Below are 71,152 nucleotides of genomic sequence, written 5' to 3' on the forward strand. Positions count from 1 at the left end.
AAAGTTTTGATTTCTTCGATAATTCTCTTAATAACAATCGGTGAATCTATAGCACTATCAAACCATCTCCTTCTATCACTATATTAACATTATTTTTTTTTAAGGCTATCCACTGTGATGATTTATTAATGAGTATCACTGCTGATATTTTTTATATTGTAATTGATTTTTTATCGTATTTTTTTAATATTTTATAGCGATATTTATCATATTTTGAAAAATAAATTTATGACCTTTAAAAATTAAAATATTTCTGAATCTTTATATTTATTAAAAATAAACATACAAGTAATGGAGTGAATTCTCCCTTCTTATATAAATCTCTTAAAGTAGGATGAGTATAGACCAACAATCCATCCTAGAAAAATCAGAAATCAAAGAGCATCTAATTCTGAATGGATAATGAATCCACACCTTAATAACCCATAGGCAGTTGAGGAAGATATTTCTATATTCCCCAATAACGATAAAATACTTTTAATGTTTAGTAATTTTCACTCTAATATTTAATATCAAGATAGTAAATTATGTAAAATTATTTTTATAATATTTAATTAATTATTATTAAAATAATTATTTGCTAAGAAAATTATTAACAGCGAAACTTTTAATGAAGTAATGCTCTATGTTAAGTGAAAATATAATTATTTTTTAAATTTAATATAATATTATATTTTTTCTATAATTTTTATTCATCTTTTCATTTTTATTTATTTTAAAATTATTATTTAATTTTTATTTTTATATTATAATAACATATAAATAGATTATTATAATTTTATTTAATTTTATTATATTTTTAAAATAATTTTTATTAAATATTATTTTTATAAGTAAATATTTAAAATATTTTATTTATATTTAATAAAGTTAATATTTTTAAGATTAATATAATTAAAAATTTTTTAAAAAAAATATTTTTTTAAATATATATAAAAAATAAAATAAATAAAATTACGAGTGAAAGTAAATAATAAGTTTTAGTCCAAAGCAGTTTAATGGGTAAAAAGTGTGTCAAAGATTATTGTTATTATTATTTTTTTAAAAGACAAAGTAAAATAAGGACAAGGGCATTTCAGTCCACGCACAAGAAAGCAGTCAGTATATGTTGTCGGATAAAAAATTACCGTTATTTATTTATTTAATTAAATAATTTACGGTACGAACAACGAAATTCAGAAAAGAAGTAAAAAAAAAAAAATTACACGGATTCACGAGGAAGGAGATGGAGAAGAAAGAGGAGGGAGAAGATGGGGACCGGTTAGAGAGATAAAAAACAATTAGAAAGCATTAAAAAAAAAACAGAAGAAAAACAAGAGAGAGAAATAGATTCGCATTCACACAAAAACACATTAACACAACAGCACATAATGCGTTGATATTCAAAAAAAAAGGAGAGAAGAAACCGAAGCGAAGCGAAGCGAAGAAAGATCAAAAGCTTTCTCTCTCTTTCTCTTTTGAAACCCTAACGGTAAGGCGTTTTCAAGCAATCTCCTTATGCGGCTGTTGAGTCTCAAATTACTTTCAGTCCTTCCTTCCTCGCCGGATAATTGAATTGATCCAACTCAAATGGCTAGTAGACCGCCGCCTGATCACAATCTTATTATATACATGCAATCCTCCGGTCAGCTAGGGTTTCAAGTCCAGTGTAACGTTGAGAACGGACAGCAAATTCGTTTTCTGCAATTTAGAGTTGGAATTTAATCTTTGTTTTTTTGTAATCATTGTTTTGTTTGAATCGGACGGGCTGTGTGAATAGAACTACGCCCATGGCGCCGGCTAAAGGATGTCTTTTGGTGTTGGACAAGGTGAAAAGATGTGTACGCACGGTTATTTTTATGGTGGCGATGGTAGCGTCGTTGCTGGTGTCTTCTATGCCGGTGCTGGTGGCTATTGGAGATGTTTTGGTGCAGTGCGTTTTGGTTTCGAGTTTTACGTGTTTGAGTTGCTATGGAGTTAAGGAGCATTTGCATAGATACGCCTTCAAGAGCTCCTTGACGGATATTCCTCTTGTTTCCGTTGTCAGATCTCTTATCATCATCTGTACGTTTTTTTTTTTGAAATTCATTCTTTCTTTTTTTATAGAAAATACAGATTCGATTTGCTGCTTGGTTTTGAATGTATTTGAGTAGAATTATGTTTTTTTCTTCCTTAATTCTTTTAGCATGCTCATTATGATTTTTCCCCTTCTAAATGCTCTATTTGAATTTTTTATGCTGATAATTGAGAGAAGAAGGTTTTTATATATCATAAGTTGCTCTTCTTTTAATCGGGAACTGGAAAAAGAAGCTTACATTACGGTAACCTAGAGCAATGCTTAATCACCACCTTTTCCCCTTTTATGTGCATCAAATGTAATGATTGTCTGTGTACATATTTATTTATCTTCAAATTTATATGTTATTGATTTTTATGTTTGGTTGCAGACAAATTAAGTGGAAGTTTTTTTGAAACTATTACTTTTAAATTTTTTAATGCGACAGAAGGGATTCTGGAGTTTTAAGTTCTAATTTCTTAATATTTTCTGTGGTTTCAAAAGTGACGACTTCTGCTTTTCTGTAGTTGTTTAGAAAATGTAAGCTCAAAACTGGGTTTATTTCTTTTGATTGGAGAATCGTAGTATGGCAGGAAGTATGAAAACAAGCACTTAAAACTGTCAAATGGAATGATAGTGATTTTTTCATCTTTTTTTTTTTGGCTAGAAACTTTACAGTAGATTTTTTACATGCTTTTATGCAAATAAAGAACATGGTTGGACAGATGATTCTGTGCATGCCAATCTCTTAAGTTTGTTGATATGTTTGCAGCGGCAGTATTGACTATTTATCAATTATCTCATTTATGTGCTGAACTGCTCATTTCTTGTTGATGACGGCAGGTGTTTATTTGATGTGTGATGCCCCTGCTCTCTCACATGGTCCCTATTTTGGAACTGTGACACTCTGTTCTATGGTCTCAATTCTTCTTCTTTCACTTAAGGCTTGTGTTTTCACTGTAAATTCTCAAATTGAGGCTGAAGCTTCATCCTCCCTTTCAAGACAAAAGCTTCATTTGAAGAAATCTTGGGGAATGCCTGTCTTGTTTCTTTCATCAGTGGTTTTTGCTCTTGGTCATGCTGTAGTTGCTTATAGAACAAGCTGCAGAGCACGGAGAAAGCTTTTGTTTCATCGAGTTGATCCAGAGGCTGTAAGTTATGCCATAGTTTTAGTTTACCTTTCTCAACTCTTTAATGTCTCTTGCACTACCTAATTTTGTGTGAGGTTTTTTCTTATTTGTAATTACAAATTTTGTCAAATTGTGCATGTCAAAGGAAAATTCTTCGTGTTTCCTTCCCATCAAATCTTCTGGTTGTTGACTAGGTTCTATTTTCAGTCAAATTTTTTCTATGCAGCTATGTCATCTGAATTTCTCTTGGTTAGTGATAGTTTATTGCCAAAATTTAACATGTTAATTTTTATTCTCTTACATCTATTGAACTAAAATTTCAGGTACTATCTTGCAAAAGTGTTTTCTCTGGTTACCAGAAGGTGCCACGGTCTCCCACTCCCACTTCAGGAAGAACCCCCAAAAGTGACAGTGAAATGAGGCGAAAGCCCTTTGGAACTGTGCTCGATGAAGGGGAACTTCCAATCAGACTGCTTGCTGACATAGATAGTTTATTCATTGCATGCCAAGGGCTTACTGTCCACTACAAGCTCTGTTTGCCTGGTTCACCGCCTCGTTCTTTATCTTCCACTGCTTTTCTTGAACCCCCTCCTATCTGTAGCTCACAGAAGATGACGGTAGGAAGGCTTAAACTTGAGAGGCCGCCAATCAATGGATTATTGAAAACCCAGCATAATCTCCATAGGAGTTACAGTAATCAATTTCATAGTTCTTCCCTATATGCTCCCCTATTGGATGTTTCTCCAACTTCCCCTGCACTTTCTGAGGAGATTCCAATTTTGAACCTAGATGATGTTGTTGAGAATGAAATGAGTAAAGTGAACTCTGGGTCTCCTGAGCAAGATTTGGAGGAAAATGGTCAATTTGGTGTCGTTCTAATTCATGGCTTCGGAGGAGGAGTTTTCTCATGGAGGCATGTGATGGGTGCTCTTGCTCGGCAGGTTGGTTGCTCAGTTGCTGCTTTTGATCGGCCTGGTTGGGGATTAACTTCTCGGCCTCGCCGTAAGGATTGGGAAGATAAAGAATTGCCAAATCCTTATAAGCTTGAAACTCAGGTAATTCATTATGCTATTCTTTAGTTCAATGCATTTTGCCTGTAACCAGTACTGGGTAAGGACAGAAGATGATGCCAAAGTTGTGTCAGTATTTTGGATTAAGGGATAAGTATCATGCAATATTATCGATTAAATGATAATAAAAAACATATTAAGATGGAGGAAAATGAAAGAGAAACCTACAGGCAACTGAATAAGAGTTCATTGTGTTAGAAATGTTCATTGAACTCGATTTATCATCGCCTTTTGTAAATTCAATTTTATATCTCTGGAATGTAATATAAATTATGAAATAGTTTACTCCTGATAAGCAGTTCTACAGACTTGCAGTCTATTTATTTTGCAGGACTTGAATGACTGCTTGTCAGGTAATTTGAAGTTTGTATCTGTTTTAATGTCTCTCAGGTTGATCTGCTTCTTGCTTTCTGTTCTGAGATGGGGTTTTCTTCGGTGGTTCTTGTTGGTCATGATGATGGAGGCTTGCTCGCTCTGATGGCTGCACAAAGGCTTCAAACGTCCATGAATTCTTTCAATGTTAGTAAGATCTTTTTGGTTTTCTTTATAGTGTAGACTTCTTTCAGCAGTTGAAAATATGTTGTTGTGTAGCTTAAATTTGATAACCAAATTAAAAGAGGGGAAGAAAATAAGTTAAATAACAAAAGAGTAAGGTGACCTTGTCTATTGGTCTCTGCTGGGGTTATACCAGAAACGGTGAATTAATGATGATGAGTTCAATGGCTGCTGTGGCTGCCACTATTATTGCTTGAAGGATGGAGACATTGAGACCTTCAATGGTGTTAATTTATTCTGTTTTATTTTTTGTTGTTATGCAAATTTTCAAGCCGTCTCTTCTATGCTTGTTATTGGATGCTTTGGTTTCCTCATTCTATAAGCATTACCTTCGGTAGTTTATTATGAATGTGAAGAATAACATTACTGTTCTTTGTCCTGTCTCTAGCAGTGCATAATATACATCTTATGCATGTATGCATGGATGGCTATCTGTTAAAATAATTTGACACTTGAACTTTCAATAATTTCACAAATATAGACTATTAAATAGAACAGAAAACACTATGCAGTTTTGGGTGTCTTATCAAAGTGTCTAAACTTTTTTCTCATTTCCCATATGTTTGTGCATCATTCAGGTGACCATAAAGGCACTGGTATTGCTAAATGTCAGTTTGTCAAGAGAAGTGGTTCCTGCCTTTGCTAGGATATTGTTGCGCACTTCACTTGGGAAGAAGCACCTGGTTCGCCCCCTACTTCGAACAGAAATTGTTCAAGTGGTGAACCGGCACGCATGGTATGATTCTGCCAAGCTAACAGCGGAGACTTTAAGCCTCTATAAGGTATTATTGCTTCTTTAATGTTATATAGTTTTTGCACTTTTTTTTTCAGCATTAAAACCTATTATAACTGATCTTAGGGAGTTTTTTTTTCTTTTGTATGTGAACTAGTCATGCATGTTGCACAATATTTGAATGATTTATTTTATATTTTGCTTGTGGAATTCAAATGTGTTAATCTTTGCATTGACGTGGCTGTTCTCCTGTGCAACCAGGCCCCTTTATACGTTGAAGGTTGGGATGAAGCTCTCCATGAGATAGGTAAACTTTCATGTGAGACTGTCCTTTCGCCACAAAATTATTCATTGTTGCTGAAGGCAGTGGAAGAGATGCCGTTGTTAGTCATCACAGGTGCTGAAGATGCCCTTGTTCCTCTTAAGTCCTGCCAAGCTATGGCTTCCAAACTTGTAAATTCTGTAAGTTCCTCTCTTCCCTATTTCATAGCTTCATGCGAGGTTGGGAGTCCTCAAGTTGGACATAAAACAACTAAGTTTGCCAAGATGAAAATTTATATTATTTTTCTCGGTGGTCATTCCATTGATTAGAGCTATCAAATTAGACCACATAATTTCAAAATCTCATGGCTTATCAGTTCTACTCACATGACATGAAAAAACATCTTCTTATGGAAAAGTCTTGCTAGGATGATGATTGGTTTTACTTGGTCTTGGAGAAGTTGTAAATGGAAGAATATTATTTGATTATTTATTGCTGCATTTTCTTTTAATTGCAGAGACTGGTTGCCATATCTGGATGTGGCCATCTTCCACATGAGGAGTGCCCCAAGGCATTACTTGCCGCTATCTCACCATTCATAAGCAGACTATTGTTGAGACCAGATTTGGAAAGCCAATAGGACATCCTTTCTTCTAACTTATCAATAGGCTTGTATTTGTTGTAGCAGTTTTTCTTGCTTCTTTCACTTTTCTTACCCTCCCTTTCTTCCCCTTCTTGATCTCTTTTTCCCCAAAGCAATTTACCCTGGAGGGAGGCCGACAGCGTCTCTTATTTGGGGTGTTTTTGGTGTTCTATTTTCCGGCTTGCGTCCGAACCCTGATTCCACAGGGTTTTTATATAGCTTCTAACTTTGTATTTTTAATATGCTCTCCTTTAAATTTTCATCCAGAAAATCCAAGTAATTGAAAGCTTATTTTGGAAAGTCCTTGCTGTTTCCAACTTAAGGAGTGGGAAATGGCACACATTTTGTACATTCAATTCGACTGGAATGCATGCATACCAGAATGGTGTTTCAGAAGTCCTTTGAACTTTTCTTGCCTCATGTAAATAGATAATAGATGCTTTATCTTTTCTCTCCTATTTTTTCCTTCACTGTTATGTTATATATGATTAGTGACAATAAGAAATTCATTCTATCAAATGTTATAATACAAAGGGTAGTGGTCCCAATGGACAAGGTTGGGGAGAATGATCTTTCGGAATAAAAATTGTAGGGTGTGGTAGATTGCCCTTGCATCCAAAGGTTCTTTGCAAGGATAGGATGGAGGCATTATAGATTAAGTTGACAGCAAGAAAGAATTCTAATGTAAAACTGTTCCCCAAAGCCCATATGTTAAGGGGTTAATCAATATAAGATACATTAGTGGGAAAAGGGCAGAACCATGTTAGGAGAGACGAATATCCCATTATTTATAGATTAGGACAAAAATTACATGAAATGGATTTAGCTCAGCATTCGTGAGAGTAGGGTGAGCTCTTATTGGGGAACCCAAGTCTAAAAGAATCTTATAATAATATGGGATGCAAGCCTCGTACCCTGCTACTTTGCTACCACATTTATTTTGATCGTCACACTTTGTCTCCTATTCTATGTTGTTGTAAATCATATCACTATCTTAAATAAATGTGATCCAATAATGCTTTTCCAAAACAGAGATCAACACATAAAAACTAAAATGCTTTTCAAACAACATTCAAGTCTCACTTCAATAATGAAAAAAAAAAAAAAAAAAAAAGAAAGATTGCTAAAGCACAATTGGGCTCCTCGCTTATCACTGTTTCTCATACATTCTTATCAGCTTTTACTAGGATACAAACATAAAATAAAGCTAAGGTTACTCTTTGGAGGATTTGTTGATTAGAGATTTGTGAATGTGCGGGATAACTCCACCTCCAGCGATTGTTCCTTTGATGAGGGTGTCAAGTTCTTCATCCCCTCGTATAGCAAGTTGTAAATGCCTTGGTGTTATACGTTTCACCTTCAGATCCTTGCTTGCATTCCCTGCCAGCTCTAACACCTCAGCAGTAAGATACTCCAGGATAGCTGCTGTATAAACAGCAGCTGTTGCCCCAACCCTTCCATTAGCAGACACCCTGGTTTTCAATAGTCGATGAACCCGCCCCACAGGAAACTGCAGGAAAGATTTAGTGGAATGGTTAATGAAAATAATAATAATAATAACAATAGATGCAATTTAAATAAAACTGTAAACTTCATGAAAAGATATTACATCAGACAAGAAAGAGTTGAGCTGAGCTGTTTGAAACAGAATTATCAAACAGATATAAAGTCATATCCCATGCATTCAGATCCAACAAGTTCTTCAGTAATAAATATCCATAAAGCAACTTCTGACGTGAATAGAAAATGTCAAATTCATCTCTCTTGTACTTCAGGCATTAGATTCTTTGTGAGAATTATCTCATTGCCCTCCAACAGTATTCCTAATTATTGCAAACGTGCACACCAAAAACCAAATCTTGTATTTGTTCTTGCACAAGTGTTGTTTACTTGACATGTGCAGTAATGAATAAGGAAAGACCAGTGTCTTCCCAACATAGAGCGTTTATTTTAGTTTATAAAATGGATCTGTCCTATTCGTTCATAATGTTTTTTGGGCTAATAAGTCCAAGAAAAGAAAGTTAGGAGACTTGTTTTTCATTTTGGTACTTGCAAGCTTATTCAACCAAGCACTCCCCAATACCATTCATTTTATTTTAAAAGTTCACCACATATTTCATTTAACATCTTTGTTAGTAATTACAACAATAAATCCGCTCATAACCATTTTTTAACAGGCATGTCAATAACCAAAGTATCAAACATTATTATCTCACTTCTTACTCCCATTAAGTTGTCTATAAACACCATGCTGCATCCACACTCATAGATGACATGAAATGGCGGTCACACATGACAATAAGGAAGAGAGATACAAACACATAGCCTCATTCTTGGAAAGTGTGTGTATAGGGAACTATTTATCTATTATACATGTATAAACATATAATCCTCCAGTAACCACCTTCTGCAGTAACTGCAAGACACATCCTGATGGAAACACACAACTCTCTTGATGTTGAACAAGGGAATCTTGCCTATAATAGCTATAGCAAGAATGTTTTTATCTTGTAACTCATCCTCTCTTGCAATGCTGATGTGCCAAAGTTCCTCCCACTTGTATAGCTCTCTTTATTAACTAGACATTCCTCATTCCAAGTTCTCTTACAAAAGCTTTCAGGCCTACAGCTGTAAATTGCAGATGATATTCCTGGTGTAAGCATGGGCTTCTCATTTAGAGTCTGGGAGCTTTTTTCTTGAACATAGAAAAGATCATGGAAAGGGCACTTGGTACTTGGTAGAGAAAGTAAAACGCAAATACACAAAAGTAACTATTTTTTCTCCACAATCTACATAGTGCCAATTACATTAATTGACAAAATTGCACTTTGCTTTTTCATTATCCTACTTCTGGAATTGAGAAACCAAAAATACGTCCTGGAGAGTGGAGATAGATACTTCAGTGAGCAATGATGATGATTGTTAAAAGCCTCTCCTTTCTTGGATAAGGAAAAAAGTACCATGTCAAAACTTTTTCACACCTTTCATTTTTCTAGTTCATGTGACTAAATTGTGATCAAAACCTTTCAAGAAAGATTATTCAGACATGTGATGCAAACATCAAAATGTAAGGCTAACAACAAGTTCAAAAAAAATCCATGCACTTCTTCTAGAACGACAAGTACAATTTTAACCTTTGAGGAGAATGGAAATTAATTGTGGAAGGTGCGTATATCCGATATCAGCAACCAGGGTATTTCTGAAAACATTAATCCTTGAGAATTAAGTGATTGAAAGCATGTCCTTCTGATTGTTGAATAGATTCTAACAAGAACCTAATAAAAAATGGGACAAAGACAGACTTTGATCTCAACTTAAATTTATGTGTGTTTGTAATCCTAATCATCCAAGACCCAGGAATGTGGTCTATATGTGTAGGACGACTCTCTAAAGTAACTCTGATGTCAAGAAAACTTATAATGCTTCCCATCCTATGAACTAAAATAGTGTTTGGCAACATTGGAGTTTCTGGTTAAGAAGAAAATTGGTGAGAAAAAGAAATAAGAGAGAATATACCCAACTATTTTCCCACCCTTCAAGATAATGTTACAGTTTTCCACTACAAAGATATTCACCAACAGAAGATCTTGCCCACCACATACAGCGTACCAACTGAAAATAAGTAAACTTTTTAGGGAATTTCTAGCTTTATTTTTTTAAAAAGCTTTCTGTTCAGTCTTCAGTTCCTTCTCTCCCCCATTGCTTATCATCTCAGTAAACTCAATGTTCAGAGTTCAACTAGCTAATGATAGAAGAGCGCAGAAACTTTAACAAAAAAAAAAAACGCTTATCCTAAAAAAAAATACAAATAAAAATCACATTGCTTTGGAATTAAAAAAAAAAAATCCCGAATTCAACACATTGGCTAGACAGGAGCAAACAAACACGACGGGTGGAAGAGAAAATCAATATCGTTCATTTGTAGGTGCATAAACAGAGAGAGAGAGTGAAGAGAAATGGACCTGGAGACCAGCGCGAGAGGAGCGAGAGACAGGCTTCTTCTTGTCCTTGTCTTTGTTATTAAGAGTGGATTTGCCCGTAATCAAGCCTTTGGCTCCCTTGCCCGACATTATCGCTCCCAAAATCTAGGGTTTCTTATGCGAAATCCAGAAGAAAATGCCAGAAACGGGGATAAAACAAAGAGCTGCTAAGGCCCCGGAAGCAACACTAGGTGACTTTGAGAACCAAACGCGATCTGGGATTCTGGAATCGAAATGGTGGCTCTATATTAATGATTTGACGAAATTACCCTTGTACTTTGCTAGAATTCACGGATCGTCGTCATACACGTGGATATATAAGCGGATAATGTACTTGAATTTAAGCTGTGGGCCTACCCTCGCTAATTATAATTTTAAATATATATATATATGTAAATAAATCTAAATCCATCTCTGATTAAAAATTTTTTAAAAATATGTGATTTAATTACTATTTTTATTTTATTTTTATTTTTATTAAAATAATCTTTTAATTATTTTAAAAAATATCAAAATAATTTATAAATTTGATTACGAGCTTTCATTTGATTTGTCTTATGATTTTTTAAATTATTACTTATTTATTTTTTTTAAACTGAAAATTAAAGATCGTTATATTAAAATATAAATTTTTTTAAATTTATTTAAATAAATTTGTTACCAGATTAAATTTATAAATGTTATTATTTGATTTTTATAATTTAAAGAAATAAACTAATTAATTTTTTAAAATTTTTATCCCTAATTAGTTAGTTTGTAGTTTTTAAAAAAATCATTAGTTATTTTTCTTAGTGTATATTGAATTAAATTAATTGTACCAATCGTTAACTCCTTTATGTTAAACTTAAGCCACAACTGGATCAAAACTCTAAGTCTAACCAATCATTATTTTTCATTCTCAAGTTAAATATTAACTAGTTGTATTTTTATTAATTTATTCCATTGAAACTTTTTAAAATTCTAGGAGCAATTAACTTTTTTTCGTACTATTTTACCCTTATTAATATTAGATGTCATCAACAATTTACACTATAGGTATAAAAAATGTCAATTAATGTTAAAGTATTGAGTTAGACTTACAATTAAATATTTATAAAGATAAGATAAAATATTAAATTTTATTTTTCAATCTAAATTTACTTATAAATTATTATTAAAAATCAAATGAAACCATTGCTTTAAAGTGGGAGTTATATTTTTTTCGGTGTATTTAATTTTATTTAAATTTATCTGCATTTTAATAATAATTTATATGTAAATTTAAACTCAAACGTAAAATTAATTATTTTGACTCTCGTTATATAATTTAAGAGTAAATTTGATCTTTTCTCCTATAAAATTATCAATTAAATTTTTATTAAAATTTATTAATTATTTTATAAATATAAAACATTATATAATTATAATAATATTATATTATATTGTCATGACTTAAAAATAATATAATAATGTAATAATGATATGATATTTCCCTTTGAAAGGTATCTGAATAATTTTTTAATGGTTGAAAAATTTTGAAAAAAATTGAATTAAATCAGTTATTTTTAAAATATAAAGTAGAATTATAGAAAATTATAAAATAAATAATTTTTTAATAATTATTTTATATTATATTGTGATGATGTATAATAAAGTGATAATGATGCTATATTTCTATTAATAGATGAATGTAAGTTTTAAAGATTGGACACAATAGGTGAAAATTAAAAAATATTTAAAATTAACTATATAAAAAGGAAATAGGAAGATATTATCACCTTGAAACTTTTTCAAGTTATCTTGTCTGATAAAACCATTTTAAATACTAGTTTATATATATATACTTTCCAAAAAAAATTATTAACATTTCAGTCCATTTAATTATAGACATAAAACAATATATTATTTGTTCTTCTATTAATCTTTAATTGAAACTGAAATTAAAATTTAGTTATGTGTAAAAATAAAAGAGTAAATTATATTTTAATTTTTAAGTTTTAACATAATTAACGGATTAATTTTTTTATTTTTAATACCAAACATTTAAATCCTTATATTTTTATTTCGTATAAATTGTAAGTTATTTCATTTTAAAATCTGTTAAAATGAGAAAGAAATATTTTAAATTTCATAAACACTCTTACTTTTCCCAGATGGTAGTTGACCTGGAATTATATTCCACTTGTTCATTACCCACGAAACCCCCTCTCTCTTCTTCCCAACACCAAGACTCAGTTTTCTTCGCACTTAGTTGCAGAGACTTCATAAAGGTATCATCCTGTAACTATTGAAGAAGAGAATACTCACTTTTATTCCAATTGAGAAATCTCTATAATTAATCATACCCACATAGAAAACTCTTTCCTTTTTCTCCTTTTTCTTTCTTTCTTGAATGTTGGATACAACACCAACAACTATAAGTTTCTCTTTCTGTTGTCTCTTTACATTTCCACAAGTTGTTTTTTGATAGGGATTTGCTAGAGTTCTCTAGCTACTAATCCTACACCTACTACCACTGGTCATCTCAGTTCAGGACTCTTTTAATATTACTGACCCATAATTATATTTGATGTGCTAGTTTGTATATCTATCTTGATTGCTTGTTATATTGTGTTTCTCATCTAATTTGTGCAAATTTCTTATCTGGATTTTGTTTTACTGATCCTAATAATTAAAGAAATGTTTATCATTTTGTTTTGGCTTGAAATTGGTTGTTGTAATTCAAATGATACTAATCTATGTATTTTGGTCTATGATTTGGCTATTTTGTTGAATACTAGGTTGAGTGTAATTTTCACTTTTGATAAATCAATATTGATAATAGCCTATTTTTACTTGTATGACTTATTATTCACAATCTAAAACTATAATTTCATTTGGGTTTTTTAATTTCTCCATTTGAATTCATCTATTACAATTATTTCATTTGAAACTTTTACAATTACGCCGACAAGTAACCGAAGCTTCTCGGCAAGCATATCAGTGTAATTGCAGATGCTGTTTGATGTCGTTGAGATTAAATTGATGATGTAACTGGACTAGAATTGGTTTACAATTGGCTAGAACCTATAAGAGAGAAAGTGTGAGGCGGTGGTAGGTGTCTACGACAACAACTCCGACGCTCAAGCTAATATCGAAAAGAATAGAGAGAATGTAATGGATTACTTAGAACTTGAGTAGTCTTAGAGATAGTGTACATTTGACTCTGTGATCGTTTTCCTTTTATATTGTAAGAAAATGAAGATAAATATAGTATTTTCTGAAAATTCAGCAATGATGTGGCCTACTACTCGGTAATGGACATCGCTAGCTAATAAGTGGGTAATCCCGCGATCTCAAGCGAAATGGGAATGTGCCTAATAACGGTAACTTTATTGCCAAGACTCGGCTTATCAGGGGAGGACAAACCATGACAACAATCCGGGTGTTAAAGTGTCTGGGTCTCCTTTTACTCTAGCAAAACTGTATTTTTCACTTGTCAAATCCTTGATATGTGACTTCTATCTTGTGGTGACAACTCATAGCTTACTTTGGGCGGATATTATGTAATATCAGATGTCCCCACTAGTATTCCTTTCTTCAAATTCGAAGTGGACATCTTTTATCGAGGTCCGAAACACATGGTCTCTCGAGATTAGCTCCTTGCTACTCATGTCTCTTCGCCTATTGATCCTTTTAATGGCTACTGCAATGTTTATCGTGCTGCATTTAACGCTGCCGTTAAAACTACCTTTATGAAGGTTCATCATCTTCTCCAAGCATCACCTTGTGACCTGGCCTGGCGAGAACTGCCTTGTAGCCTTGATTCGTGGGACTAACACCCAAGTGATCTGGCGAAATCCGCCTTGTGACCTAGTTTAGCAAAGACTGCCTTGTGGCCTTGATTTGTGGGACTAACACCCAAGTGGTCTGACGAAAGCCGCCTTGTGACTTGGTCTGGCAAAGACTACCTTGTGGCCTTGATTCGTGGGACCAACACTCAAGTGATATGGCGAAAGCCGCTTTATGACCTAGCCTGGTGAAGACGACCTTGTGGCTTTGATTCATAGGACCAACGCCCAAGTGGTCTGGCGGAAGCCACCTTGAAACCCGGCCTGGCAAGAATTGCCTTGTAGTCTTGATTCGTGGGACCAACATCTAAGTGGTATGGCGAAAGCTGCCTTGTGACCTGACTTGACGAGAACTGCCTTGTGGCCTTGATTTGTGGGACTAACACCCAAGTAGTATAGCGGAAGCCACCTTGTGACCTGGTCTGGCAAAGACTGCCTTATGGCTTTGATTCGTGGGACCAACACCTAAGTGGTCTGTTGTCCCTTTTCATCGAAGAGCATACCATATAAAAAAACTTTGTTGGCTTTATTATTAAAAAAATATCCACGGCTAGGACTAAATTGCTGTCAAAATGTGAATGATACTAGAATCTCATGAGATTTCCGGAGGACGACCCTCATGGGTAAATTTTTTTTTCAGGACTTCAAAATTTTCCTAACTTTTCGGTGAATATGTTTGTAATTTGCCTATGCCTCGCTAGGTCCTTTTGTTATCACATGTATGACTCCTATGAGTTCTCTATTAGGAGTTGTCTCAGCGGTTGTTTCCCCGGGCTTAGACCTCTGCCATTCTTTTCCTTTTCTCGTGAATTTTTGGAGGGTGTCATACCTTATAAGTCTCTCAATTTCGTCCTTTAATTGTCGATATTCTTCCATTGTGTGGCCATGTTTTCGTAGAAGCGACAATACTTGGTCCTGTCTCATTTTTCCGTCTTCTCAAGATTGAGTTTGGGTAACAACCTGATTTCTTTATCATTTTTCCTGATCCACATCAAGATATGAGTTCGTGAGTCACTTAGCAGGATATAATTCTTATACTTACTCTGTTCGTCCTTCTTTTGCGAGATGTGGTAGTTCTTGTGATCCCCTTATGGGCTCATCTCTTGGGTTTTTGATGTAGCTTTTGATTTTCCTTCTTATTTTCTTTTCATGCCTGAACCTCATTATCCAACCTGATATACTTCTGGACCTTGCTTATCAACTGTTGGTACGTCGTGGCTAGATTTTTTTATTAAGGAATCCATGAGCTTGACATTACGGGTTTCTTTCTTTAGTGCCTCACATGTTATCTCATGATTCAACTCTTCCACTTGTATGGTTTCAGCATTGAAATGGAAAATATAATTCCTTAAAGACTCGCTCTTTCCCTAGCAGATTTTCTGCAGGTTTGAGGAAAGCTTTTTAGAAGGTATGCAAGTGATAAATCTAGATTTGAATATCGTAGCAAACTATGTAAAGTTTTGGATTAAACTTAGACTTAAGTGTTGATACCATTTTTGAGTCAAACCTGTGAGTGTTGATAGGAATACTTGACATAATACAAAATCATTTACATCCTGCAACTGTATAATCCTAAAAATAGCTAGATGACTTTGGAGGTCTGCCGTTCCATCATACTTGTCTAAGCTGGGCAACTTGAACTTAGTGGAAAAGATTTTCGCTAGTATCTCTTCTAAAAAAGGCAAGACACCATCTAAACTGAAATCCTCTTCCTGTTCTTTTTGGTATCTTTGCACGACTTGTACTAGCTTCCAATCCACTCCTTTCGGAGCTTCATCAAATTCATCTTCAGATTCAGACTTACCTCTATGCTGTAATTTGGCCACTTCCGTCTGGGCCTTTGGGATGTCTACGGAGGCATTCTCCCTTCTTCTAGGGTCCATTTTAGATGTCTCTTTCCGAACCTTATACTGCTTAAGAGTAGCCACAACCTTTGGATATACTGGAGTATTTGCTTTGTGTTTAAATTATTAAAGTTTGCTTTGTTGATCACTGGGGGCGTGTTCTCCCAGTTATCTAGGGTAGAGGAAAAATGACTCCTTCGTTGGTAGCGATATTGATAGCAGCTGTAGGACTTCCAGCCATTTTGAGTGAGGTAAGACGATAGGAGACCAGTCGTGATCCAAAAGAGGATTTAATAGATCTCCTGGCAATGGAATCAAATGATGTCGTTAAGATTAGATTGATGATGTGATTGGATTAGAATAGGGCTATGAATGTCTAGAACCTGTAAGAAAGGAAATGTGAGGCGGTGGGCACCTACTCCGACACTCAAGTCAGTATCGGGAAGAACAGAGAGAATGTAATGGATTACTTAGAACTTGAGTAGTCTTAGAGATAGCGTCTTTACCTATGTAATCGTTCCCCTTTTATGTTGTAAAAAAATGAATATAAATATAATATTTCTTGAAAATTTAGCAATAATATGGCCGACTATTTAGTAAGAGACATCACCAACTAATAAGTGGGTAATTCTGTGATCTCAGGCAAAATAAGAATGTGCCTGATAATGATAATTTTGTTGCCAAGAGTTCGCTTATCAGGGAAGGGCTTGATAATGGTAACTCTATTGCCAAGACTTCGCTTATCAAGGGAGGGCAAATCATGATAACAATTCGGGAATTAAAGTGTTCGAGTCTCATTTTACTCGGACGAGACCGTATTTCTCACTTGTTAGATCTTTATCATGTGGTTTTTGTCTTGTGGTGACAATTCATCATTTATTTTGGACAAATATTATGTAACATTACTATTACACTCTACCTTGAAGAAATCAACCTCCTCGTTGAATTGTGTTTAAAATTTGTTGAATGTTGAAAAGAAGGATTATGGGATTTGAGAGAGATGAAATAGAGAAAAATAGAAGAATTCAAGAAAGGATATTTATACAAATTAAATTATTTCTTTCTTTTTAAGAGATTTTAGGACGAACAACCTTCGGTTTAAAGGTAATAAAAATATAGGAGTTTAAGTGTTCGATTTTAAAAATAAAAAAATTTATCTATTAATTATACTAAAATTTAAAAATTAAAGTGTAATTTATGTAAAATAATATGGTAGGAGCACTTTCAATCGGTATAATTTCGAATTGATGGATATAAAAGTAAATAAGACATAATTATTAAGAGTGATAAAGTTTAACATTTTTTGCTAGTAACACATAAATAAACAACGAAGGCTTTTTTTTAAAAAAATTAAAAAGTGATATACTTTTACCTTTGCAGGAGGGAAGAAAAATAATAAAAGATTTCTAAGTCCATTTATTTCCACAGACGAACAACACCCAAAAAGTCACGCGCACATTGCCTACAACTTCACACTCCACCAAAGACCAAAATGGACAATCTAAAGCAGTAGCCTTAATCAGTCATCGGTTGCCTTCTCGTTCTCACAACTTTTCCCTTCTTTGCTCATATGGAAGCCTTCCAACTTATGGCCAACATCATCAGCTGATGTCGTCACTTTCCCAGCTGGCCCATTTCCGGCGACTGAATCATTTTCTTCCAGGTTTGCAGGGCCTGTCTGCCATATTCTGATAGTCCCATCTTCAGATCCTGAAGCATAGGATTCACCTCCAGGCGAGAATCTCACGCAGTGAACTGGACCATGGTGACCCTTATTGCATCCTGCATAATAAAAAGCCACATGCAAGATGCTGGTTAAACACTGGATTGATGCATTGACGTGCAATGCATCTGTGTGACGACTCAACATAATCCTCATTTTCAAAGGAAAACAAATGAAACGGAAAGGAAGCAGACGTACCAAATAATATTGGTCCTTTGGTATAAAAAGGGCAAAAAAAAAAAAGAAAAAAAAGATTGGTCAAGGATCACCGATCAAACCAATAAATACATCTCATCTGCCATTCGGGTTGGATAATAATTTTTTTTCTCTTTTTTGCAAGCACAAAATAACCTTAGCCTAGAATACTGCTTGGTTGAAGACTACAATAATTGACAAACTGCCGTGCCCAAAAACTTTGTGAGAACAGATGAAATTTTTGCATCAAGTCTCGGACCTTAATGGAGACTGGAGTATTTAATTAAATCGACAACTAAGTTATCTTGCATGTAGTTGGTTTTGCACAATGTGAAAATGTTGAGAACAATGTGAAAAGGATGCAGTGGTTACAAAGAAGCAAACAACCTATTCAGCACAATTTGAAAATGCTGAGCACCAAGTTCTGCACTTGGTTCTTAACAATGTAATCTGAAGGTCCAACCAGTTTAGAAATACATACCAATCTGTTCTCCTGTATTGAAATCAAATATATGGATCCACATATCTTCTCCACCAGCAACAAATTTATTACCAAGTTTTGGTTCCAATGAAGCTGATTCCACATTGCATGGCATATTGTAGCTCTTGACCAGCCCAAAGCTGGAAATGAACAAGAAGGAACATTACTGGTGAATGTCTACAAAATTACCAAATCAAAATGAGGAATCCAAATACAACTTACTGATTTGCATCCCAAAATTTAACTGCAGACCCATCAGCAGTAGTTATATAGCGACCATCCACACTAACTTCAGCACTAGTTACAGGTGACTTTGTCTCAAGTGTTTGGACAACTTTGCCGCTTCGTATGTCCCATAACCTATGAGTCACCAATTAATTACAAGGGGAGAAATTTCCACAGTAAAGCTTTCCTAAACAAGATAAGGAAATTGTTCTGCAACTGATTAATTTAATTATAGATTACGACAAAAGAGCATCAATTTTGCCTTCACATGTGATGATAGCAAAGATGAAGTCATAATGAGCAGAGTCAGACCATAAGCAACAACTTAGACTGACCACAAATTTGCTATCTTGCATACAGCTCAAAAAACCAATCAATGACATGCTACTTCAAATCTTTACAAGTAATCATAACAAGTACTGGGTAGTCAAGTGGTGATTTAAGTGAACTCAGAATGCATTATTTGGAATTAAGCATGACAACTGGAAGGTTTACTGGCCTATCAAGCAACTTACTTGAAAAGGGATTGAATTAAACTGATTTAGTTGACATAACACCACAATCAAACTCCATGCCTTCACCCATTTGTCTGTGCCTTTAAGCAGTTAACTTAGCTGGCAATTGATACAAACTTCCTCACATGGCTACTTGAAAGAATATGTGTGAAATGTTCCATTTGAGAAGCATGATAGAATGCAAACCCAAATGAGTAACATCCTTCAGCCTTCTAGGAGCAGAGGGAAAATAATATAACTATTTTAACTCAAGAAATCTTACAAAGAAGAGAATGCCAAATGATACGTCTTTTGCAAAATTTTTCACAATGCTTAAGTAAGCAGCAACATGTTTCCAAACTTTATGACATTTTCACATTGTTTAATTTTCTAGACATAATCAGGCTCACAAACCCCATGTTCAACCAACCAAAAGAACCAATTTAGCTTTGATTCAAACTAAAATCATCTTCACATCATTCAACATTCATACCTCACGCCACCAATATCAGTACATGAACTTAGTATAGTCTGGTCACTGTGAAGCCATGCAACTGTTCTAATTGAACCAGGTGAACTATCAACTTCTCTAGGGGGTGCATCTGGACGATTCAAGTCAAATATACGAAGAATTTTCTCCATCCCACCAGTAAGTAGAAGGTGTGTATCCTGCTCAAGAATAACTTAAGAACTGTATGCATAAAGTAAGGAAAAAAGCAATGAGACTATACATATTTTCACTCATGAATTCCACAATGATTAATCAACCAAGTGATTATATGCATAACTAAAAGAATGTAAAAGATTAAAAAATCTGGTGTAGGACAATAATGTTTTCTAGGAGATGCAGGTATACCCAATATATTTCATATTTGTAGAGAATTAAATTTTCTAATAATACCCAATTAAACTTGGTAATCAAAATTGTGAAACTAAATAAATTTAGCCATTCAATTTTACAAAATGATTGAAGGATTACAGTGCAGAAACAACAGATCTGCTGAAGGCATATTGAAACAATCATAAGCATAAAATTTATCATTTGATTACTCCTGTTGCTTCAATCATTATCCTAGGTTATAAAATGAAGTATTCAAGACCCTTGAGCATTTAAGGACACACAATCTGTTCAACTCAACTAAGCTTCAATTACATAGTATTCTTCGGATTGGCTTTTAAAGACACAAAAAAGAAAACTTTTCTTTTCATGCAGAAGACAAAGGTTGCCTCTCCCAAAGTCAAGAAAATAGCATCTGAACAGACAAGTGAAACAGATTTCTTAATACCTCTGAGAATGCACAAGCCCGAACAATGTGCTTGTGATCGAAAGAGTGCAATTCATCTCCAGTTAATGCATCCCACAATTTCCTAAAACAATAAAACAGCTTGTCTTATTATATAACTTCCAAAAAATAATTACTTTCTTTATCAAAATGTACAATTACTCTGAAAAGAACAAGCTTAACTACATACGCAGTAAAATCTGCAGAGGCAGATGCTGCCCGTAATGCATTAGTATCGAGGCAACAACTCCACACTGCACCTTTATGTCCTTCAAAGGTTCCAATCCAATCTCCAGTCTCCCCATTTCTCAACATTGGGCTAGAATCTGAATTTCAAAGAACAATATTGATTCAAAGCAATGAATTAAGAAGTCGCATCAATGAAGAGCAATAATTAGTAGTGCTAATCTGAGACACAGCCGGTAAGTACCAAATGAAGCTGTAAAGAAACCTTCAAATTGAGTAATGCAGTTGAACCTCAAGGCTACTCAAACAAAATTTGAATATTAAGCCATTAACATCATTATCATTAACACTTGGTTTTGCCATGATTTAGATTTTGCAAGCTCCTTATGCTTGTAGATTATTAGTTTACTCATTTGGGATTCAATTATTACTTTTAGGTGTTTATTGGTCAAAGATTTCTTTTCTTAAGGATTCTTTAACGATAGATCCCACATATGCTATAACAACACTTTTCAAAAAACGCTTTAGCATATAACAACTTTTTTAAATATGTTTTTAAGCACTAAAACGCTAAAGCTAATGAAGAAAACTCCATTTCAGAACAATATGCCAGAATCCATGTTCACAATTTCAGAACATAATAAACACTATAATACTACTTGATGTGCAAATCTAAGTCTAAATTAGAGCAAAGTAATAGGGGAAAGTGAAGAGAACACACTGAATTCAGAATTTAAATGATTAAATCCCAATTTGCAGTTAACAAACAGTATAAGTTGAAAAATTCACATTTAAATTTGAATTTTCAATAACAGAATCATCACTAAAGCCCATGTAAAACAAATTCAAAGTTAAAACAAAACCAAATGTAATACAACTGAGACCATATAAACTAAGCAATCCCTATACTAGAAGTAAGACCCAAATTCAAAACTCAAAAAGGCAACAGAGTAAGACCATACCTTAAACAAACTATTATAAGACTATTCAAATAAGACCCAATTAAAAATTCATGTCACTGAATATAATTAGTATTAACAGGTAACATGAAAGCTTGACCTTAAATGTAATACTAAAACGCTAACTAAAGAAAAGCCATTAGATAAAAATGTTATTGGGTCCAAATTTAGAAGTTAAACAAAACATTGCCAAGAAAAAAAAGGACACATACCTTTGCTGGCACTTATGAGAAAAAAGCCGTCAGGAGTAACAGGGCTGTAGAACAAATCCACAACAGGACGCGAATGCCCGTGGCAAACTAAAGGCACTGCCACCTTCTTCTTGTCCATGTCCCCTCTCAATAAACAATAATCAATTCAACAACGCCCCAAAAAACCCTAATAGATAAAATCAGATAAATCCCTTTCCCTTTCGTCTTTTTGAACAAAACACTGACACAAAATCCAATTCACAATTGAAATGCACAACGAACTCTAATATCAAAATAAAATAAAGTTGATTTCCTTTTTCTTTTTTCAATTTACATATGTATTTCTTTCTTGTAAGGAATGTTACTCGCTGAAACTATGATTCACTCTTGCTAAAGCTCTGAAAATTCTGTCTATGGAAAATAAATAATTATTATTAAATTAAAAGGGAAAAATAAAAATGAAAAATAGAAAGTTACAGAGGGCTAAACGCAGAGACGAAAATGCAGATGGTTGTGCCTTTAAAGGGATGAATTTGTATTTTATTTTATTTTAATTTTTGCAATGATGGGGCTGCTCCTTTTCAAAATCTGAAACTTAGCTCATATGTTTTTGAAAATTCTGATTTTAGCACTGGAAAGCATTTGTTCTTTCTGAGATATCCTTTAGTGAGATCTTTTTAGATCTACACACGGGGCTCACTAAGAATCTTATCCAGATCTGACACGAATTTTCTTAATATGGAAATATGACACGAATTTTTTTAATATGAAAATATAAAAAATCGGATAGATTCTCTCCATCGAAGCAGATAAATTCAGCTTATACGATATATTTCTAATTTTTTATAAGATTTTAAAGGATTCGATATACCGCGAAGCTAATTTATCTTTCTTCTAGAACTGAATCACCCCTTTTTTCTAAGAGACACTTTGAGTAATACCAAATTCTCAAACTTTACTTGACTTTTGTAATATCTGCATGACTCTTTTACCTATAATTTTATTTTTCTTACTTATTTTGATTTTTCTTTTTTTCGATCCAAATAAAAAGTTAATAAATATTTATATTTTAAAATATAAATAATTTGATTTAATAATATTGGATAATGATTATAATTTAAAGTAATATTTGTCACATCAAAAAATAAATAAAAAAATTCGTGGGTCCCTTGAGATAACGTAAGTCAGTCCACAGAATCATGTATTCCCTCCTTTTCTTTTAGCATTATTAAAAGCTCATTGATGTGGTTCAGGTTCTCAATGATTGTGTACCTAATTTTAATGAATGCATTTAATTAATATAAACTCTTTTTTATTTATCTGAAATTCCATTCCATAATTTAAATGGATAAAACGTACATTAAACAACTTAAATTTAGCCTAAAGAAAATAACCTAAAACATTTCGATTCAAAAGTATAATTTAGTCCAACAATTAAATCCAATAAACTTAAAATTAAAAATCAAAAGCGATAAAATTAATAATAAAATTATTAATAAAAAAATTATTTTAATATTTTATATTACAACACGGTAAAATTAGAAATAATAATCAAATAAAAAAGTCAATCATTAATACTATATGAGAAAAGTATCTGCTAAAATTAATTAATAGAAAATACAGTTCAATAGGACGATGGAGACACTCTCCAAAAGAGCTGTTTGTAATTTAAGGAAACCAAATATACTATGACTGTGAAAATTTCAAAACCACCACCATCACACGCATTCGATAAAATTTCTATCGAGCTGACAATGAAAACTCTCTTTAAAAAATAATTTCCTAACCATCGAGGGATTAGTCACAAAATCTACAACACAACTCTTAAGATGTTAGCCACTAGAGGAGAAAAAAAAAAACCAAGAATCTCAACAATTCACCCAAAAAAACGCAACAATACATAAAAAAAATTCAAAATTCAAATCTAAAACCACTTTAAAAAAATCTTTGAAAAATGCATAAGTGAGGAATTTAGATCATACAAGCAAAAGAAAAAGCCGAGATCGAAACCCCAATCACCGGTGTAAAACCACGATACTCTTCTCTACTTTTCTCTCTCTTTTTCTTTTAATTTTTATATTATATTTATAGAATTAATTAATATATTTATTTATATATAAAATAAATTAAATACATACAAAAATTTATATGTAATATAACTACAAAATTATATATATTTTTTATCTAGAATTAATTAAATACAAATGCAAGAATTTGTGTAATATTAATAAAAAAATTTAAATATAATTAATTGATACAAGTATAGTATACACAAATAATTAATATAGTTAAATTCTCATTAGTAACCACATGGAAGGGATTTTATATGCTCTGACCTCTAATATCACCCATATCTTTAGCAAAATGTAGAATATTTATTTAATATAATTATTACACAAGATAATCAGTATTCATTTAAATAAAAATAAATAAAATAGTAAATTAAGGTGAAATTAAATTTTGATTTGGATCCAGGGATCTGCCAAAGAGTAAAATAAATAAATGAATAAATAAAGGAGGTCCTGGCTAAAAAATAGAAAGACATAATAATTAATTGAATAAAAAAAGGATTATTGATGATGTTGAGTTATGGGGAGGAAAAAAGAGAGTCCTCATTCATTTTTATTTTCAATTTTTTTTTTATTATTATATAGACAGCTCACATCATCCATGACCTACTTTTCCTCATCAGAAATGCCAAGGTTCAAAGAATCCAGGTTTATTTTTTTCTGAGACAATTTGAAAGGTTAGGATGATGATAGATATAGGGGGGAAATATGGCTTTATTACTAATATCCAAAATTCCAGTGGAGCCCTTACAAGATCATGGCCACTTTCTCCTCTTGAGATAAGTTTAGAGATTGATAAATCTTTTTATCCTCCTTCTCTCCATAATAGATATGATCTTCTTTTCATCATATGGGTCCATCAAATCAAATGAGTCTCTTAATATTCTATTTGATGAAAGGGCCTGCAGAATAAGGAAAAATGGTGAGGGGTCTACCGGAATGTCCCCGGTGGAAACCCTCCGACGCGTAAGTCAGGTTTATGATATAATATTTTATGGAATTCCTCCAAAATATGGAGACCCTCCAGCCGAAGAAAAAGAAGCCATAAGAGAGGAGAAGAGAGGAGAGAACCCCTTTTTCCTGCCCCCACGTCTATAGTGCTACCTGTCTGTGTACTTCAGACCCGTACATACGGACGTGTCAGTCCCCTTCTTCTCCACGCAGGCGGCCATTTAATTCACCCTGACACGCATGCAGACAGGATTGGTGAGTGATTGGGCCTACTCCCCTATTGGGCTTGTGCTATTATCTGATTCGGATTGCCCTGGGTCGCTGGCCCAAGCTCGTGAAGTCGAGCCGTCTTTTTATTCTTGGGCTAGGAAAGATCTGAGCTTATATTTTTTTAAATCTATCAGAGCATGTTTATTCCACGTTGAGCTATCTATAAATGTTTCGCCCTCTAGATATTTGGTCTTGGGCATTGGGCATAATAACCATATGTTAACTCCACATCGGTTAGAGATAGGGTAAACACTACTTATAAGGCCTTGGGCATTTAAGCACTTCTCCATCTTGAATTAGCAGAACTCTTGAATTTTATGACTTTCTCATTAACACTGTTGTTTACCGAAATTTTTATATGTTGATTTGAGTTGTATAATGTTTGAACTTTACAGGGTTCTGTGATTTATGATGTCTGGATATTTCTGGGTTTCAATAGTGATGAATGATCTGAAAAGAAAAAAGAGGGATTCTAGCAGCAAAGGTGTCTGATACAAGCACCAATCCTATTGAGAACTTGTGCATATATTGAGAGTTTGAGTATTGAAGCATGCAATTTTCACAAGTTGACAACTCATTTTTGAAGCTTTATTAAAACCAAATGGAAAGGAGAGACCATTTCATTTCCATGAGTTACATTACATGGAATGATTCTGTCAAATAATACAGGAATGAATAAAAGAAAATAAATAAAAACATCAGAGAAAATTTCAATGTATATACTGAAGCTAGCTGCTTGTGAGTCATCAAGCATGATAATCAATCATATTTCTATGATCCATAAAGCAATGTATGGCAAATTCAATAATGTCTTTACGAATATCCATCCATCATGATGTATACCTGACCATATTGCATTGATGTTCTCCTGCACGTTCAAGAAGAAAGATTTGAATTCAGGACTATTCATATCTCCTTAAATAACTTAATAGAAATTTCAATGGGTCAAAACAGAGGATTTCATCAGTTTGTTATGGGAACTAACATAAATCCTTTATTTCAATGTTTAAGATGACTGAAGTACTTGATAATTTCAAAAAGAGGCTACTTCCAAAATATATAACTTGACTTTGGATGCTATCACAGAAATGCATCAAGGGCTAGAATGTTAGTACCTTTTGTATTGGATGAAACAGGCAAAACCAACACCAATAATAGCTACCAAACCAAGAGAAATTAGTCCAAGCATCCAGGTAGATGTCCTATTATGCTTTCTTTTGTGCAAGTCTTCATCAGTGAGCTGCAGGCAGCTTCTTAGATTACAAGGCTCTTCTCTGACTGGCTGCCATTCAATGAAGGAAATAAGTAAAGGCTATCCAAGTTCATATTCAGTAATAACTAGGGTTTCCATCATTAAATTGATATTGATACAACAAAATAAATCTAGTGAGTTTCTCAAAAGAACATATAAAATTTTGGAGTAAAATCTGCCCAGTAAACTGAAAGAACTTGTTGACAGCAAGCTACAGAAGATTGGTTTTGGTTTCAATGTAGAACCATCTATATGTAAGAATTACATGGATGAAGTTGAAGCTCCTCTGGAATGAGAGCATGCTGTAAATATCATTCTTGAAATATACAGGTGCATTAATGGAAAAGAGTAGTTTTTCTTTTCTTTGGGTTTTCTACATTTTGGTTGATATGTGGGATTTGATAAATGTCTCTTGACTGACATTTGCAAAGATGCTTAGTTTTCTTCAGCAAAATAAATTTCAAGAACAAATAATTCTCAAATATTTTTCCCTTTTGATTTTGAGAATTTTTCTGCCCACCTTTTCTTCCTTGGAGCACTTATAGTCGTATACTGGATAATCTGGGACCATTGTAACTTCAAACACCGCGTAGCAATCCACATCTCGGTACCTAATACCACCATCACATAGAGATGAGCAAGCCTTCCAAGGTCCAGCAACCCATTTATAAATTTCTGAAGGACAAATAAGATATATAATGAAGGTCAAAGTCTCCGTCATTAATCTATACCAACAAACAACAAAAGGTTAAAAATCCACTGAGAGATGACTGGTACCCTTTGGTTTTGGCTCTACAAGTAGCTCTGCACCACTTTTGCAATAACCCAACCTTTGATCATTAGAAAAAAAGTAAGTATCAGAGCAATCTTTGCAACAAACATATTCATCACCATCATCCACCTTATAGTCACATTTTGTACACCAATCTTTAGTCACTTTTGGAGTTTCTGCACAATAATATAGCAGCAGAAGGGGGAAAATCTTGTAAGATTGAGAGAAAATTAAACTAAATTATGATGACCAAAATAGAACCATTTCAGCAAAATATTCAAACTTCGCAAGATATCAGATATTCTATTCATGTCAAAATCACAGGAAACTGTATGTCCTCCACACTATTCAAACTCCATTCTTCTGGTGTCATTCATATTTTGTTTTAATTTAATAATTTCACGAGTCAATAAGTATGTACTCATTTACTATGATTCAGACCTGAGTATTGAGTGTCTTTTATATTTGTAATCATTTACCATGATTTGCATATGCATGGAAAAAAGTAGCTAACCTAGCATGCAGCAATAAAAACGTGTATAGTAAGGAGGGCACAAAGAATATTTTGGCTCTAGGCATAATCCCTTGCAGTCATTTGAGCGATCAATAATTGCATGGCCCATTGCACAATCTCCCCACCAAGTGTCTTGACAAGATACATTCCAATAGCAACCTAAATTTGCATACATGAAAGGAAGAGCCTGTTCAGTTAAAGCAGTGAAAAGTCCCACTCATGCAACACTGGAGCTTTTGATTTGCATACAATGTCGCAACTTCTGCTAAAATAAATTGTCTTTCTAAGAGAAAACAGCCTGAAATGAAAAAGTTCCTGTAACCCATGGGTTATTAGGACTGCATTTATTGAAGCCACAAATGTCCTATGCCAATTTGCAATGTCTATTTTGGTTATCTATCCAAGTACCTCATGAATTACTAAACAATTTCCTATCAAGGCTCCACATGAAACCTCCCCATTTCCTCAATGGCTAAGAAATTTGATCTTGTTACAGAGATTCTGTATTTTGCATTTGATAAGCATTGCAACAGATAGCTTGTATATTACGAGAAAGAACAGTGGGAGTAAAGAAAAGGAAGGGTTCAGGTACAATCCCCATATGATTTCTAGTATTATATTTGGCAACAAGAACATAAAGTCCATAACATCAGAATTTTTGTTATACATAAAGTTCATAACATTAGAATTATTGTTATTCTTTACCCTACTTCCTTAAATCTTTTAGGAATGCATTGAGCCATTAATACAGCAACACAAATTAATGAAATACTTGCTTTCAGTTATAACTATCCCATTGCCAGATTCGCTCCCAGGTTACAACCACCCAGCATTTTCTCAAATAATTGCAAACATTTACGGAAATTTCAATTCATATTCCTTAAAATTCCAACAATAAACTTCTCTTTCAGTAAAATAACAGTGTGATCTAGCAAATTAACCAATGTCGGGAAGCTAATCAGCTACACTAAGAAGAGCCTATGCAGCAGCAATTTCAGCACAAAAGAGACATCTCAGGACAATTACTCCACACAAGAATCCAACTCGTATTCAAAATATAAAAGAGGACTTCCCTTCAGTAGACGAATATATGCACATTGCAGAATAAAGAAATATTAACTGAGCATTACTTCTTCGTTTTCTTTAATGGCAATTTCTATGCGATATAAAAATGTAGAGAGGAGCCTGTTGTATAGGCTTACCGTGACCATGAGAAGGGATTCTGGGATCGACTGAGAAAGCTGGTGCAAGAACAGTACAAAATATTAGCAGATACAGCTTCCAATACCATTTCTCCTTTCTCATTGTCAGTTTCCCGGAAAGCTTTTTTTCCCGGGGAAGTCATGGCAAACCTCTCGTCATAGAATTATAGGCTCAAAGCCAGACTGGCAATAAGAGCCTTCGAAGTCTCCGTTGACATTACGATAAGAAGTGATCGATTATAATATGCCATTGATTTGAAAACTTCAACCATGGAGGGATACAGAAAAATCGAATTATGTATGACGTTGACTTCTAGAAGTGCAGTCCTTCGGAGGTAACGACGACTATGTAAACGACAAGTCGCTCCATAACATGACGAAAAGACTTAATTTGGTATTTTTGATTTTATAATAATAATTGTTTTTCTTTTTAGTTAATATAGTTTGATATGGTTTTTTTTTATTTAAAAAAAATTCAATTCGAAACTTTAACAACTATGCACAGTATTATAAAAAGCCAGTGGTCCTAATTTGTTTCATAATTTTTTTAAAAATATATTTTTTCACATTTTTAATGTTTGAGGCAATTAAAAAATTAGTTCATAAAATATTTTCTTTAATAAGTTAAAATATTTTTAAGAAAAATAGTTTTTCTTAAAGAGTAAATTATTTTAAAAATTTTTAAAATTTTATCGGCATCACTAAACTTTTTAACTATTTTATTAATATTTTTCCCTTAATGTTGTAATTAAACAATGAAAACTATCTTATATTTTTTGGAAAAAGTTATATATAAAAATTTATTTTCTAAGAAACAAATTGGAGGCTAAATTAATATTTTAATTTCACAATTTAGATTATATTTGATTATATTTGATGTGGTCGAAAGGAAGTTATACTATAATTGACTAATCTACAAGAAAGAAAATGTGAGGTGGTTGGTACTTATAATGCTCTGTAATCGTTTAATGAATGCTCTGTAATCGTTTTGAAGAAGAAAACTCCATCGTTCATCATCATTGAATGACACAACATATAAAAAATAAATCGTTAACTTTTCTTAAAATATAAATATTTCATTAGTGAGAAATGACTTGACCATCTAACTTGTCTAACTTATATGATTCTGGACGAATAATGTTAGATATTTTAAATGGTCCTTTTAGTTTTCACTCAACTTATTAGACTCGACATTATCTCTTGCTATATATGTTCTTTTAAGAACTAAATCTCTTATATTAAAGATACATGAATTCTATATTTTATGTCTGATTCAATTTCAATTCTTAAATTTTCTTGAAATTCAATTGAATTCTATATTTTATGTATTTGATTTGAATAAAAATTAAAATTCAATTCTATAAAGTTGGATATAACTAAAATTAATTCCTTTTAAATTATTTTACACAATAATATCTTTTGAACTATTATAAAAAAAATTTTTGAGACTAAATCCCATATCAACTAATTTTCACTCAATAATGTATCTTTTTATATTTAATTAAATTTTATTGGTTATAGACGAGGAAAACTATAAAATTAGTTATTTATTTATTTATTTACTTACTAGTATTATATCTAAACTATTATATAATATAAAAAAAAAACAAAAATAAAAATGCAAGACTGTGAAGAGGCAGTAAAAAACTCCACGTCAGCGGAGGTAAAATTAAATAGTTGTTTGGCATCTTTTATGCTCCTTTCGGACTCTTCGAATCTCACAATTTAACTATTAGCCGAATCTTTACTGCAGATAACAAAATGGATAAATATGGTTTTGAATGCTTGAAAGCATGCAAGCACAAGACTATAAACATAATAGAGAGCAAGAGTGAGTAAATATCCTCACATCCCCGTAGATAAGCATATGAGTAGAGGTGAACTTTCTATTGGTTCGCTTCAAAATAAAATCAAATGGAATAAATTAAAAATTAAAATTTTAGTATTTATAAAATTTGAATCAAATTAATTTTAATTAGAAATTGAATCGAATCAATCTGATTTAATTCAATTTGATCGGTTTAAATTTTTAATAAATTTTTTATTTTTTACGTTTTATTTTTAATATTTTAAAATTTAATTGAAATATTTTTATTTTAATATGATTTAATCTCTCATTATTATTAAAAATAATATATTATTATCACTAATCGGTTCGATTCAGTTTTCTTAATTTTTTTAATCAAAACCGAACTGAAATAAACAAAATTTTTGATATTAAAAATCAAACCGAACTACAATGAATAAAAACCTGAACCAAAATTTTAAATTAATTCAGTTCGATCGAGTTTTTCAGTTTGAATCAAATACTGCTCACTCTAACATGTAAGCAATATCATTTGATAGCAAATTGAAAAGAATCCTTTATTTTAAGAAAAAAATTATTATAAAATTTAAAATTGCATTTTATTTTTTTTTTTAAAATGGAAATTGGGGATCGGAAGTTGAGAGAGTAGAATCAAAATCTCTCAGATTTATTCAGATGTATTTATGGTGTAAAATGATATTTTATTTATATATAATAATCTATTAGATTTGTTACAAAATCTGGGTATTTGTTTATATATAATAACCTATCTAAAAGTGAATAGAGTAAATTCACTTTTACAATAAAAATGAAAGGCAGCCGTCGGTTGACGATGATAAAGTGAGGCCGAGTGACCCAAAACGGAGAGAGACAAGGAGCCTTGCAGTTTTTTTTTTTTTTTTTTTTACCAAAGTTAGATCATTACATTTGGTGTGGGTTAATTATTTAACCACATTAGTACAATAAAGTCTAGAAAACCTTGTAAGTGTTTTCATATTCCATTTGTTGCTATTGGCTTTTGTCCCTTTTTTCGTCCTTATATTTCTTTTTGTGTAATTATATTTTTTTAGAGTAAGATGATTGGGCGTCATTGCTGAAGTCAAAATGATCATCTTGATTCCGTCATATTGTTTTAGATTGGGTTTGGGGTTTGCTGATTAATCGGAGAATTTGTAATTCTGTTTTAACTAATGATTTAGTTATTTACTCTTGTGCATACACCTGGCACAAAATGATCCACAAAAAGGGAGCTGACGCTCAATCACAGTTATATTTTATAATTGTTAATGCATGGAGTTGCTAATGATGTTTGGTATGTAGAGCATAAATTATGGCTACATTTTAGAATTAAGTATCTAATTAGAAAATGATTGGAAACTTTTACAATTATTTCAGCTCATGATTTAAAATGAATGGCATACCTAAATATTATGATATAAAATATTAATAAATATAATTATTTTTATAAAAATAATTACGCGGTAACACACATAAAAACTATTTAATATTAAATCAAATTTATTATAAAATATGTACTCTAAACAATACGAAACCAAATAATTATTATGAGAAAGATTGAGTCCGATTCAATTTCTTTATAAATTTTGGATAGAGGTCTCAATAAATTTAAAAATTCAATTTAATTTCATTGACTTACAAGATTAATAAAAAATTAAATAATAGAGATCATATTTTCAAAAGATCAAATAAAAGCTAAATAGTTGTCTAACAAGAATCATAATCTATATTTATGAATATATCATCCGTATTTAAATGACAATCAAATTAAAATTTAAGAAAATAAGACACATATTAAAAAGGAAAAAAGAAATTAAACTAAGACTACAACTTAAACTCATACCTGAATTTCAAATATACTTTATTTATTTTAAAAAATATTTTTCAAAAAATATATTTTTATATTTTTTAGCATTTGAAGATTTAGAAAAATTAATGAAATTCTATTATAGTTAAAAGAAAAATAAATTTATTTTTTTAAAGAAAATGTGTTTTTGTTATCCAGTTATGACTTAACATTAAATAAAATTAAAATTCTATTATAGAATTTCAATTAAAATTTTTGATTAATTTTTGTGATGCTATCCAATTATGACTTAACATCTCAACAGTTTTTGCTATGCCATTCATTTCTTATTAATACGTGACATAGTTTTCGCTATAAAACTATTATTCTAATCTCTCATTTTAGAAAATTATGATAATGTATATAATATGTAAATTTATTTTAAATTGGCAAATTACATCAACTCTTAACAAACTCTATCATTTTCGAAGTTAAAGATAAACACACTTTTCTATAATTATACTTCCTTCATCTTATAAAATATATCTATTTTTATTTTAAACCTTTAAATGAATATAAATATATATTAAAAATTTATTTAAAGTTATAGAAAATTTCACTAAAATTGATGGGTGTTAAACTTTTCTAGCTCAAAATCCATCGGGATCTTTTAAAACAGATAGGTTCAACATCACATATTCTAATCTGTGTTCAAAATAAGCCGAACGGACTATATGCGCGCATATTTATTAAATAATAGTTTAGCCCGATAAGAGAGTAGAACCAATCACTTTGCAGGCCTTTCTCGGAGTGACAGAATCATCATATAACACTAATAACAAAGTGGATAAAAAAAAAGAAATAAAAAAAAGAAGGAAAAAGAGATAAAAGAAGAAGTGGATCTTCTCGCTAAGTTTATACACTATAATCTCTATTTTTTAGATTTCAGAAATAAAAAAAACTGTTTTATGTTTTTATAGATATAATAGATTTTAAAAATTAAATTAATTCATTATTGTTGAGTTGGTTTTCATCAAGCTGGCGTCGTAAGTAAGAAATTTTGTAGGTATATAAATCTTCTTTTTTTTTTTTTTTTATTGCTTCTTCTGTGTGCATATAAAGAAACGGATACCTCCCTTCCTCATCTGCTAAAAATTTCCCACTTCATTCTACGGCTTTTTTCCGGCTCTGTTCACGCCGGAATTCCCGTCAACTCATCGGTAGGAGAGGGAATCCATCTCCTTTATCAATAATCTTTTATCTGCATACATACATGTAATGCTGCAAGTTCGGCTCTTAGCGTGCAGTGGATGGTTGTGTTTCATAAACATAGAAACTGTAATTTAATGCCTTGCCAGAAGAATCACCAACACGACAGCAGATTCCCTTTTCTAACTCAAAAAAGATCTGTTTTCTCATCTGGTTTTCTTTTGATGATGTTGTTAATATCTAATTGAAGTACTTGCTTGTACGCAGAGATGGAGCACTTAAGAACTCCATTTAGAGGCGTCATAAACGATGTTAGAGGAAGAGCAGCTTGTTACAAACAAGATTGGATTGGCGGCGTCCGTTCAGGACTCGGGTATTCTCAACAGATTCAGAACATCACAATCTTGAAATTAGTATTTATTATTTTGTTTTGCTTATTTTAAACTTATGGCAGGATATTAGCTCCAACAACCTATATCTTCTTCGCTTCTGCTCTTCCTGTCATTGCCTTTGGCGAGCAACTTAGGAGAGACACAGGTTACTTCTGCCTCTCCTGCTTGCCTTTTCATTCTTGATTGCAAGAAACTGATGTCATCTTATAAGTTCTAAAGTATCTGAACATTTACTGCCTATAGATGGAAGCTTAAGCACAGTAGAAACATTAGCTTCCACTGCTCTCTGTGGTATCATACACTCAATACTTGGTGGGCAGCCTCTGTTGATATTGGGAGTTGCAGAACCCACAGTTATTATGTACACTTATCTGTACAATTTTGCCAAAGGAAGGGAAGACTTGGGACAGAAGCTTTTCTTGGCTTGGGCTGGATGGTATGGGGAATTCACCTTGTTACTGTTTCAAAATTTAAAATTTTTTTTTTTCATGATTATTCATTTTTACCCCACAAAAAAATTTTGCAGGGTATGTGTCTGGACAGCCCTTTTGCTGTTTCTCCTTGCAATATACAACGGTTGCACTATAATCAATAGATTTACCAGGATTGCAGGCGAACTTTTTGGCATGTTGATTGCTGTTCTATTCATTCAACAGGCTATTAAAGTAAGTCAAACCAATAATACAGCAAATAAATTTTAGCTCATCAAATAGTTATTTGATTAGTGGAATGATCAGATAGTTGATCTGTGGAGCTGTGCGTGGATCACAGGGAATGGTGGGTGAGTTCAAGATTCCCAAAGCTGAAGATCCAAAGCTAGAGAAGTATCAGTTTCAGTGGCTATACGCAAATGGATTGTTGGGTATAATATTCACGTTTGGCCTTCTTTACACTGCCCTGAAGAGCAGGAAGGCAAGATCATGGTGGTATGGCACAGGGTGGTTTAGAAGTTTCATTGCAGATTATGGAGTTCCTTTAATGGTTGTTGTGTGGACAGCACTTTCATTTGGCGTACCACGCAAAGTTCCTTCTGGAGTTCCTAGAAGGCTCTTCAGCCCTCTTCCTTGGGAGTCTGCATCCTTACAGCACTGGACTGTAATCGAGGTAGCAGAAAATAAAATTTAACTGTGTTTTTTTTTTCTTGTCTTGAGGTATATGCTGCTAATTAGAATAGTTTTATGCATTATAAAATTTCAGGACATGAGAAATGTGCCTCCAGCATATATCTTTGCTGCCTTAATTCCTGCACTGATGATAGCAGGGCTCTACTTCTTCGACCACAGTGTTGCCTCGCGAGCATTTTTTCAAATCATGCAAAAATAGAGAAATATTTTCAAAAACATGCAGGATCCGAAAATATTTTCGGATTCTGTGTGTCAACGCAGCGTGTTCGCCAGTCATACTGGCGAACATGCTTGTTCGACACCCATGGTGTCGAAGAAGGAATGTTCGCCACTATGAGTGGCGAACAAGCTCGTTCGGGCCACGGGAGCAGTGCAATCTGCTCCCGTGGCACGCCAGTTTGGCGAAAAGAATTGTTAAGTGGCGAACAATTGTGCTGAGTGGCAAGTGGCGAATGTGCACAGAAAGAGGAAAAGTGTTCGCCACTATAAGTGGCGAACAGTTTTCTGTTTATATCACAATGTATGTGATACCTCAGTTGCATGTGATACCACAAATTTGTTTGATAAATAAAAATTAAATATATAAAATAAATATAAATTTAAAAAATTTATAAAAATTAATAAAATATTATATTAAATTAAAATTTATTTATTGATATTAATTAAAAAAATATTAATATTAAAATTATTTTTTATATTTAAAATTATATATTTTTAATTATCAATCAATTAATAATTCATTTGTAATTTTATTATAAAATCAATTTTTAATATTATTTAATAATATTATTATTATAATATTTAAATTTAAATTATCTAATTTATTATGTAGTATTTTTTAAATTTAAATAGTTTATGAAAAAATTTTTTATTATTAAAATATTATATATAAATTTTTTTATTTTTAAAAATTTAAATTTATTATACATTAAAAATAAAATTTAATATTTTTAAAGTAAATATAAATTAAGAGATAATAAAATTTAATAATTATTTAAAAATATAATATTTTATTTTTTAAAAATATTTAATATATTTTATTTTTTTATTTTAAAGTTATTTTAATAAAGTAGTTATATTTTTTATTTTAAAATTATTGTAATAAAGAAAGTTCTTCTGCCGAGGAGGAGCTGATGCATGGAGGCCTAGCCCTGCATGCATGTGCAGGGGTGCAGGGGCATTCAGCGGGCATGCATGAGAAAAGTGTTTGCCAACACTTTTCCTCAGTTTTCTGTGCATGTTCGCCACCCAGCACAGTTATTCGCCACTTTAAGTGGCAAACAATTCTTTCCGCCAAGCTGGCATGCCACTAGAGCAGATTGCACTGCCCCCGTGGCCCGGACAAGCTTGTTCGCCAACTGGCGAACACGCTGCGTTGACACACAGAATCCGAAAATATTTTCGAATCCTGCATGTTTTTGAAAATATTTCTCTATTTTTGCATGATTTGAAAAAATGCTCGTTGCCTCGCAGCTTGCACAACAAAAGGAATTCAATCTTAAAAATCCTTCTTCCTACCATTATGACATCTTGTTGCTGGGATTCATGGTACACACCGATATACTATTATTAATGCTCACTATCTCCGAGTATATTCTTCCATGACTTATATTCTATCATTAATCCAATGGCTTTAGACTTTGCTTTGTGGATTGCTTGGACTGCCTCCTTCAAATGGGGTCCTGCCCCAGTCTCCGATGCACACAAAGAGTCTTGCTGTTCTCAAAAGACAGGTAAATCACAGAATTTCACAAGTAAAAGTCTACAAGTTATTGGAAGCTGATCTCGTTGGATGGTTATGGAATCTGACTGATATATCATGTCCAGTTTATAAGGAGGAAGATGGTAAAGAGTGCTAAGGAAAGCATCAAGCAGAAAGCTAGCAACTCTGAAATTTATGGGAAGATGCAAGCTGTGTTCCTTGAGATTGACAGCAGTCCAGCAGTAAGTTCTTCATTTAACTACCAACTCAACCTTTTACGTTAAAACTCCTTTTAGTTACTAACACCTGAAGTCATTAACTGCAGATTACAGTAGCTAAAGAGTTGGATGAGTTGAAGGAGGCAGTCATGAAAGCGGAAAACAGCAAGGGAGAAAATCTGAAGGATTCATTTGACCCTGAGAAGCACATTGATGCTTACTTGCCTGTCAGAGTTAATGAGCAGAGAGTGAGCAATTTGTTGCAGTCACTTCTAGTGGCGGCATCAGTTTGCGCCATGCCTGCAATAAAGCAGATACCTACATCAGTCCTCTGGGGATATTTCGCTTACATGGCCATGGACAGTCTCCCTGGGAACCAGTTCTGGGAAAGATTGATCCTTCTCTTTATTACACCTGGCAGGCGATACAAGTAAGTTTTGTTCCATCTTGATTGATGTTGTTTCCCTGTGATTTTACAAACTCAGTATGTGATTTGTTTTGGCAGAGTGTTGGAAGGAGTTCATGCTTCTTTTGTGGAATCAGTTCCATTCAAATACATTGCCATATTTACCATCTTCCAATTGGTGTATTTGGTAGTCTGTTTTGGTGTGACATGGATTCCAATAGCTGGAATTCTGTTCCCAATACCATTCTTCATTCTCATTACCATAAGGCAACACATTCTTCCCAAGTTGTTTAATCCACATCATCTGCTAGAACTGGACGCAGCCGAATACGAGGAAATCAGCGGTGCCCCACGGCTCTCTTTCAGCCTCTCTTTCAGGGTATACTATTATATATGTTTTTATCCATCTCTCATTAATTTTCTTTGAGGCTGAAATAATTAAGCTAATTTTGTGCATGTTTATCAGGAAAAAGAAGGAGCTGGTGTAGGAAACGAGGAAGGGTCGAAAGTGGAAGTGTGTGATGCGGAGATGCTAGATGAGCTAACTACCAGCAGAGGGGAGTTGAAAGTTAGGACTGTGAGCTTCCATGAGGACAACAATCGCGGTCAAGTAAGATATATACATACATTATGTGGAGATTTCTATAATAGAATTGTTATCACATGGGTTGATCTACATGTTCTTGAATCTAATTTGCAGGTTTACCCTGAGGGAATCGTCGAACTAGAGTGAGTTTGATTCTCCTGGCATGTACTAAAGATTACGATAGTTGATAGTTAATATAGGTCATTTTCTTTTTTTTTTTTTTTTTTTTTTTAATTTAACTTGTAAAATGTAAATGAGCAAATAAATTTTGAAATTCGAAATACCTCTCAAATTTACTCAAATATATTTATCACAAAACTAAATCTGTGAATGCATCTGGATGTAATTAAATATAGAATTTAGAATGATTTTAATTTATTTATCATTTATTTATTGATTAATTATATATACACATAGAGTGCATATAAAAATCACCTTCCAGAAGATATGAACCAGAAAATAAAATCTTTCTTTTCTGAGTTAAACATTTATTCATAATAAGTATAGCCATAAACTATATATATATATATATTGAATTAATTTTTATTTAAATTGAATCTATATAAATTCATAGCGTACATATATGAGGATTTATATAAAATTTAATTTATGTAAATTATTATATATGACCCTTATATAATTTATTACTTAAAAATAAATATAAATTACAAATATCTAGATTATATAATGCAGTTTTAAACAATAATCAATGAAAATAATTTGACATATTATTTAAATTCCTAATAAAGTAAATATATCATATAAAAATAAATATATAATTAAATTGAGCACCTTATTCTAAGACCAGCAGTATTCGGTTCAAATTAAAAAAATTAATCGAACCGAATCGATTTAAAAATTTAGTTCGGTTTTTTATATATTTCGGTTCGGTTCAGTTTTTAATTTTAGAAATTTCGGTTATTTCGGTTCGGTTTGGTTTTAATAAAAAAAACCGAAAAAACCGAACCGATTAGTGATAATAATATATTTTTTCAATAATATAGAGAAATTAAATCATATTAAAATTAAAATATTTTAATTAAATTTTAAAATACTAAAAATAAAGTGAAAAATAAAAAAATTATTAAAATTCGAAACTAATCAAACCGAACCGAATTGAACTGAATCAGATCGGTTCGATTTCATTCGATTTTTAATTAAAATCAGTTCGATTCGATTTTTATAAATACTAAAATTTTAATTTTTGATTTATTCGATTCAATTCAGTTTTGAACCGAATCGATCGAATGCTCACTCTACCTTATTCTATTAAATATGTTCTTGTTGGGCATCTTTTAACTTCGTTGATGCATCTATGGTGTATTTATATTTCTCTATTTTTAGTATTTAATTGTTATTATTTACTTATTTTAATGATTTTATTTGATTTTTTTTATGTTGTTTCCTTGTTGAATTTTTATAAATTTAAAATTTCTGTGCAAATCTGATTATGATTATACGTGAATTTGATTTGTTTTGGTTTGGCAATGGACAAAACTAAGTTTTCTAGCCTAATGAGACTTGTGAAAAAGAAAATGAAAAGGAATTTCACTGTCCATTCAATCAACATATCAAACATAAACTTGAACAAAAAATGACAAAAATGTTGACATAATAAAATTTTAACTTTAAGAAACCTAGTGGCCATAAATTAACATTCCCTTTTTTTTTTTTTCCTATTAAATTAGATGCCATTGAAGGATTGGCTGACTTTCAAAGGAGAATACCCACATCCAAACACGGCTCAACTAATCTGGTACCCAAGTCTCTGTACCTATCTACCGATGGTATTCATGCACTGGAGAGATTTTGTCCACAAGAATATATTTTGAGTAAATTATTTTTAGCTCTCTGAATTTTTATAAAATTAATTAATTTATTTTTGTTTTAAAATTTTTTATTTTTATAAAATTTAATTTTTTAACTTTTCTATTAAAAAAATTATGAATGGTTTGAATTATTTATATTATTTAATATTATAAATTTAATTATATGTATTATTTATCTGTTAAAATTTTAAATATTCATACTATTTATTATCTGAATTAAAATTAAAATAAATTGATTAATGATTTTTTAGTGAAAAAATTATGAAATTTAATTTTATAAAATATAATGATATTTTAATGGAAAATAAATTAATAAATTTTTTAAAAATAGTAATTTTTTCATATATTTTTTAAACAGGAAGTATTAAAAAATTTCAAATTAAGTTTAGTAACTATTAGTTTTTTTTGGTTAATTAGTCATAAGAATGCTAAACCGATAAAATAACAATTTAAAAACTTTTTTAATAGCATTTAATGATATTTTTTTCTAAAAAAGTGTCATTAATTAGGACAATAAAATCTAGAAAACCCGTAAATGTTTTCTTATTCGATTTGCTGCTGCTGGGTCTTGTCTTTTTTTTTTTTCTTGCATTTATTTATTTATTTTGTTAAATTTTGTTTTAGAGTAAGATGATTGGGTGTCATTGCTGATGCTAAAACGTATTGATTACCCTTTCAGTTCTTTAATTTCTTGTTTTATATTGGGTTTGGTGTTGCTGATTAATTTATAATTCTGTTTTAATTGGTGATTAATCATCTAAAATCTTAATAAAATATTTTGTTTTGTAATTTGCTTTTTTCTTTTTAATTATATGATTGTTTGTGAAGATAATTTTGTAGCAGATAATTCCAGACTGTTGAATTAAATAGAATCGATGCTTAACATAGTATTGATGTTGTTTCGGTTTTTTTTTATATAATAAATTTATAAAATAATAAATAAATCGGTAGTTTAATGGGCAAAATCTCTTTAATATTTAAATTAATAAGAAATTTAAAGAAAAAATTAAATAATAATAAAATAGTTTGTTTATTTGAAAGTTGTCCGCTTAAATAGTTTGTCGATTGTTTTATTTCGATAAATTTGAAATTCTGTGGTTAAATTATGATAAGGCAAAGATTATTATTTTTTAAGACTTTCACTTTTTCGATCAATGAAATTGGTGGAATAAAAAAGTTTTAAAAATATTTCATAAGAAAAATAATTTTTACTATTTCATTTCACCTTTTAAGATTAATTAATAATAAATAATTTAATATTTAAATAATAAAAATTTATTTTATAATTAAAAAAATTAACATAAATGTCTCACACTTAGTGAAGAAAAACACAAATTTTATAAGCCATTTTCCATCACAAAGAAGTTATCATCACAGCATGAATGTGGTTTTGCAGTTCCCATGTACGTGTAAAATTCGTATTCAAAAGTTTTCTGAGCTGAAACTCATTGGTCGTAAGTATTCTTAATTTCATTAATGATTTTGTTGTTTTTTCAGAATTCTTGTGGGTGAAACTAAGTAGCCATCATTTTCATGGGATTTTTCTGTACTCTAACTGAGCACACCACATATGACTATATACTGCCATCAATTTTGAATATGCAGAAAAAGGGAATGGAAGAACCAATTTAATCCACACTCGGCTCAGCCTGTTATATGCTTGTAAACCAGAGGATCTCACTTTCACTTTGGCAATTTGGTCCTCTTGAACTCGGTTGATGTATTTCAAATGCATGCATTCCTTTATCCGGGCATAATTCATTTTTGCAAGAAGAAAAATCAAATAAATTTTTATATAATTATGTAAAATTTTAATTTTTTTAAATTAAAAAAATGAAAATGTTTAATTATTAAAAAAAAATAAAATAAATTGAATTTAATTTAATTTTTTAAAATTTTAATACCAAATCAAAATCACGGAGTTTTACACTTTCTTTTATTTGGTATAAATTCAAACAAATCCTTATAAAAGTCACGTATAATTTTTGAAAATATTTTAAATTAAAAAAAAATGAATTTTTACAATTTAAACCAGAAAATTACAAAAAAAAAATCAATTAAATTTTTGAAAAATTTTTAATTTCAAACAAAGAATTTACCTAAAAAACTTGAATAAAAGTGATTATATTTTAATCGAAATTTAACTTGTAATATTAGTAGAGTAAATTTTATCCACGGTTATCCAACTTTAAAATATATTTCATTTCTATTACTAAATTTTAATACTTTTTTAAAAAAATTGCTCAATTTTAATTTTATTTTAGAAAAATCCCCCCTAACATGTTATAGTTTTCAACCCATGTATGCATTCTCTCTATCTCTGGGAGACACGAGAGTCTATGTTTCAGTAATATCCATATATGTTTTAAGGTTCGTTTCCTCCTTTTTCTGTGCTTCATTGTTTGTGGAACATTCGGGGACGAATGTTCTTAAGGGGGGAGAATGTAATACCCGGCTAGAGTCCGGCATTGGAATTCTACTTTTCGGTAGAATCTCGGATGTCGGAAGCCGTTAGAAAGGTAAGAGTTATGTTTTTGTAAAGAATTTTAGTATATTTTAATGTTTTAAATGGAAAATGAAATGAGTTTTTGAAAGAAAAGAGTAAGGAAGAAATGCAAGGTTCACGGGTCCTGGCCACCTTAAGTCGACCTGGATCCTAGCGCCGGTAACGATCCGATTTTCGGCTCGTTGCAATCTCCCACTTCCACATCATTTATTTTTAATTAATTGACAATTATTTATTAATAAATTAATGTATTTTTAATTAACTTTTATTATTAAATTCTACAATCAAATTGAACGGTATATTTATTTGCTATTTAATATGAGTGCTTGAATTTAGATTTAAAAAAAAAAAAGAGTGCTTGAATTTAAATTTAAAATTAAAAAAATAATCATTATATAAAATAAGAGTTAAATTTTATTTAGATAAAAATAAAAATTTGTTTATTTAAACTTTGACGAACCGTTTAAAAGATTTTTAAACTTTTTTCTAACGCTATTATATCATCTTAAATTTAATAAAATATCATATCAATTATTAGTTTGTTATTTTATTTTATATATTAAGAAACTGATTGGATTACCATAATGTTGTACATTAACCTATAATTATTTTGAGTTTTATTTCAAAATAGATTTATTTATTTTTTTTTAATTTTTTGAGACTCTGGTTATTATATTATTAAGAACTCATGAACTTAACTTAAAGAATTCTGATCTAAACCATGTTAACATGTCTTACTTGATATACCCAAAAAACCTTATTATACAAGAAATTAAGTTAGAAAAATTTTTGAACGACATCATATTCAAGAACATCATAAATAGAATCATGCGGTTCATAACAAATATTAAGATAAATATATATTTTAACGGCTTCATGCGTAGTCATATTAACTTATCCCGATATTCAAGATAAAATAAAAAAATAAAACACTACAATCATCAATGAGCCAGGCATCTGTCACATTTTTAGCATCAATCTTTACATTCAGATTGCTAATATCACAACTTTTTAACTAGGAGAGAGATTCTTTCATAGCTCAGGCTTAAGCTATATATAGAGTAAAGATATCCACTTTGTAATCTAATAAGACCGTATGAAACTTACTCTTGGCATTTTTAATTACAGCTGCAAAAGAAATTAGACCTGAACAGGATTGGGTTTGGTGTTGCCGGTACTCCTAAATCTCAATTTTTTCCATTCCGTTAAAATCTTAATCCCTAAATGCATAGTTTATTGAGGCTGGGAGGTGACTCTATTCCAAAACATATTATTTTTATTACTTTAAAGAGATGATAGAATAATAAAAAATTTTTTGTAGACTCTACGTGATCAAAGTATTGGGTACATGCAACACAATCTAAAATAGCCTCTACATTGATATCTAATTCTTATTAGCAGGCAACAAGAAAAGGGCAATAAAATAACACATGAGCATCATCTTCTGGAGCATTGCATCTAATTCATGTCTCTGCAATATCAATCCCTTTCCTCATATTCTCCTTGGTAGCTAGAATGTCTCGAAGAAATTTCCAAAGTTTTTCACCTTCAGTTGAAGGTTAAGCTTCCACGATCTTTTCCAGCAACTAGGCACATTATGTGAAAGTGAAGGATCATATGTCTCACATCAATATGATATACCCATTTGACAATGTATTTTTTAAAGTTAGTGAAATGCCAAATGCATAGTTTAATTTTTGATGACCGTCGGATTTCCTACGCTTTGAGGAGAGACCAGACCCTAAAGAAAAATACAGACCCAAAGTCTATTAGGCCATTCTCAAGCAGACCGACCCAATATCTCAAGCCTTAACTCGGATACCTGAGACAGGCCAGATCAATCATGAGTGTAGGTCTAATAAAAGACAATCCAGCCCGGTGATATGATGCAAGAAAGAGTGGCAGGTTCAGTCACTTTACAGCCTTATCAGCATGTGCGCCGAAAGGAATTAAATGGCCGTCTAGCATGGAGGAGTGCTCTGATGCATCCGTATGTGCGGATCTGAGTGATAGAGACATGTGACACAGTAGTAAAGAGACGGTTAGACGTCACTGGAAGACAAAAGCCAAAGAGATAGAGATAGGTGGCATGATAATAAAGAGGCAGATAAGAAAAAGAGATAAAAGGAAATGAGCATTCTTCCCTGACCAAGTTTACACACTGTATGGTAAAATCTGTTTTCTAGATCTTACAATATAAATTTTTAAACCTAATTAAAAATTATAAAAAAACACTAAATTAAATTAATTATATTAAATTCTCAAGTGGGTCCCAACTGGAGTAGCTCGCGGGTCTTTAGAAACGTGCGTAGACTATAGACTTTGCTTCTCTGTTTTCCTCTGTATATATATAAAGAAACAGAGACCCTCCTCTGCTACTCTCGAAGAAGATACATTTTCATTCCTCAATTTCTTTTGGCTCTGTTTTCCACCGCAATTCCCGTTAAATTCTCAGCAGTAGGTGAAACCCTTCTTCCTCAGTAATCTTTAAATTCCCTCTTATCTGACATATGTAATGCTGCAAGTTCTGCTCTCAGCTTGCAATGCATGGCTGTGTTTCTTAGTCCCGCCTCAAGTCTTGGCTCAACACTAGATTCTTCATTGATAAACATGAGTTTTTTTTTTGGGGGATTCATAAGCAAGGAACTAAGTGAATTTTTGTTTTCTTTGGCAATACATGCATTTGATTGTTAAGGACATGCAAGAAAAGAAAAGACTCCATTGTAGAATTAAATATATAGCATTTTAAAGTTTTCTCGACTTTCCTTCATTTTCTTGGTGAATGCCTCTGCAGATTGCTTTTTCAAACTCAAAACGAATTCATTCATGCTTATCATTTCTCATTTTTTCCTTTTTGTTAATCTAACTAACGTACTTGTTTGTAACAGAGATGGAGCACATAAGAACTCCGTTTGGAGGCATCATGAACGATGTTCGAGGAAGAGCAGCTTGTTATAGACAAGAATGGATTGGTGGCATCCGTTCAGGACTCGGGTATTCTCAACAAATTCAGAACAGCACAATCTTGAAATTAGTATTTATTATTTCTTTTGCTCATTTAAAATTTTTCCAACTATTTATGACAGAATATTAGCGCCAACAACCTATATCTTCTTCGCTTCTGCTCTTCCTGTCATTGCCTTCGGCGAGCAACTCAGTAGAGACACAGGTTACTTCTGCCTCTCCTGCTTGCCTTTTCTTTCTTGATTGCAATAAACTGATTTCGTCCTATAAGTTCTAAAGTATCTGAACATTTACTGCAAATAGATGGAAGTTTAAGCACAGTAGAAACATTAGCTTCTACTGCACTCTGTGGAATCATACACTCAATACTTGGTGGGCAGCCTTTGTTGATATTGGGAGTTGCAGAACCCACTGTTATTATGTACACTTATCTGTACAATTTTGCTAAAGGAAGGGAAGAACTGGGACAGAAGCTTTTCTTGGCTTGGGCTGGCTGGTATGGGGAATTTTCTTTGTTACTGTTTCAAAATATTTGCTCTTGATTTTTCAATTTTTAACTCTCAAATGTAACTTTTGCAGGGTATGTGTCTGGACAGCCCTTTTGCTGTTCCTTCTTGCAACATACAACGCTTGTACTATAATCAATAGATTTACTAGGATTGCAGGCGAACTTTTTGGGATGTTAATTGCTGTCCTATTCATTCAAGAGGCTATTAAAGTAAGTCAAACCAATAATACAGCAAATGAATTTTAGGCCATCAAATTTAGTTACCTGACTAGTGTGATGATGAGATAGTTAATATGTGGAACAATGGGTGGATCACAGGGAATGGTGAGCGAGTTCGAAATTCCCAAAGCTGAAGATCCAAAGCTAGAGAAGTATCAGTTTCAGTGGCTTTACACAAATGGATTGTTGGGTATAATATTCACGTTTGGCCTTCTTTACACTGCCTTGAAGAGCAGAAAGGCAAGATCATGGTTTTATGGCACAGGTTTGTGGATAAAATTTAAGCGACTTTGTGCTTCAGTAATTCTGTTAATTGATTTTACTAGCTTTTACTTATGGGATCTGAAATTTTTTGCACCGTTTTCACAGGGTGGTTTAGAAGTTTCATTGCAGATTATGGGGTTCCTTTAATGGTTGTGGTGTGGACAGCACTTTCATTTAGCGTACCAGGAAAGGTTCCTTCTGGAGTTCCTAGAAGGCTCTTTAGCCCTCTTCCTTGGGAGTCTGCATCCTTACATCACTGGACTGTAATCAAGGTAGCCAAATTCATATTAACTGCTTTGTCTTGTTTGAGATACATGATGCTAATAAAAATAGTTCTATGCATAATAAAATTTCAGGATATGGGAAATGTGCCTCCAGCATACATCTTTGCTGCCTTCATTCCTGCTCTGATGGTAGCAGGGCTCTACTTCTTCGATCACAGCGTTGCTTCGCAGCTCGCACAACAGAAGGAATTCAATCTTAAAAATCCTTCTTCCTACCATTATGACATCTTGTTGCTTGGATTCATGGTACATACCAATTCTATTATTAATGCTTGCTAATCTCTAATTATATTCCTCCACAACTCATATTCTATCATTAATTGAATGGTTTTTAGACTTTGCTTTGTGGATTGCTTGGATTGCCTCCTTCTAATGGGGTCCTGCCCCAGTCTCCGATGCACACAAAGAGTCTTGCTGTTCTCAAAAGACAGGTAAATCACAGAATTTCATATGTAAATTCCACAAGTTGTTGGAAGCTGAGTCTCACTGAATGCTTATTGAATAATCTGACTAATCATGTGCAGTTGATTAGAAGGAAGATGGTGGAGAGTGCTAAGGAAAGCATCAAGCAGAAAGCTAGCAACTCTGAAATATATGGGAAGATGCAAGCTGTGTTCCTTGAGATTGACAGCAGTCCAGCTGTAAGTCCTTCGGCAACTACAAACTAAACCTTTCGCATTAACCTCTCTTTTACCAACACCTGAGGTCATTATGTGCAGATTACAGTAGCTAAAGAGCTGGAAGACTTAAAGGAGGCAGTCATGAAAGCGGAAAACAAAGGAGAAAATCCGAAGGATTCATTTGATCCAGAGAAGCACATTGATGCCTACTTGCCTGTCAGAGTTAATGAGCAGAGAGTGAGCAATTTGTTGCAGTCACTGCTTGTTGCAGCATCAGTTTTTGCTGTGCCTGCAATAAAGCAGATACCTACATCAGTCCTCTGGGGATATTTCGCTTACATGGCCATAGACAGTCTCCCTGGGAACCAGTTCTGGGAAAGATTGCTCCTTCTCTTCATTATGCCGGGCAGGCGGTACAAGTAAGTTCTGTTCCATCTTGATTGATTTTATTTCCCTGTGATTTTACAAACTCAGTATGTGATTTGTTTTGGCAGAGTGTTGGAAGGGGTTCATGCTTCTTTTGTGGAGTCCGTTCCATTCAAATACATAGCAATGTTCACCATCTTACAATTGGTGTATTTGCTAGTCTGTTTTGGTGTGACATGGATTCCAATAGCTGGAATTCTATTCCCATTACCATTCTTCATTCTCATTACTATAAGGCAGCACATACTCCCTAAGCTGTTTAATCTGCATCATCTGCGAGAACTGGACGCAGCCGAATATGAGGAATTCGCCGGTGACCGGCGACTCTCTCTCAGCCTCTCTTTCAAGGTATGCTATTATGCTTCAATCTTCCACAAATATTTACAAATTTTCTTTGAAGTTGTACTAACCTTGTACATTGTGCATGTTTATCAGGAAAAAGAAGCAGCTGGTGTAAGAAATGAGGAAGGAAAAGTGGAAGTGTGTGATGCTGAGATGTTAGATGAGCTAACTACCAGCAGAGGGGAGTTCAAAGTTAGGACTGTAAGCTTCCATGAGGACAATCGCGGTCAAGTTTACCCTGAGGAAATCGTCCACTAAGAGTGAGCGATGAATCGCAAGGCACATACTCCGAGAAAGTTTACTAAATATGGTCAGTTTATAATAATATTTTAAGTAAAGTGAATAATAAAATAATTCAAAAGATTTTAATATTTATAATAATATTTTCAAAATTTAAGAAGACCAAACATATATTTCTAAGAGAACTAATATAAGGGCATATATATAAGTTTTATAAAGTTAGAGGGCTAAAGATAAATATATCAAAATTGAAAATTTATAGAAAATATAAGTATATATAATATAAAAGTTGCAAAGCTTAGGAGGCCAAACCCCTTTAAATTGTACATGTTCCCTTTAATGTTCAATAAAATTTACGAAGAATTATACATTATAAATTAGCATTCACAGGTTTAGTCTGTTTGTAACTGCATCTAAGTAAATTTGAGAAATTTTAGATTTTATTCTCTCGATCTCCAATTTTCATTTCCATTTCAAAAAAAAAAATTATACATTATAAATTAAGATAATTATTAAATATAAATGTATTTTTCCTATTTCAAAAAAGTATAAATACCTTTTTATATTTATAATTAATAAAAATAATAATTTTGATATAAAAATATGAATTTATAGTATGATGTAATTATATATATATATATATATATAAGAGAATATAGTATTACTTACCTAATTTTTTTTAAAAAAATTAAGATTTAGTTAACTTTTTGCACATTTATAGTTTGATGACATGAAAATATAATTCTTAATTAGTTTTTTTTTAATGGTTGGTGGTGTATTTTGATAATATAGCACAAAAATTTATTTAAAAGGAATGGATGTCTAATATTCTATTAGATTTGTCTGATTAAAACTTTTCATAACAAATATTGATTAACTAATTTATTTGATTAAAACTTTTCGTAATAAATACTGATTAACTAATTTATTTGAACTAATTTCATTCCGTAAATAAAATTATTTATTTAATAATTTATTTATTAAGCTAACTACATGTAATATAATAGCAAAAATAAAAAGTTAGATGTTACAACTCTCTAAGCTATATATTCCAAAGCCCTTTTGGAGTGATCATCATTGAGTAGTCCTCAATATAGTTCACATTGCAAGAAAAATCAAGCAAAAGAAAAGAAATTGAGAACTACTCAATTAAAGCTGATCAATCACCATGGCCAACATTTTAGTATTTTTATTATATAATAAGACTTTTTGTTTTAGACTTTATTTTTCTGTTAAATATCTAAAAAATTCATTGCGATATTGGTGTCGATGGCGTCCTAACTTTGAAGTTGTCGATGCATTTACCACTAAGGTTTTTGATATTACTCCTATGGTGCTAAAGGAGATGATAAGAATGATTGCATAATGGTGGTTTCCATTATATTATACGTTATCTATTGACGAGGTTTTTTCTTACCACCAATATCTAAAAATCTATTTAATTATTTAGGCGTTTATGAAAGTTTGGAAGGAGTCATGCAAAAACAATGATAATTCGGCAAAAATTCATGTACCTAGAGTAACTTTTATGACACCGTCATATTTTAAGGGTCTTGCAAAAGCACCGAGTCTATAATTGTAGGGGTGAACAGTATTCAGTTCAAATCGAAAAAATCGATCGAACCGAATTGATTTAAAAATTTAGTTCAGTTTTTTATACATTTCGGTTCAGTTCGATTTTTAATTTCAAAAATTTTGGTTATTTCGGTTCGGTTCGGTTTTGATTAGAAAAAAATTAAAAAAATCGAACCGAACCGATTAGTAATAATAATATATTTTTTCAATAATATAGAGAAATTAAATCATATTAAAATTAAAATATTTTAATTAAATTTTAAAATATTAAAAATAAAGTGTACAAAATAAAAAAAATATTAAAAATCGAAACCGATCAAACCGAACTGAATCGAATCGAATCAGACCGGTTCGATTCGATTTGGTTTCTGACCAAAATCGGTTCGGTTCGATTTTCATAAACACTAAAATTTCAGTTTATTCGGTTCAGTTCGGTTTTGAACCGAACCGACCGAATACTCACCCCTATATAATTGTTGAAGTTCAAGGAACCGTAAAAGGAACAAATGATTTAAGTCAATATACCGAGGATACTTCATTTTTATTTGAAAAGATTAATGGTATTGTTCTCGTTGATGGAGGAACTTTGATGGATAAGGATTTTCTGTTTCGAAGTATAATAATTATAAGAAAAAAGATTGCGTTAGACTTCCTATTGTAAGTATTTAAATATATATTTAATTTTTTGATATAACAAATCTTTAAAATTATAATTAATTTAAACAAAATTAAAAATTATTTAACTAATTCCTCGATGTGATGCAGTGTATCAACTTCGAACGTGTAACCAATGCAATTGTTTTAGAGATTACTTCCGTCAACAATAAATTTTTCACTTTCATATTTCAAATTATACTAATTTTACAGCTAGTAATCTAAATATAGTTGCTCCTTATGAAAGCCTTAATACTGATGGGATTAGGGGTGAGCATTCGGTCGGTTCGGTTCAAAATCGAATCGAATCGAATAAACCGAAAACTGAAATTTTAGTGTTTATGAAAATTAAACCGAATCGATTTTGGTCAGAAACCGAATCAAACCGAACCGGTCTGATTCGGTTCGATTCGGTTCAGTTTGATCGGTTTCGATTTTTAATAATTATTTTATTTTTTACACTTTATTTTTAATATTTTAAAATTTAATTAAAATATTTTAATTTTAATATGATTTAATTTCTCTATATTATTGAAAAAATATATTATTATCACTAATCGGTTCGGTTCGATTTTTTCGGTTTTTTTATCAAAACCGAACCGAACCAAAATAACTAAAATTTCTGAAATTAAAATTCGAACCGAACCGAAATATATAAAAAACCGAATCAAATTTTCAAATCGATTCGATTTGGTCGATTTTTTCGGTTTGAACCGAATACTGCTCACCCTAGATGGGATGCATATTAGCGATACTAATAGTGTTTTAGTACTTAATAGCACAGTTGAAACAAGTGATGATTATATTTCCATTAGATAAGAAGTCACCAATGCTACCATAATACAAGATAATTAATGAATTTAATGCTTATTTAATTATTTAATTTCTTATATTGCAATTGTATTAGTAGCCTTGGCAAGTATAAAAATAAAGCAGATGTTAAAGATATTATAATAAGTAATCGTACATTATTTAACACAACAAATGGTATGAGGATCAAAATTTGGTCCGACTCTTCACCAAGTGCAGCTTCAAGCATTATTTTTAAAGATATTATCATATGAAATCTGTTATGAATCCCTATTATCATAGATCATAAGTATGGTTCTTGCAGCAATACAAAAGTAATTTATGGTTTGATATTAGTCAAATTAATACTAATATATTACTTATACATTAATTTAATTAACTTAATATATTTATGGATTTCAATTTTTGAGCCATCACGTGTAAAAATTTCTAGTGTTTATTATAAGAATATTAGGGAACCTCGACCTCAAATGTTGAAGTCAATTTTTTATATAGTCCATCTTTCCCATGTGAAAAAAAATTAAATTAGCTAATGTTGATTTGACCTATATAAGCATTAAAAATCCTAAATGACATTTCAATTTCATGTGTAAATGTTAAGTTACTTCTATTGGAGCACATCCACCAGACTGTGAATAACTTTAAAATTTATTCTATAATTGATGGCAACTTGAGATTGAGTTCTTTACAAGCAATTAGCCTTGAATTTAATGGCAGACTTAGATTGGATCTAACTTTTGTTGCCGACGTCTGATGGAGATTTATGATAGCTTTTCGGAAAGAGAATTTCGAGATGTACGGCTTTCAAAAGTGTGTCGAGGGCCAAAGGCCTGATCATAAAGTTCAAGGCGAAAATTCCACCGTTTAGGGGGTCAATTTTACATTTTAATTATTTTTTGGATATTTTTATAATTTTGCGTATTAGGATTTTTTCTATTATAAATAGCCTTTCCTTGGCTATTTGAGACTCAATTTTCAATCTTTTAAGAATTTTAATAAGACTTTTCGGCTTCTAGCCTCTCGTCTCTATTATTTTGTTTTAGTCAAACTTTATTGGTTAAAATTCGTGAGAAGTCTAATCAGTCCTGTATCACTATGTCACAAAATGAAAAGCTAAAGAAAGATGATAATCAAGAAAGGGTGAATGAGGCAACCTTTTGAAGTCTGGTTGAATCGCTCATGTATCTTAAAAATACAAGACCTGACATAGTTCATGCTATGAGCATTTTATCAAGGCACATGAGCCAACCAAGCACAACACATTTGATAGCTGCCAAGAGGATACTCCGCTATATCAAAGGAACTAAGAGCTTTTGTATTCATTATAAGTCCGAAGAAGAATCAAATCTCATTGGCTACACAGACAGTGACTGGATAGGAAGCATCAATGACAGGAAGAGCACAAGTGGATATGCATTCTTCCTTAGAACAAAGATAATCTCATGGTCCTTAAGAAAGCAAAAGACAATAGCTTTATTGTAACAGCCCGGCCCGTACGCACGGCACTGTTACCACTCACGGCCCAGGGCTATCCCTCGCCTGGCCTCTTGCCACCTCGGGCTTTCCACTGGCGTCGTGAGCAGCTCTTAACATCCCTTCACCCTCACGGGTTCCAGGCAGGATTTGTCCCTCGGGGGAGCCATTACGGCCCGCCCTAGCCCGAGTGGATTTGGCCCAATTCCTTCCTCTGGGAATTAGGTCGCCTCCCCCACTGCTCGAACCCTTGACCTCCCACTTTAAGGGAATAGTCTGGCGAGAGTGAGTACCAATTGTTCCAATGCCCAGAGGCTGCTCACAGTGGCTGGGCCCAGAGGAAGGGATGTTAAGAGCTGCTCACAGTGGCTGGGCCCAGAGGAAGGTCACGGGCCGTGAGTGGTAACAGTGCCGTGCGAAAAGGGCCGGGCTGTTACATTTATTATCAACTGAAATTGAATATATAGTAGCTACAAGCGTCGTATGTGAAGCAATATGGCTAAGAAGACTTCTGCAAGATCTGCAACAAGAAATCAAGATGCCAATGACTATCTATTGCAATAACATGTCAACTATTGCAGTGAAAAAGAATCTAGTCTTAAGCAGCAGAATGAAGTACATAGAGTTATGGCATCACTTCATTTGAGAGCTCGTTGATAAAAGAGAAATTTCAATATATTTTTATAAGACCGACGAGCAAGTTGCAGATACTTGATCAGTCCAAATTTAGACCACTTTATCATGATATTATTAATGTTAATTTACACTTTTTCCACCTAATTTTGTGATTTTGATCTTATTTTGCAGAAAATGGTAGAAAGAGGTAATTTGGAGAAAATGTCCTTAAAACTACCTAAAATGGAACAAAGGAGAGCAAGTATGCTAAGATGCAACTTGAGAGAAGACAAATAAGGAAAGTAATTTGAAATTCAAAATTCAAATTTCAAATCTCCAAGAGAATTTAAAATTCAAAAATCAAGATGCAGCTAAATAAGGAAAGTGGCAAATAAGGAAAGTGCAGTCAACAGAGCAAATTGAAATTCAAATCTTCAAGAAGCCTTTTCCTTATTGAAGAAGCCAAATCTCAAGAAGATGCACATTCAAAATTTAAAATTCAAATTCAGCTTGTCAAGGAAGCCAAAGAAGACATACTTGCCCCCCAAGTCTTGCACATTCAAAATTCAAAATTCAAAAGAGAGGCTCCACCTCATTAATGTGTATTGGGCGGCAAGGGCAGCAAGGAGATCAACTTGGGCAACAAATAAGAAGCTAGGGCAACACATAAAGCCTATAAAAGCATCCCTTCAAGCGCCAGCCACACACACCCTTCACTCTCCACATTTGGCCGCCCATCACTCTTTCTTCTCCAAGGCTTCGACCTCTCTTCTCTCTTCTTCTTTTCTTCTTTTTTTTTGGTTTTGTTTCAGTCATGAGTGGTTGAAACCTTTTATTCTAGTTGAAGATTGGTTGAAACTTTAGTTGTTTTATGGATTGGGAGATCTGAACATACATTGTTTAACTTTTGTTTATTCAATATTTATGCAATTTCATGCTTGATTCCATTATTGCTTTGTTATTTTGATCAATGTGTGATAGCGGTTGTCGAAACCGTAAAAAATAAACCTATTTTCAATCAACAAAATAATTTGTAGATAGTGGTAATAGGGTTGAACCACAGGGAATTGACATTACGAATTTTCTTATTAATGACTTGGACAAATAAAATAAAAGTAGATAAAAGAGGGGGGTTTTGTTTTGAAGAGTTAAAGCTGAATAAAAGAAAGCAATAATTAAATAAATGAGTAAATCAATGGGAGAAAGATTCTAGTTGAAGTATGGATCTATTTCAGCTTGTTTAGAATTGATCATTGATCTTTTTGATACTCCTATTTATTTCAATAAGTTAGTTTAGGATGTGTAAAAAGCTTCTCACAATCCAAATTCTTCCTTAGTTTTAGTTCGATTAGGAAATGTTTACTAATCAAACTCTAGTTAACAAGTTGCCAAGGAACGTCCTTGGAATTTTTTACTTTTCAACTGCTAACTGCATTAAGACTTAGAGAAATCCAACTCTAACCTTGCCAACCGCGTGGTCAAGTTTAGATTATGCAATAGATTATAATTGAGCTCAAACAATCTAAGCAATTACGGACCTAAATCATTTAAACAATATATTACTCATGCAATTAAAAGCAACATGCCTTAATTGATTCTAAAAGCAAAGCAATAATTATAGAAAGATCAAGTTGCATAAATATTGAAAATAAATAAGAGTTTAATTATGGAGTTTTAAATCTCCCAATTTATCACAAATCTGAAATTTTCCAACTTCAACTAGAAAAGAAAAGTGTTTAGCCACTCATGGTGGACAAATACACAAAAAAGAAAGAAGAAAGGAAGATTGAGAGGGCTGCTGTGATTCTGCTGACTTTCTGCAGAATTTTCAATGGTGGAGATTGATTTTTGCTGGTTTGCGGCTGCCTCCTTTTATAGGTGAAGAGTCCTAATCCAATTAGGACTTGGAATCCTAATTTGAATTGGTCTTTTTGTGGTCTTTTACTCCTTTGCTTTTGTATTTAATTATGGATGAGTTCTTCTTGAGAAAGTCTTTCTTGGAGTGACTCTTGGAGATGTCCTAGGATTGATCTTGAAGTGTTTGAAGTAGGATAGGACTTCAATGCTTTTGAATTTTGAATTCTGCCTTTTTTCCGCTCTGTTGTCTGCCTCTGTGTCATTTTGATTTGGGCAGTGATTTGCCCAAATTGCTTGCCCCAATCGCTGTCTGTGAGTTAGTCCCAGTTTACTGCTTCAGCTTGATTTGGGCAGTGATTTGGCCAAATCACTTTAACCCAATCACTTTTTCAGCCTTTTTCTGCACTTTTTCTCCAACTTTCTATTTTCTTTCTTTTCTGTAAAAACATGACAAAAACCATAAATTAAGCTGGAAAATGTGTAATTAAGCAGTAATAAAGATAATAAAAATGTGGCTAAATTATGTTTGATCGAATACCCCCACACCTAACTTTTTGCTTGTCCTCAAGCAACAAATAACTTAGTCAATCAAGCTCCTTTTTCTTTTGAGTCTAAGTACCACTTAATCAGCCCCCTAGACTCCTAAACTGAAGTATCACAGTATAGAGAACATGCACCAAGGTTGTCCTCTCCTTTCCTTGTTTCCTTTCACCTACCGTGGCCAAGAGAAAGTTTTTTTGTTCAATCATGCTTATTCTTTTGTTTTAAGCTTGATGCAACCCCTAAGAGTAACTTGCCCTTTTTCAAACACACTTTTTTATTCAGCAGCACTTATTCTTATCCTTGCCTGAAAAAGTCATTAAGCCTTGAGACTTAGAGAAACCTAATTCTAACCTTGCCAACCGCGTGGTCAAGTTTAGATTATGCAACCGATTATACTTAAGTTTAAACAACCTAAGCAATTATGGACCTAAATCATTCAAACAATATATTACTCAAGCAATTAAAAGCAATAGGCCTTAATTGATTCTAAAAGCAAAGCAATAATAATAGAAAGATCAAGTTGCATAAATATTGAAAATAAATAAGAGTTTAATAATGGAGTTTTAAATCTCCCAATTCATCACAAATCTGAAATTTCCCAACTTCAACTAGAAGAGAAGGTGTTTAGCCACTCATGATGGACAAAATCACAAAAGAAAGAAGAAAATAAAGATGGAGAGGCTGTTGCCGAGATTCTGCAGTGATTCCGAAGGTGGAGAGATGATCCTTGCTGGTTTTGGAGCTGTCCCTTTTATAGGTGAAGATTCCTAGTTCAATTAGGGCTTGGAATCCCAATTTTGACTTGGTCTTTTGTAGTCTTTGATTCCTCTTTTGATTTTGTATTTAATTGTGAATGAAATTCCTTGAGTGAAAGACCTTCTTGTGGCTCTTGGAATTGAGTTTGTAGTGTTTGAAGTAGGATTGGACTTCTCCACTTTTGAATTTTGATTTTCTGCTCTTCTTTCCCGTGCTACTGGTCTCTCTGGCATTAGTGTGATTTGGGCGGGTGATTTGGGCAAATCACTTGCCCAAATCGTTTCTGTAAATTACTTCCAGGTTTCTGCCTTTAGCCTTCTGCTTTGGTTTCCTGCGAGTGATTTGGTCAAATCACTCTGACCCAATCAATTTCCCAGCTTTTTCTTCACTTTTTCTCTAACTTTCCATTTTCTTCCTTTTCTGCAAAAAAATCACAAAAACATAAATTAAGCTGGAAAAATGTGTAATTAAACAGTAATAAAAATGTGGCTAAATTATATTTGATCAATGAGTAAGCTTGAATCACAAGGAAAGCTACCTTCCCAAACTGAGATCAATCCAAGGCAGAATGCTAGTGCCATCACCTCTGCCCGAAAATGGAGAGAAAGCTCTCCCATTTTCGAGCTGAAGGCCTCTTATAGGTGGCTGGATAAACTACCTTCGGCGGCTGAAAAAGATGGTCCAGCGGCGGCATGGAGAAACCACCTTCGACGAGCGAACTTGAAGGTTTGGCGGCCGAACCTGGGTTTTCCTTCAAAACTCTTCTCTTTCTTTTTAACACAAAACTCTAAAAGAAAAATTTTCAAATTCATTTTATGAAAATCTTAATTTTTACCCTTCTAAAAGTTTCCAGCCTCGAGATTCTGGATTCCAACGGGAATTCCATCGGAAGATTTGAAATTTCGACGCCAGAATTTAGCCCGGTATTACAAATGTTTAAAAGGCTTTTAAAATGGACGGTTGATTCAAATTTTTTATGTAGTCCGTCTGTGCCGTGTGAAAAAATTGAATTAGATGATGGTGATTTGACCTATACAAGCATTAAGAAGCCTAAATCACCCATGTCAGCTTCATGTGTAAACGCTAAAGTTACTTTTATTGGAGCACATCCTTCGGGCTGTGAATAACTTTAAAATTTATTGTGGTAATTAATTATTCATTTGCATACAAATTTTATCGGCGCTGGAGGTCCCTCCAACTAGTTGCTCCATGGCTATATAGACAGAAAATGCCATGGCATCTTTCCTTGCTTATATTTTCAGTCGGGACTATGCTTGGCGATGGTAAGGTGTGTATTATGCTTTCGCTTTAATATCTGCCATTTCTGGTTTTCCTTCCTTGAGCCTTGTTTTTCGGGTGTTGAGTTGTGTTCTTAAGTTTTTTGTTGTTTGGATGCTTTGTGTAATACCCGGCTAGACTCCGGTATCGGAATTCCTACCGTCCGGTGGAATCTCGGATGTTGAAAACCTCTAGAAGGGTAAAAACATGTTTATATAAAATGTTTTCATGTATTTTATGGTTTTAAGTAAGAAAGAAATTGAGTTTTGAATGAAAAGACCATGGAGGCATTTTCAGGTTCGGCCGTCGAACCTCAAGTTCGGCTGCCGAACATTGGATAGTTTAGAGGGGTAAGTTAGGCTTCCGAAAGTGGCTCAGGTTCGGCCGCCGAACTTGCATGAGTTTTGGAGGCACTTTAGACTTCCGAAGGTGGTCTGATCAGCCCCTATAAAAGGGCTCCATGGCCAAAACGGGCAAGCTTTCTCTCCTATTTTTGGCCAACAGTGAGTCCATGCTCTCCTATGGTTGGTTTTGTTGATTTTCCTCAAATCTTTCAAGTTTTAACGAGTTCTAACTTGGTTTTGAAGAGTTTTGGAGCTAAGATCGAGTTTTGGAGCTTGGAGACCCAAGGAGCTAGATTTCTCCCATCTCCGAGTTTAGATCGCCTCCCTTCTCGATCTTCAAGAGGTAAGAGTAGATCCTTAGCTCATTTCATGTTTTAAACAAGTTTTATGAAAGTTTATGGAGTAGAAATGCATGTTTAGGTTAATGTTGAGTATATGGACAATGTGTGTTGTATATGTATGTTTGATGTGTTTTAGTTGGGGTTTAGGATAGTTTGAGGCCCCTATGAGCTTATGTATGTGTATATGCATGTTGTGGATGTGTTGGTTTTGAGTTGGAAAGTGTTGGGAGGCAAATGTGCATTGTGGAGGCTGAATTCTGCCCTTTGGAAGAACTCAGGTTCGGCAGCCGAAGGGACTTTCGGCCGTCGAACCTGCCTGTGGAGGCAAGCCTTTGGCTGCAGAACCCTGCCCCCGAAAGTGGACTTTCAGCTCTGGAAGGGAGTTTCGGCCGCCGAAGGTGCCGCCAAACATGCATGAGTTTCGGATCTGGAAGGAACCTTCGGCCGCCGAAAGTGCCGCCGAAGGTGCATGACTTTCGGCTCTGGAGGGACTTTCGGCCGCCGAACCTGCCGCCGAAAGTGTCCTGTTCAGCCTTCCTTTGCATGATTTCTATGATTGTTTTAAGGTGTTTTAGGGGGTTTTTGGAGAGTATTTTAGAGTCATGTTCATGTATGTTTGGTCCCTCATTTGAGTCCACCTGTGTAGGTTCGGACCCGAGGAACCGAGGACCCCAGCAGTGAGATAGCTACTTCAGAGTCTTGTCAGAGCTAGCCTGAGGTGAGTAGAATGGACCTTTATTTCCAAAGCAAATAAATAAATTTGAGCATGTTCATGCATCACGAATGCCATGTAATATATTAGGTTGTGACTCGCAGTTGTCGAAGCCGGTCAAAAATAACATTTCTGGTTATCAACAATTCTATATTTGCAGATAGTGGTGAAAAGATCGAATCCACAGGAAATTGAAAACTTACCTATTTCTCTTTTTGGGACCAAGAAAATAAACTGAAACAATAATAAACTAAAAATGAGATAAAAACTGAAAGTGGAATTAAATGAGATAAACTGAAAATTGGGATCAAAACTGTCAACAAAATAACAGGGGGGGTTTGAGATTGATTGTAGTAAACTAATAATGAGAAAAATAATGGAAAGCAAATAATTAAATAAAAAGTAATCAATAATGAGAAAGTTGTAATTGAAGTATTGGATTCACTTTAGTTGTTGGGATTGATCACAGACACTTTGTTCTTTTGGGTTGATTCAATAGATTAGTTATGGAGATGGAAGACGTTTCTCACCACCATTATCTCTTCTTATGATTAAACCAATTAGGAAACGTCCTCTAATTAATTACTAATTAACAAATTGCCAAGGAACGTCCTTGGGCCTCAGGCATCAAAACAATTGTCAATTGCATTAAAAAATAGAGAGATCCAATCCTAGCTACCCAAACGTATGGAGATAACGCTAGATCATACAATTTCCTTGGGTTTTATCCCAAGTGTTCTCATGTAAGAATAATCTAAGCAATTACGGACTTAAATTATTCAAACTAACAAATAATTATTTTGCAATCAAAAATCAACGTAGATCTCAATAACAAAATAATATGAAAATTAAATATGAAATTGCATGAATATTGAATTTCCAAAAATTAAACAATATTTGATCAAGTCTCACAACCCATTAATCAACTAAAATTTCAACCAATATTCAACTAGATTAAAGAAATCAGCCACTCATTGGCTGAATTAAAAACTGAAAAAAAAAGGAAAAAAAAAAGAGGAAGAAGGAACCGAAGGATGGGCGGAGAGTCTTGACGGAACTGTCGAATTGAGAATTGAATGTCTCCGTGGTTGTCCACGTAAGAGCCCTTAAATAGGACGAGAGGAGAGTGTGACCTAGCTCCCACGTGCGCGAAAACGGTCCATGTGCAGTGAGAGGTCCACATGAAGTGCTTGGGCTGTCCGTGCGCTGGAAAGGGTGAAGTGGAGTGTGGGCCATGTGTTGGAGTTGATGAAATGGGAGCGTGGAAGTACTTTGGCAGGGCCCATGTGCAAGTGCTGGCCATTTGCGCGTGAATGCATTTGTGGGCTGGCCATGCGTTGATTCTTTTTTGATCTGGTCCATAAGCGTGAGTGATGAAGCGGGCCCATGTGCATGTGTCCCACACTTGCCTTTTGCACACGTGAGGCGTGTGGCTCGGCCATGAGTGCAAGGTGGAGGCGGGCCATGTGCGTGAATTGATGATGCGCTTGGCCCATTGGCGTGAAGCGCTTTCCAAGCTTTGGCCATGTGCGGGAGCTTGCGGGAATGGGCTGTTCAAGCTTTGGCTGGAGCTTGGTCCATAAGCGGGCCCAAGTGCTTGAATATTTAAGCTTCAAAATATTTTCCTCATTTAGCTTGACTTGAATCTAATTTAGCAGGCTTGCTCTCTTTTGCTCCAAATAAGGCAGTTTTAGGGGGATTTTCTCCAAAATGTCCTTTTATACCACTTTCTGCAAAATAATATTAAAAGTAATAAATTAAGCAGAAATTATGTAAATATTCATCAATAATATTAATATAAAATGGATTAATTTATGTTCTATCAAATACCCCCACACTTAGCCTTTTGCTTGTCCTCAAATAAATAAACATAGTTAAATAAGTCTTCTTACTTTAGATCTTTATTTCCACTTAAGCTCTTACTCAAGACACCTATTTTGAATCATTGCAGTGAAGAATATATGCAAGAAGATTACTCACCTTCTTTCCTTGTTTCCCTTTGCTTACTATGGCTAGGATTTGTTTTACTCAAGAGAGAGATCATACATGCATATATTATTTGTTCAGATAAGACTTTTTCTAGCTTTCAGAGTGACTTGCCCCTACCTTGAAGTACTTTATTCAGCTTTTTGCACTTTTAATTTTGCTTGAACAAGTCACCAACCTTTTGACATGAAGGTACATATTTGTGATACCCACCCCCAGTTACTCAGTTGGTCACCTGTCCAAGTGGCTACTAGCTCTGTTCATAGTCTTTTGACCATTGGAACAATTTTCAATTTGTGTTTTTGAAGTCTAAGTCTTTGTGAATTTCTTTCTCTCAATGATTTGGGCAAATCAACACCAATTGCTAAATCAAGTCATGTTAAGTTCATTCACACAATTTTCAATTTATTCTTTCTAATGAGTGTCATCAATATATTTTTCACCATGGCAAACTCAAAGATTCAATTCAAAAAGTAATTCTCAAACATGAATATAACTCACTGCAATTGATTCAACATAAGTTTAAAGAGTTATCACATCAATGGGGTCATGGAAAGAAAAGCTCATCCAACATAGTCTCTATGATGAGTAAAGCATCTCAAAAAAACGGAAACAAAAATAAATAATAAAAAAAACTGTGGCTATTTGTGTATGTTATTGAAAGCAAAAAAAATGAAAAATTTCAACTAATGCAAGCAAACTAAAAATCAAAGCAAAAATAAACTTAAAAAGTAAAAATTCAAAAATATGCACCCCCACACCTAAATCATGCATTGTCCTCAATGTAATAGAAACATAAAAGAACAAAGAAAACTGAGTACTCCCCTGGGTGTGGTGTGCATGGTGCGATCCTCTTGATCAAGGCTCAAGTAATTGGAGAAGGGAAAAGAGTCCCAACTGCATTGAGCAAAAAGTGTAGCACTCCTTTTGATTTTGTCATAGCACATCCTATTTTTTCCATGTACTCATGAAACAACATGATTAGCCTCTCCCCTTTCAGATGAGGTGTGCCTCTAGCCCTTATGTTTGCATTTTTGAGATGATTGGGCAGAACTTTGAACTCCACTTCATGTTTTTCTATGGCTAGCTGCAATTTAGTACTGAATTCAGGCAAAACAAACTCTACCTTATCCGGAGGTTCGGGAAGGGATTGATCCACATGATCCTTTGGTTTAGGTGCTTGGAATACCATTTGTTCCTTGTGAGCATGGACTGAAAGGCTTTCAAGTACTCCTTCTTGCGCAAGATCTGACTGAAAGGGGAGCTGAAGAGTAGTTGGATTCGGTGGCCGAAAGATGGCTCAGTTCGGCGGTCGAAGGATGGTTTCAGTTTGCGATGGGAGCTGAGGTACAGGGTCCGGCGGCCGAAAGATGGTGGAGTTCGGCGGCCAGAAATTCATGGCTTCAGTTTGCGCAAGTCCTTCCTGAAGTGGTGCGACATAGCTCTCTTCAGTCTGTGCTTGGCTGCAGTTCACCTGTTGGATGCAACAGTCAGTTTCTGTCAATTCTGGCTCTTTCTGAGTCTCTTCCCTGCAAAGATCATCATTTAGTATATCATCTTGATTTACATAAAAAACATTTTCACTCAAACAATCAATGATATCTAAATTATCAACAGGTTCTGTTTGATCAGTTTGTTTGGACAAACAGTTTTCTGGTTGTGCCTCTTCAGCAGCTTGTTCTTGTACTTGCCAACTTTCCTCATCATCCTCCATGTTTTGAAGCTCTTGCTCTCTTCTCAACATGGATGTAATACCCGGCTAGACTCCGGTATCGGAATTCCTACCGTCCGGTGGAATCTCGGATGTCGGAAGCCTCTAGTAGGGTAAAACCATGTTTTTATGAAATGTTTTAATGTGTTTTATGTTTTAAGCATGAAAGAAAATGAGTTTTTGCATGAAAATAGCATTGGAGGAAAACTCAGGTTCGGCCGCTAAACCTCAAGTTCGGCTGCCGAACATGCATGCGTTGCGGGTGTGCTTTAGGCCCTCAAAAGCATAAGTGAGGGAAGTCCAGGTTCGGCCGCCGAACCTCATGTTTGGCCGCTGAACATGGCATGCATGCAGAGGCACATTCGGCCCCCGAACGTGGTCTGGCCAGCCACTATAAAAGGGTCCCTTAGCCGAAAACGGGCGAGCTTTTTCCCCATTTTCGGCCAAGGTGAGCTCTCCGTCGTCCCTCACCCATCTTTGATGTTCTTTCTCAAAATCTTTCAAGATTTTCATTTGTTTTAACTTGGTTTTGAAGATTTGAGCTTTTGAGCGAAGTTTTGGAGCTTGGAGGTTCAAGAACCCAATCTCTCCCAACTTCGAGTTTGGGTCGTCTCTCTCTCGGTCTTCAAGAGGTAAGAGCCGATCTTAAACTCATTGCATGTTTTAAATAAGTTTTATGCAAGATCTATGGGTTAGAATGCATGTTTAGGTTATGGTTATGTTTATGGGTATAAATGTATGTTCTTGAACAATGTGGATGCTTGATGTGTTGTAGATGGGGTTTATGATGGTTTGAGACCCATTGGAACATGTATGCTTGTGTTTGTGTGTTGTAGAATAGGTTTGATGCACGTTTGATAAGTTTGGAGGCGAAATGTGCAATGGGAGCCAAGTTTCTGCCCTTTTGCAGAAACCAGGTTCGGCAGCCGAAGGACTTTCGGCCGCCGAACATGGCTGGGGAAGCAGCCTTTCGGCTGCCGAAGCTTGCCCCCGAAAGGAGACTTTCGTCTCTGTCTGGCAGTTTCGGCCGCCGAAAGTGCCGCCGAACATGCATGAGTTTCGTCTCTGTCTGGGAGTTTCGGCCGCCGAAGGTGCCGCCGAACCTGCCTGACTTTCGGCTCTGGAGGGACTTTCGGCCGCCGAACCTGCCGCCGAAAGTGCCCTGTCTAGGCCTCCTTTGCGTGATTTTGTATGGTTGTTTCATGATGTTTTAGGGGGTTTTTGGGGAGTAGTTTATAGTTATGTTCAGGTATGTTTGGTCCCTCATTTGAGTCCACCTGTGTAGGTTCGGACCCGAGGAACCGAGGACCCCAGCAGTGAGTTCAGCTGCTTCGGTGTTGTCAGAGTCTGCCAGAGGTGAGTGGAACTAAACTTAATCTTTTAAATTAAATGTTTTATCATGTTTCATGCATCATGATTTTGCAATAGGATGATTGCATTAGTATTCACGAATATGCCGCATTGCATCGATTGTTGTTGATGTGGGTGAATGTTGGATGACCCAATTAGTCCATGACAGGAAGACCAGGACCCCATTCTACGGCCTGGCACGATTGTAAGGAAAGACCAGGACCCCATTCTACGGCCTGGCATGATTGTGGAACTCGAAGACCAGGAGCCCAGAGGAGGCCCTGGGATAATGGTAAGTAATGTATGTATGACAGGAAGACCAGGACCCCATGCTACGGCCTGGCACAATGTTAGCTTGGACTAATTGGTGACAAGTTCACCCAACCCTTATGTGAATTGTCTGTGTTATGATGCATTTCATTGAAGCATAGTGTTAATGTGTTTTAATAGCTCTACTCACTGGGCTTTTAGCTCACCCCTCTCCCTTTTACCCCCAGGCTTGCAGGTACAGGATATAGCAGGAGTCCGGATAGAGTAAAGAAGTCATGTTTATGTAATAGCTAGTAATGGACATGATCGAATTGTAATGTAAAGTATTAATCAGTATAGTTATGAGATGATGTTATGGATGTTAGAAGTGTGCTTGACCATAGATTGTTGTATCCCTTTTAATACATGATCTTAGAGATTTTTATGATGTTTATGTAAACCAACTCAACATATGTTATGTCACCCATTGGGGGCACTGATGAGATCCCACAGAGGGATCAATGTTATGTTAATGTTTATGCAGGTTGAGTTTGGTTGATGTATATGGAAAGAAAAGTTTTAATTTTTATGTATGTTGTTGATCATGTATGGGATTATACAGGTTTACAGGTTTCATGTCAGGCTTGCTACGGTTCCCGGCGGCCTTAAGCCGATCTGGATCCTAGCGCCGGTAGCGGTCCGATTTTTGGGTCGTTACAGAATGGTATCAGAGCCCTAGGTTCATATGGTCGGACCTAGAGTGTCGGGCTCATAGATGTTATAGAAGGTCAAGCACAATAGGAAAGATCATGTCCACTATGATAGGATATGGAGTCCTGTCTTGCATGATGATGTGAAATGCCATGATAATATGCATGTGCATTAATGATATGTGATGTGTGTGATGCGGGTTCATGTGTGCCCACATGAACCATATGATGCTAATGTTTATGTGATGTGCACTGTTTTTCAGAAAACAGGATGAGAGGAACTCGTCGATCAGCAAGATTGACTGGAGTGCCACCTGAGGATGAGGGCACGAGCGCCCGTCCTCCAGCATTGCCTAGGGCAATGTCTAGTAGGTCTAGCAGAGACAGAGCAGTAAGAGACCCTAGAAGGTCTCTGGATCTGGGTAGAAGCAGATCAGTTAGAGGAACAATTCAGGGAGGAGCGTCAGAGGACATGGGGGATGACATGGATGTAGAGCAGAGGAGGGATGGCAGTCTGGGAGTTAGCATGTCAGAAGAAGGAATGGGAGAGTCCCAAGGAGGCACTCAGGCCTCGGGATTTGTTCAGCCACCCCACTACCCACACTTCTCACAACATCCCGGGTATTCGATGGGAGGTACATCGGATTACCCTAGTTTCACCCCTTATCCCACACAGATGCCATACCCACCATACTACCCACCATATTCACAGTACCCAATGTATCCACCTCCACCCTACTATCCAAATCCAGCAAACCCTACCACAGAAAATGTTACACCTTCTCCACCATCAGCAGAAGCCCCAGTTCCAGAAACCCAGTTACCTAGGCCTAGCTCATCTGGTAGGAGCAAGGTCAAGATGACTGAATATATGAAGTTGGGTGCTCCCCAGTTTGAGTCAGGTGATGACCCGTTTGTGTATCTTGAGAGGGTCAAGACTATTACAGAGGAGTTGGGGGCGGATGACAGTAGAGCCATTCAAATGGCCGGGTTCACGCTTAAGTGCAAGAAGGCACGAGAGTGGTTCAAAGATTATGTGAACCCGAGAGTGGACAGCATGTCGTGGGAAGAGTTTGCAAACGAGTTTGCAGGATGGGCTTTTCCCAATAGCTCAAGGGAGCTAAAGATGATAGAGTTTGAACAGTTGAGGCAGACAGAGGATATGAGTGTAGAGGAGTACACCGACAGATTTTTGGAGCTGTTGCCTTTTGCTGGGTAGAGTCTGGATACAGATTCGAAGAAGTCAAGGAGGTATGTCATGAAACTTCATTCCAGGTATTCCTCCTTGATTCAGTCCGTGGACAGGGAGAGCTTCCATGCCATAGTAGATATGGCCAGGAAAATGGAGGCCAGTGCCATCATTCAGGGGACAGTTAAGCAGACAGTGGCACAGTCTTCTGGTTCTAAAACTCCGGGTGGGGGAAGATTAGATCCTTCTACCCTGAGTGCAGCAGCTTCAGGCAGCAAGAGATGGGGTAAGCCCAAGGGTAAGAAGATTAAGTTCTGGAACAAGGTTAAGTCTAGTCTGGGATTTGGAAGTGGCTCAAGCTCTGGTGCGGATAATGCAGTTTGTGCGAGGTGTGGTAAGCCACACAAGGGAGTATGTCGCTTTGGGACGAACGCCTGTTTCAGATGTGGTCAGGAGGGGCATATGGCTCGAGATTGTCCAAGAGCAGTTCTGATGGCTCAGTCCCAGCAGACAGCTTCAGGCAGTGTAGCGCAGCCAGCAGCTCCAGCCATGACTCAGGCCAGTGGCAGAGGCAGAGGGAGAGGGGCAGCCTCTTCTTCAGCGGGTTTCAGAGGTGAAGGTCCATCAGCTCCAGCACGGATCTTCACAATGACACAGCAGGAGGCAGACGCATCTAACACCGTAGTGGCATGTAACTTAATCATTGGTTGTTCAGATGTGTATGCCTTGATGGACCCTGGTGCATCTCATTCTTTTATTGCTCCGAGAGCCGTGGGGAGGTTAGGTCTGATGACTTCTTGGTTAGAGTGTCCTCTCTGGGTCAGTGGACCCAAGTGTGATCCATCAGTGGCAGAGTCAGTCTGCCAGTGTAGTCCTGTGTTTGTTGAGGGAAGATGCTTGTCCGCCGACCTAGTGGTTCTAGATTTGACAGATTTTGACGTCATTCTAGGGATGGACTGGTTATCTACCCATGGTGCTACCTTGGATTGCAGGGACAAGGTAGTCAGGTTCAGAGGTCAGGATGGGTCTGAGGTCGTCTTCAGAGGAGACAGGAGGGGTACACCTAGAGGTCTGATATCAGCTCTTCAGGCTCGTAGGTTGCTTAGGAAGGGATGTCAGGGGTATTTGGCTCATGTGAGAGAGCTTAGCAGTCAGGTCAGAGAGCCCGCCTCGGTGCCAGTGGTTAAAGAGTTCTTAGATGTGTTCCCAGACGAGCTGCCAGGTTTACCACCTGCTAGGGAGATAGAGTTCGAGATAGAACTGATGCCTGGAACCCGACCGATCTCTATCCCTCCCTACAGGATGGCGCCAGCAGAATTGAAAGAGTTGAAGGAGCAGTTACAGGAGCTGGTAGACAAGGGCTTCATCCGACCGAGTACCTCACCCTGGGGTGCTCCAGTTTTGTTTGTGAGAAAGAAGGATGGATCCCTTAGACTTTGTATCGACTACAGGCAGTTGAACAAAGTCACTACCAAGAACAAGTACCCTTTGCCAAGGATCAACGATCTATTCGACCAGCTAGCAGGAGCGGGTTGTTTCTCCAAAATAGATCTCAAGTCCGGGTATCATCAGTTGAGGATCAGGGAAGAGGACGTGCCAAAGACAGCTTTCAGGACCAGATATGGGCATTTTGAGTTCCTTGTAATGCCGTTCGGGTTAACCAACCCCCCTGCAGCATTCATGGATCTCATGAATAGGGTGTTTAGTCAATACCTGGATCACTTTGTTATTGTCTTCATAGATGATATCTTAGTGTATTCCAGGAATGCAGAGGAGCATGCCCATCATCTGAGGTTGGTTCTACAGACCTTGAGGGAACATGGCTTGTATGCCAAGTTCTCTAAATGTGAGTTCTGGCTGAGGAGCATTTCGTTCTTGGGGCATGTAGTGTCGGAGAATGGGATAGAGGTGGACCCCAAGAAGACAGAAACTGTGGCTAACTGGCCTAGACCCACTTCAGTGACGGAGATCAAGAGTTTCTTGGGTTTGACAGGTTACTACAGGAGATTCGTTCAGGATTTCTCGAAAATAGTAGCTCCTCTGACCAGACTAACCAGGAAGAATCAGAAGTTTCTGTGGACCGACCAGTGCGAAGAGAGTTTTGAAGAGCTTAAGAAGAGGTTAACGTCGGCACCAGTGTTAGCTCTGCCATCTAGTGATGAGGACTTCACGGTTTTCTGTGATGCATCCCGAGTGGGATTGGGTTGTGTGCTTATGCAGAATGAAAGGGTGATTGCTTATGCTTCTAGGCAGCTAAAGAAGCATGAGTTGAATTACCCCACACACGACCTTGAGATGGCAGCAGTAATCTTTGCACTCAAGATGTGAAGGCACTACCTTTATGGGGTTAAATGTGAGATCTTCACAGATCATAAGAGCCTGCAGTACATCTTGAGTCAGAGGGATTTGAACTTGAGACAGAGGAGATGGGTAGAGCTGCTGAGTGATTATGATTGCAAGATTCAGTATCATCCGGGTAAGGCGAATGTCGTGGCAGACGCCCTAAGCCGGAAGTCACTAGGCAGTCTATCCCACATCACGGCAGAGAGGAGACCAGTAGTGAAGGAGTTTTACAAGCTCATTGATGAAGGTCTACAGTTGGAGTTATCTGGTGCAGGTGCCTTGGTTGCTCAGATGAAAGTGACACCCGTGTTTCTGGAGCAGGTGGCTTAGAAACAGCATGAGGACCCAGAGTTAGTGAAGATTGCCAGGACTGTTCAGTCAGGCAAAGACAGCAAGTTCAGATTCGACAATAAGGGGATCCTCCGCTATGGGAGTCGTTTATGTGTACCAGATGACATAGGGCTAAAAGGAGACATTATGAGAGAGGCTCATAATGCAAGATACAGTATTCACCCCGGGGCCACCAAGATGTATCAGGATCTGAAGAAGGTTTATTGGTGGCCAGCTATGAAGAAAGAAGTGGCACAGTTTGTGTCAGCCTGCGAAGTATGTCAGAGGGTGAAGCTGGAACATCAGAAGCCGGCTGGAATGCTTAACCCGCTACCTATTCCAGAGTGGAAATGAGAGAGTATAGCTATGGACTTCGTAGTGGGGTTACCGGCGACGTCCAACAGATTGGACTCCATATGGGTGATTATGGACAGACTCACCAAATCTGCTCACTTCATCCCTGTCAGGAGTGGCTATTCTGTGGACAAGTTGGCGCAGGTGTATGTTGATGAGATAGTCAGACTGCATGGGGTTCCTGTTTCTATAGTGTCAAATAGAGGGCCCCAGTTCACCTCCAGGTTTTGGCGGAGTCTGCAGAATTCCATGGGTACTAGATTGGATTTCAGCACTGCCTTCCATCCACAGACAGACGGACAGTCAGAGAGGACCATCCAGACCATAGAAGATATGCTAAGAATGTGTGTGCTGGACTTTGGCGGTTCTTGGAGGCAGCATCTACCTTTGGTGGAGTTTGCCTACAATAACAGCCATCATGCTAGCATCGGGATGGCTCCATATGAAGCTTTATATGGAAGGAAGTGCAGGTCACCTGTTTGCTGGGAAGAAGTTGGAGAAAAGGCCTTGGCGGGGCCTGAGTTAGTAGAGATCACCAGCAGGGTGGTACCCTTAATCAGAGAAAGAATCAAGACAGCTGCAAGCAGACAGAAGAGTTATGCAGTCATCCGCAGAAGACTAGTAGAGTTCCAGGAGGGGGATCTGGTATTGCTCAAGGTGTCTCCAATGAAAGGAGTGGTTCGGTTCGGGAAGAAGGGTAAACTGGCTCCGCGGTACATCGGACCCTTTGAAGTCTTGCAAAAGATCGGGAATGTATCGTACAAGCTGGATTTACCTACTTCAATGGAAAGAATCCATCCGGTTTTCCATGTTTCTATGTTGAGAAAGTTCGTGTCAGATCCGGGCAAGGTTCTTAGTGAGCCTGATGTGGAGATCTAAGAGGATCTCACCTATGTTGAACAGCCAGTACGAATCATAGACACCCAGAGCAGAAAGCTAAGAAATAAGGAAATCCCGATGGTGAAAGTCCTGTGGAACCACCACAATATGGAAGAGTGCACTTGAGAGACACGGGAGTCTATGCTCCGGCAATATCCTCATCTCTTTTAAGGTTAGTCTCTATGTGTTTTATGTGTATGATAGGTTGTATGCCTTGCATGTGCTAGTTGAGGAACATTCGGGGACGAATGTTCTTAAGGGGGGGAGAATGTAATACCCGGCTAGACTCCGGTATCGGAATTCCTACCGTCTGGTGGAATCTCGGATGTCAGAAGCCTCTAGTAGGGTAAAACCATGTTTTTATGAAATGTTTTAATGTGTTTTTTGTTTTAAGCATGAAAGAAAATGAGTTTTTGCATGAAAATAGCATTGGAGGAAAACTCAGGTTCGGCCGCCGAACCTCAAGTTCGGCCGCCGAACATGCATGCGTTGCGGGTGTGCTTTAGGCCCTCGAAAGCATAAGTGAGGGAAGTCCAGGTTCGGCCGCCGAACCTCATGTTCGGCCGCCGAACATGGCATGCATGCGGAGGCACATTCGGCCCCCGAACATGGTCTGGCCAGCCACTATAAAAGGGTCCCTTAGCCGAAAACGGGCGAGCTTTTTCTCCATTTTCGGCCAAGGTGAGCTCTCCGCCGTCCCTCACCCATCTTTGATGTTCTTCCTCTAAATCTTTCAAGATTTTTATTTGTTTTAACTTGGTTTTGAAGATTTGAGCTTTTGAGCAAAGTTTTGGAGCTTGGAGGTTCAAAAACCC

General features: G+C 34.7%; 5 protein-coding genes across 8 annotated transcripts; 2 read left to right on the forward strand and 3 right to left on the reverse strand.

Annotated features, from left to right (window-relative positions):
• Positions 1 to 1,298: 1,298 nt before the first annotated feature.
• On the forward strand, positions 1,299 to 6,884 carry LOC110626499. The gene is made up of 7 exons (XM_021772418.2): positions 1,299 to 2,043; positions 2,879 to 3,186; positions 3,489 to 4,220; positions 4,626 to 4,754; positions 5,369 to 5,572; positions 5,785 to 5,985; positions 6,303 to 6,884. Exons 1-7 carry the CDS (start codon positions 1,770 to 1,772, stop codon positions 6,423 to 6,425), a joined length of 1,971 nt encoding a protein of 656 aa, XP_021628110.1. The 5' UTR covers positions 1,299 to 1,769; the 3' UTR covers positions 6,426 to 6,884.
• Positions 6,885 to 7,465: 581 nt separating this feature from the next.
• Positions 7,466 to 10,635, reverse strand: LOC110626500 (probable histone H2A variant 3). The gene is made up of 2 exons (XM_021772419.2): positions 10,391 to 10,635; positions 7,466 to 7,938 (listed from the first exon to the last, which is right to left on the reverse strand). Exons 1-2 carry the CDS (start codon positions 10,496 to 10,498, stop codon positions 7,642 to 7,644), a joined length of 405 nt encoding a protein of 134 aa, XP_021628111.1. The 5' UTR covers positions 10,499 to 10,635; the 3' UTR covers positions 7,466 to 7,641.
• A 6,773-nt stretch (positions 10,636 to 17,408) lies between these two features.
• LOC110625546 (serine-threonine kinase receptor-associated protein) lies at positions 17,409 to 22,342 on the reverse strand. The gene is made up of 7 exons (XM_021771173.2): positions 21,820 to 22,342; positions 20,653 to 20,788; positions 20,466 to 20,547; positions 19,673 to 19,848; positions 18,683 to 18,820; positions 18,461 to 18,600; positions 17,409 to 17,843 (listed from the first exon to the last, which is right to left on the reverse strand). Exons 1-7 carry the CDS (start codon positions 21,935 to 21,937, stop codon positions 17,581 to 17,583), a joined length of 1,053 nt encoding a protein of 350 aa, XP_021626865.1. The 5' UTR covers positions 21,938 to 22,342; the 3' UTR covers positions 17,409 to 17,580.
• Positions 22,343 to 25,238: 2,896 nt separating this feature from the next.
• On the reverse strand, positions 25,239 to 29,138 carry LOC110626001 (ADAMTS-like protein 4). 2 transcript variants are annotated; one of them, XM_021771722.2, is made up of 6 exons: positions 28,829 to 29,138; positions 27,627 to 27,785; positions 27,118 to 27,288; positions 26,861 to 27,015; positions 26,204 to 26,370; positions 25,239 to 25,956 (listed from the first exon to the last, which is right to left on the reverse strand). In XM_021771722.2, exons 1-6 carry the CDS (start codon positions 28,929 to 28,931, stop codon positions 25,902 to 25,904), a joined length of 810 nt encoding a protein of 269 aa, XP_021627414.1. In that variant the 5' UTR covers positions 28,932 to 29,138; the 3' UTR covers positions 25,239 to 25,901. The 2 variants fall into 2 exon arrangements, with proteins under 2 accessions (XP_021627414.1, XP_021627415.1); XM_021771723.2 differs by lacking the exon at positions 27,627 to 27,785 and having other exon boundaries at positions 28,829 to 29,137.
• Positions 29,139 to 33,817: 4,679 nt separating this feature from the next.
• On the forward strand, positions 33,818 to 48,636 carry LOC110626732 (boron transporter 4). Of its 3 annotated transcripts, none has more exons than XM_021772789.2 (13): positions 33,818 to 34,021; positions 34,103 to 34,185; positions 34,284 to 34,476; positions 34,567 to 34,705; positions 34,812 to 35,144; positions 35,238 to 35,336; positions 36,638 to 36,712; positions 36,802 to 36,897; positions 36,992 to 37,108; positions 37,192 to 37,514; positions 37,590 to 37,869; positions 37,957 to 38,100; positions 38,191 to 38,281. In XM_021772789.2, the coding sequence occupies exons 1-13, from the start codon at positions 33,918 to 33,920 to the stop codon at positions 38,221 to 38,223; spliced, it is 2,019 nt and encodes a 672-aa protein (XP_021628481.1). In that variant the 5' UTR covers positions 33,818 to 33,917; the 3' UTR covers positions 38,224 to 38,281. The 3 variants fall into 3 exon arrangements, with proteins under 3 accessions (XP_021628481.1, XP_043817543.1, XP_021627413.1); XM_021771721.2 differs by lacking the exons at positions 33,818 to 34,021; positions 34,103 to 34,185; positions 34,284 to 34,476; ... (8 more) ...; positions 37,957 to 38,100; positions 38,191 to 38,281 and adding exons at positions 44,732 to 44,868; positions 45,300 to 45,405; positions 45,498 to 45,580; ... (8 more) ...; positions 47,765 to 48,044; positions 48,132 to 48,633; XM_043961608.1 differs by lacking the exons at positions 33,818 to 34,021; positions 34,103 to 34,185; positions 34,567 to 34,705; ... (7 more) ...; positions 37,957 to 38,100; positions 38,191 to 38,281 and adding exons at positions 45,955 to 46,093; positions 46,202 to 46,367; positions 46,472 to 46,638; ... (4 more) ...; positions 47,765 to 48,044; positions 48,132 to 48,636 and having other exon boundaries at positions 34,297 to 34,476.
• The last annotated feature ends 22,516 nt before the right edge of the window (positions 48,637 to 71,152 follow it).

Source organism: Manihot esculenta, chromosome 11, assembly GCF_001659605.2.
Source record: "Manihot esculenta cultivar AM560-2 chromosome 11, M.esculenta_v8, whole genome shotgun sequence".
Classification (NCBI taxonomy): Eukaryota; Viridiplantae; Streptophyta; class Magnoliopsida; order Malpighiales; family Euphorbiaceae; genus Manihot; species Manihot esculenta.

Bases quoted from the DNA above. Each gene is read 5' to 3' on its own strand.
- LOC110626499 (XM_021772418.2), top strand. From the start codon at position 1,770: ATGGCGCCGGCTAAAGGATGTCTTTTGGTGTTGGACAAGGTGAAAAGA. The intron at 3,187-3,488 runs GTAAGTTATGCC...CTAAAATTTCAG, and splicing joins ATCGAGTTGATCCAGAGGCT to GTACTATCTTGCAAAAGTGT. The intron at 5,986-6,302 runs GTAAGTTCCTCT...TTTTAATTGCAG, and splicing joins CTTCCAAACTTGTAAATTCT to AGACTGGTTGCCATATCTGG.
- LOC110626500 (XM_021772419.2), bottom strand. From the start codon at position 10,498: ATGTCGGGCAAGGGAGCCAAAGGCTTGATTACGGGCAAATCCACTCTT. The intron at 7,939-10,390 runs GTCCATTTCTCT...TCTTTCCTGCAG, and splicing joins CCTCTCGCGCTGGTCTCCAG to TTTCCTGTGGGGCGGGTTCA.
- LOC110625546 (XM_021771173.2), bottom strand. From the start codon at position 21,937: ATGGACAAGAAGAAGGTGGCAGTGCCTTTAGTTTGCCACGGGCATTCG. The intron at 18,821-19,672 runs GTATGAATGTTG...GGTGACTCATAG, and splicing joins ACTGATATTGGTGGCGTGAG to GTTATGGGACATACGAAGCG. The intron at 17,844-18,460 runs GTATGTATTTCT...TTTATTATGCAG, and splicing joins CAATACAGGAGAACAGATTG to GATGCAATAAGGGTCACCAT.
- LOC110626001 (XM_021771722.2), bottom strand. From the start codon at position 28,931: ATGAGAAAGGAGAAATGGTATTGGAAGCTGTATCTGCTAATATTTTGT. The intron at 27,786-28,828 runs GTAAGCCTATAC...ATGCAAATTTAG, and splicing joins AATCCCTTCTCATGGTCACG to GTTGCTATTGGAATGTATCT. The intron at 27,016-27,117 runs GTACCAGTCATC...TTTGTCCTTCAG, and splicing joins TGTAGAGCCAAAACCAAAGG to AAATTTATAAATGGGTTGCT.
- LOC110626732 (XM_021772789.2), top strand. From the start codon at position 33,918: ATGGAGCACTTAAGAACTCCATTTAGAGGCGTCATAAACGATGTTAGA. The intron at 36,713-36,801 runs GTACACACCGAT...CAATGGCTTTAG, and splicing joins TCTTGTTGCTGGGATTCATG to ACTTTGCTTTGTGGATTGCT. The intron at 37,870-37,956 runs GTATACTATTAT...CATGTTTATCAG, and splicing joins CTTTCAGCCTCTCTTTCAGG to GAAAAAGAAGGAGCTGGTGT.